The sequence below is a fragment of the Hydra vulgaris genome, chromosome 02 (genome assembly GCF_038396675.1).
Source record: "Hydra vulgaris chromosome 02, alternate assembly HydraT2T_AEP".
Classification (NCBI taxonomy): domain Eukaryota; kingdom Metazoa; phylum Cnidaria; class Hydrozoa; order Anthoathecata; family Hydridae; genus Hydra; species Hydra vulgaris.
The window spans coordinates 48,670,557-48,742,645 of record NC_088921.1 but is presented as its reverse complement, the minus strand read 5'-3'; the positions used below and the strand labels follow the sequence as shown (position 1 = coordinate 48,742,645).

General features: G+C 27.5%; 2 protein-coding genes, 1 long non-coding RNA gene and 1 other non-coding gene across 9 annotated transcripts in view; 2 read left to right on the top strand and 2 right to left on the bottom strand.

The window, feature by feature from the left end:
• The window catches only part of LOC105846818 (uncharacterized), an 8,159-nt gene extending 2,728 nt beyond the window's left edge, over positions 1 to 5,431 (bottom strand). Inside the window, exon 1 of one of the 4 annotated variants that reach the window (XM_065791207.1) lies at positions 5,248 to 5,431. In XM_065791207.1, coding sequence (XP_065647279.1) covers positions 5,248 to 5,329 — 82 coding nt within the window. In that variant the 5' untranslated portion in view covers positions 5,330 to 5,431. Of the gene's footprint in view, positions 1,469 to 1,972; positions 2,013 to 5,247 lie in introns of those variants that run through there. The other 3 variants (XM_065791208.1, XM_065791206.1, XM_065791205.1) reach the window with 3 other exon arrangements.
• Positions 5,432 to 11,685: 6,254 nt separating this feature from the next.
• Positions 11,686 to 11,757, top strand: trnat-cgu (transfer RNA threonine (anticodon CGU)). Its single transcript has one exon. It is a non-coding gene; the product is annotated as a tRNA-Thr (tRNA).
• Positions 11,758 to 35,591: 23,834 nt separating this feature from the next.
• Positions 35,592 to 36,756, top strand: LOC136076533 (uncharacterized). 2 transcript variants are annotated; one of them, XR_010636349.1, is made up of 3 exons: positions 35,592 to 35,728; positions 36,021 to 36,176; positions 36,544 to 36,756. It is a non-coding gene; the product is annotated as an uncharacterized LOC136076533 (long non-coding RNA). The 2 variants fall into 2 exon arrangements; XR_010636350.1 differs by having other exon boundaries at positions 35,592 to 35,737.
• Positions 36,757 to 56,384: 19,628 nt separating this feature from the next.
• On the bottom strand, positions 56,385 to 60,370 carry LOC136077009 (uncharacterized). Of its 2 annotated transcripts, XM_065791204.1 has the most exons (7): positions 60,191 to 60,370; positions 59,737 to 60,016; positions 59,458 to 59,554; positions 59,295 to 59,360; positions 58,921 to 59,168; positions 58,226 to 58,638; positions 56,385 to 58,012 (listed from the first exon to the last, which is right to left on the bottom strand). In XM_065791204.1, exons 1-6 carry the CDS (start codon positions 60,238 to 60,240, stop codon positions 58,612 to 58,614), a joined length of 768 nt encoding a protein of 255 aa, XP_065647276.1. In that variant the 5' UTR covers positions 60,241 to 60,370; the 3' UTR covers positions 56,385 to 58,012; positions 58,226 to 58,611. The 2 variants fall into 2 exon arrangements, with proteins under 2 accessions (XP_065647276.1, XP_065647275.1); XM_065791203.1 differs by having other exon boundaries at positions 58,921 to 59,360.
• Positions 60,371 to 72,089: the final 11,719 nt, after the last annotated feature.

Here is a 72,089-nt window from a genome sequence, read left to right as displayed (position 1 = left end):
AGAAATAACTCTCTTACGAGAATCTAAAAATCACATATTACCATAAATTTCTTTTACACTTGCAATTTTCCAAAATTTAGTAACTCTTTTTAAAAAAAAAAATGATTTCATTCATATTGCAAGGGTGAATAACTTTTGAATAAGTTTTAAGAGCAGCTATAGTTTCATTGCAAAATACTCTTAAACAATGTAATTGACTTTTTGTCTTTCAATGGGTTTTGGATGTATAACTAAAAATTTAGTCTTGATAACTTAATTAGCTGATCTTTCTCAAAATCAAAGATACATTTAAGGTCAAAAAGGAGAAAAATTCCACATTTTGTAAACCACGGTTTTCCTTCAACTTTCTCAAATTATTTTAAAAAAGCTCGATTTGTTCAATTGCCATCACAAATAACTGAAATTACTTTTTCATTGCTAGACTTAATCGAATTAATGACATAGCATACTTGCTCAAACAAAAAAGAAGCATCCAAATGACAGACAGGTATCATTTTGCATATAAAGATGGTCCACCTTTTAAACATTTAACCATAATACCCAAAACACTATTTGCTAACAACTCTGGATTATTTTCTGTTTTTCCAAAAAGATAACCACCATGATAAAGAAGAAGAGACTTTACATAAACTTCATTTACCAAAAGTAAGCAATTTCTATGATTTTCCTCTAAATTTGAAAAAATGGTACTAATAGAGTCAATATCTGAAACTTTCTTCGTCATAGATGTAATTTTTGTTAATGTTTTTACACTTGGCAGTGTAAAATCTTTTTGTACCTGATTGTAGAAGCTTCAAGACGTTGAAAAATAACAATACAATCTGATTATAGTTTGTACATTATAAATTTTTTTACCTACTTCTGATGTATTCATAGATGTAATAAGATCTTGTAATCCCAACTTTTGATGATCAATTTCAATGTTGTTCAGGAAGCGATATGTTTCTTCAACTCTTGACCAGCGATCAAGATATGTAATACAACTTTTTGATAGTGAAGAAATAAAACAATAAACACCAGCATGAAAACTTTCAAAATTGCTTGAGATTTGAACAACAAACATAGGTATATTGCGACAACTCATCACACTTTTCAGTTCTGATAGAAGACAACACTTTAGTAGTGTACCTAGATTTTAAAGGTTGAGTTGGTACCACACTAGGTGGAATGTTTGGAAAAATTAAAGGAGTTTCAACTGGTTTAACTTTCCCATTGACAATAGTTTTTAAAAAATTTTTCTGGAAAATGTCTTACACAGACAACAGTATCTGGTTTATTTGGAAAATTACTTCTTAGAATTGAATTTATCCAACGATTTCTTTCTTCTTCATTGGAGGAAAGCCTGAAAACTCGTACTATATTTTTAGCGTCGTAGTTTCCTCTGCATCTAGAAACACAGCACTTTTTAACCATTTATTGTAACAATCAACTACTCATAAATCGAACTTTTAAAAAACTAAAATAAATTATTCCGTAAAATTATCCGCCCCCAGTCAAAAATACGGATTCGCCATGCAAAATATTATAATAAACAACCGAAGCGTCTGTTATTACACTTTTGCAGAAGATATATCAATACAATTATAAAGATATCTTGAAGTGTTTGTTTGACATAATTCATGAACCTAATCACAACTTAATACATTTGTTTTGGTATATTCCAAAAAAATATGCTACTTTTAAAAACCTTTGGAATGAATTATGTACTATATATATTTCGTTTTGCGCTGTGCTAATAACAAAAAGTAGTTATCTTAAGACATTACTGAAGCTATAATAGCTATTTGTATCGACTTAGTGTTCAAAGATATAACTGTTTTTATAACAATAAGTTAAAAGTAACTTATGTTACTTTTAAATTATTTCAATAAAAATAAAAGAAACCAATGTTTATTAAAGTTTAACTACTAGAATAACTATAGAAACGAAACGAGTATGAAAATGAAAGTAATTTGTTTATAAAGTTTACCACCTCTGTTTTTTAATTGTTTACGCATTCTGAATGGAATAATTTATTTTTTCAAGATGGCCGAATAAGTTCTGCGTTTTTCAAAAAATGATACCAAATACCGAAAACAGTTTTTTGAATGGGGCTAAAAGTTACGATAATTTATGCAAAAACGACTTTTGTAGAAAAATTAACACTACCATAGTTCTGAATCTAACGTGGCATTATTGTTAAACATGCTCATTTAGGTATGGTATTCAAAATAATAACTTTAATTTTCATAAAAAAAAAAAAAGTTTTTCACGGATAGTTTTCACAAATAATGTCTAATTATAAATGTCATGTTACATTCATTGAAAACAAACACCAATACGTGCTTTTATGAAAAAATTAAATCCAAAGACTTATCTATAGCCAAGCCCCAAGGTACTTTATGTTGAAAATTATATCTTTTCTAAATAAAACTACGCTTTACGATATGTTATAGTCGCATTACTTTTACCAGATTATAATAGAGGTTAAAATAACCTTTCTATACATACCAAATATGACATACTTTTTGATGAAAAAACTTACATATTTTGTAATTGAAAAAAAAATATATTTTTGTTCGGAAAAATGTGTACTATGCCTTAGTTGCCTTGAGTACGACATTCATTTGATATTTTCTTAGAGGGGCTCTATGAAAAGATTTTGATGACATATGGACATCCTCATCTTTTTGAGCTCCTGTCTGTTTCACTAAATTTTTTTTTTTATATTATGAAATTATAAAAGTTTTTTTTAAGTCAAAACAGAGGAAAGAAAAAATAATAATAGTAACCCGGTGGGAAATGAGCTTGCGACTAGCTAGCTCATTTTCCACCGGGTTTACTATTATTGCTTTATAGCAATTTTCAAGCAATTTTTTTTTCCTATTTTAATTTTTCCTAATGTCTGTAACATCTTTAAAAATATTATTTTTAGTGTTGAGTCTATTATAATTATAAAGATAATTGAACTTTAAACATTGCGATTTTGTAGCAATGCGTCGATTGATACATATCGTAGCTTTGTAGCTAGCTACAAAATATCTACTAGATTTTTAGATAGCTGGTTGATAGCTACATATCAAAATTTTTTAGACAACGATTTTATTACGATATGACGATAGCTACATTAGCCAGTGGGTCTTTAGCTTATTAAGCTAGCTATCCTCATAGCCAAATGTCTGTCTTTATTTTTACAAATATCTATAACTTTTCGCTAACTAAAAAAAGTTAGTGACCCTCGTGACCAAATCGCTGTCTTTATGGTTATGATTATAGCTAGCTATTCGCTAGCCAATTACCACTGGGAATGTTGTATATATAAATATATATTTGTGTTTAAATGAACTATTACTTGCAGTGTTTGAACTATTACTTGCATATCTTTTGAAAAAAGTTCACACCGCCATTGAAAAATCTATTTTGACATAAGTACTACTATGTATTCAAATGTATTTTGAATGTCATTGTCATGTAATACAATAAATTTTCAATCCAACAATGAATCAGACCGTTGACCTTGCTTTTGCTCTTGCATGTTGCATAGAAGGAATAGAAGGTGCAATTCGACTATATTTTTTGCATGATAAATACATTTCCTTTATTACTTTGATTGTGCGCTCGCACATTGATTACTTCTGGTGATCTGTAGTATTGATAGCTCTAGCTTCCAGTACCAGCCATACGATATAAATCGACATACTCTCTGCAGAACTGTCCTTGTTGAAGAAATTAAAATGAAGGTCAGGATCGCTAGTATAGCTCTGGAATTCCACCTCGTACTGCTGATGTTGGGTAAATTCTGAAACCTGATCAATGGAAAATGTCCCTTTTCATCAAAAAAATCGTAACACTCGAGTGAGATGAAATAAAAATTTCATATCATCTCTCCAGCCTGACGTTTCGAGAACTACTTCTATTCCGTTATCAAACTGTGTTTTCAGTTGTTTGTACTCCTTCAACAGGTGAGATACAAATGGATATTCGATGTTCGGCTATTGTGTTTTACTTACAATAGCCGAACATCGACATTACAATTTGTATCTCAATACAAGTAATCTATACAAGTTTTAAGTGATTTTCAGCAAAGCAACACGTATTAGCAGTAGCAAGATTAAATTAATGACGATTCGTAATTTTAATTGTGGGGTGACCTTTTTTTCAAACCTAGAAGAATTGAACATGTTTTCTAACAAAAATTCATCGATTTATGACACAGGAAATTTTTTTTTTAAACTCAAAAAGCCATAACCCTAATGTATATACAGTGGCGTAGGAAGGTTTTTAAATGTTTGAAATAAACAACTTTTAAACAAATAGAATACTCCAAATTTTTTTACGTTCATATGTATGACGAAAAGATTCTTCAAAAAAAAATTACTGTGATAGGAGAATGGGAACAAGAAAACCCTAAAATCTCAACCCGCTCCCTGCCCCAAACATGAGAGCAACAAGTCGATGAAATACTTTTTGTACTATTTTCAACTATACTTATATTCACCGATAAATTTTAAATTTCATAGTAAAATATTTTAGTGTTCAAAAATTATGACCATATAAAATGTGCAAAACTTTTAAACTTTCTTTAAACTGTTTAAACTTTCTTGTTCCCCTGTTTCTTGTTCTCCTATCACAGTAATTTTTTTTTGTGAAGAATCTTTTCGTCATACATATGAACGTAAAAAGATTTGGAATATTCTTTTTGTTTAAAAGTTGGATATTTCAAACATTTACTATATTCAATATATTACTATTTTTTACTGCGCATATTACTATATGTCACTTATTTGTAAAACGATAATTTTTTTATTAAAAATAAAAAAGATTTTTTTTTTTACGCTTTGTCTTATTTGCCCACTTTTCTAGTGTTCGCTTTTAGCATAAATTATGCAACAATTATGCTTTTATCACAAATGAAATTTGCGATAAAAGCAAACAAAAATTGCTTTTTATAACGTTAAATTGTTTAAACCATGTACATTGTTATATAGAGGTTCACTTAGTTGTTATCTACTCTTTTGTTAAAAAAAAACAAAGTTCTTGCGTTTGTGTTTCTAAAATAATAATAATAAAAAAATAATGATAATAATTGTTAAAGTTGATTACAGGACTTTTAACTGGTTAAAAATATCCATCTTTATGTAATGCAAATTATTAAAAAATAAACTATAGGTTATAAGGTTCAAAGATGGTTGAACGCGTACACGCTTTTAAGTTAATACTCATACAAAAATATCTTCAAATTGATTTCTAAAATATATCTTTGCTTACCTTTAGTAGAAATTATAAGAACGCCAAATAATACTAAACTACATACAACAACTATAAAAATAAGTCTCTTCAGATTTGCCATGTTAAAAGAGAGAAAAGTAGCTTTTTAAAAAAAGTAATAAAAATGCGTGGCACCTGTGCATACTAAGAAATAAAAAGATGTTCACTTATAAAACCTGCGTTACAAGTGTTTAAACTAACGAGTATATATCATAAAACTATTCTTTAAAGTAAGTGAATCTAACATTTCTACGATTTCGTAATGTAACAATTTAATAATTTAATAGTTAGACTGCTCATAAAAATTTTATATACTTTGTAATGCGACAGTTTAAAAAAAATTATAAAATAATTAGACTGCTTAATCATCTTAACTGCTAAATTTAATTAATGATAATTAATGATAATGTCCGTAATTAATGATAATGAAAATTATGTACGTAAAAAAGTTTTAATAAGTTGAAATAAGTTTTTTGCACTCATATTTAGCATAACATAATTAAATAAAATTTCAATTAAATAGCATAGCTAACAGCATATACTAAACTATGTCTAGGGCGTTATTTTTAAACTTAAAAAGGTTTAAGATCTAACAACTACTTAACCAATTTTTTAAACTTAAAATGCGCAAGGAATTTAAATAAGAATTAACTACGTAATATAATGTCGTTGATGAAATTTTGAAGCTATTAGGTTTCTGCACATTGGGACAGAGTGTTTCAAAGTACCCAAAAATCATTGCCGATATTAAATGCTGAAAATTTACTATAATGATGAAGACATGTTCATTAAGAGAAATATATATTTAAATGAACATTTAAATATATATTTCCCTTAAATTAATCATCATTTAAGACGTTCTTTTAAGCGATTATTGACACATAAACTTGATAAAAACGCTATTTCGCATTTTTTTTTAATTATCAACTTTCTAACGCTCCTACCCAGTGGGCGCAGGACCTAAAAAAGACGTCATTTGAACGTTCAAAAGACGTCTAAAACGTTCAAAAGGCGTTTAAAAGACGTTTTTTTTTTCATGTACCATGCCCACTGGATAATGTTTTAAATTAATTTTACTGAGAATCATTTTTTTTTTTAAATTATTTTTTTGTTGATACTCTTCGATACAGTATAATTTAAGTATAATTCTAAGTTTTTATGCACCAGTAGCTGACAGTTTGAATGCTGACGTGAGAGCAACATATTATTAAAATAATTTTTTACAATTCTGAACTAAATTTATTTTCATCATCAACTTTTAAATTTCATGGAATAATCTCTTATCGTTCAAAACAACGACCATATAAAACTTGCAACCCCCTTAATGTGTAATTGAAATTGTTTTATCCAATTGTTGCTCTCACGTTTGGGGCGTGAGGGTAATTCTACGATTTTTTTGTTCAGAAGGAAAAACCATCGCAATTTTTTGCAAAGCATCATTATTGACAAAAGTATAAACATATAAATGTTTAGAGTTTGTTCCATGTCTAAAAGTTAGCTCAAAGAGGGATAACGAGAAAGGGCATAGTCAATTTGATCAAAAATTATATCTAAGAGAGCGTAGTCTTTAGAAAAAAGGAGAAAGATAAAGAACAAAGAGAAAGGTGGTTGAGTAAAGAGTTGTCACGTGAAAACACCTTCAAGAATGGTCAGAGTATTCAAACTTGATTTCTCGACAAATAGGTGAATTGATGCGTAAGTATACGCTCAAGTCAAGCATGTAACTAATTGATAATATTATTTTTAAAGAAATCTAATATTTTAAATATGAGCCGTTTATTTTGAAAGTGGCATAAGTCACTTTGTTCAAAACCTGAAGATACAGTGGCGTAACTAGAACTTTTGGGTCTGTTGGCAAGTGTAGCAGAGGGACTTCTGTAGCACGGTTTCCATAACTCCAGACAAAAAATATAGAACTAAATAAAAACTATAAAAACAAATGCAAAAAATTTTTTTTTCTTTCAATTTTTGAGTTATATTTACATGGTTATATGGTTGTATAAAAAAAATTTAAGTTGTTTTTTTCTCGAAATCATTAATAAGTTCTTTAATATCCATTTTTGCAGCTTCTATGCTCAATAGATAATAATGCAAGATCGTGTAATCTTGTTTTCCCAATAAGATTCGTTTCAAAACTTTTATTACTTTGAACTTGATAAATGATTTTTTGACCAAAAGCAACTGTTAAGCGTAAAAAACAATATTAACACTGCATATACTACTAAAATTAATTTTTTATACAACCATATCAGTTTAAAATTAAATCAGAAAGTTGTAAAATAGACATTGAAGGAGTCAATTCATTTTCTACTAAGGTAATTTAAGGTACTGATTTGGGAATTGAATAGAAACATTTTTAGAATATTTTTTTTGAAAGATTCATACAATTTTCCGAAAAATCTTTAACCAACAATTCAATGTTTTTTGTTTCCTAAAAATCAAAAAGGTTTTTTATAACTACCATTCTTCTAAATCATTGAGTAGTTTAAGCGTTAATTTTATTCAAAACGTAATAAAATAAATCAATTTTAAACTGATGATCTCTAATACCAAATCAAAAATCGCAACCTATTAGCCTAAATGACGATTACAAACATATATGGAAACACCAGTCAGTTATCTGATTGTTCTTTCCGTTTATGTTTACATTTTTCTAATATGGACAAAATAGTTGTTATTATCAGTATTACCTGGAGATATAATAAACTAGCTTGAGCGAAAATCAAGCCGAAAATTGTTTAAAATCGTGGTACAGATGATAGACGCGATTTTTTCACAAACTGTTGATGCCAAAATTTTTTGCATATGTGACTCACTTTGTGGCAAAAAACTAACAAAACAAAAAACTAAACTAGAAATAAGATTTTCATTAAAGTTATTAGGAAAGTTTACTCTATTTAAAATATATAAAATATATATTTTTATCGGATATATTCTAATAAAGACTAAATATATCATTTACTACGTTATTTCTTTAAAACTTTATATTTAATGCTATTGTAACGAATACAAATTCTAACCCGTGAAATATATTTGCATCAGTTTTATATCTTTCTTTGCGCCATAATTAAAATTAATCAAAAAACGAGAGCAAACTTGTCGTAAAAAAGTTTGTTTTGCCACAAACTTACGTCACTGCGCAAAATGTATTTGGCTTCACTTTTAGATTAGGGTTATATAGCTAAGGCCTCGTCTATTGTTTATAATGGTCTAAGATCTTAAGCCGGCACAAACACGTCTTTTAGACGTCATTTAAACATCTAAAATGTTAACACCTTTTAGATGTCTAAATTCAGATAAATATAAGACATCTAATAGTATTTATCTTTGAGATATCAAGTATGAGCTCATAATTGTTATCTCAAAGATGACAACAATCAGATGATAGATGGTCAAACTTTATAAGGTTATAGTTTTTGAACGCTGAAATATTATACCATTGTTGATAAACAGCGTAAATATTCTCGCCTCCACTTTTCTGCCGCAGCAGACGGCGGCTGCCTCCCAATTAATTTTTATCGGAAAAATTTTCTTTATTCCGCCTCCAATTGCTTCCGCTTTTCTGTTGGCGGCCGCAGTCAGAGATTTTTTTGAAGGCAAAATATTTTGGAGGCTTACGCCAATAGAGAGGCAGAAGCCAATGGTGGCCGCCTAGAGAAGAAATTTTGGAGGCAAAACCATTTGGAGGCCGCCTCCAAAAGCTTCTGCCTCCCAGCTGGCTGCGGCCACCAAATTAGAGGCGGAAATATTTGCCTCCTGCCGGCGGACGTAATGAAAAACAATTGCACGTTAGACTTTAACTTAAAGAGCAATTAAAATATTAACTGAGCAAATGTCAAATACTTGAAATTAAAGTTTTGTTTTATATAATTTATTGACTATTTGAAAAATTTTATTGAAAAAAAAAATTACAATTTTGTCAGAGCGGTTATTTTTCTAGGACTATCGAATAAAATTTTTATTCGATAGTCTTTAACTTTTAAACGTTTTAAACTTTTAATCGTCTAAAACTTTAAAACGTGTAAAAATAGATCAGTCTATATTTATTAAAAAATTTTAATAAATATTAGCAGATATTTTTTCAATAACTTTTACCATATCCAAATATTAAAAATAAGTATTTAACGTTATGGCAAGTGATAAAATAGATAAAAATTTAGCATATCGACTTGTTCTAAAAAACTTTGACCAAAATCAGTCAATTTAATTACTCATTTTATTATTTTTTTTTTTTGTCAAAAAGATTTATTCGCCAATGGCATAAAAGTAAAATTTCCGACTTATAACTTTTATTTTGAATAATACAACTACTAATTTATTCTACTTAATTTATTAGTTTAAAAAAAAAATTTAGTCAATCTCAAAGACCAAAAACTGTTGGATCCGCCCATGACTCTTTGGTAATATTTCCCTCTGATTTGTCTTGATTATTTTGTGATTTTTTTCATAACAAATACAATTTGGTTATTATTAGAATCAACTGTTAAAAAATGTAATATTTTAACAACATTTATAGAACATCACTTTCTGCTTGTTGCTTTTCTATTGTTCTTTTTTTTTTAAACTGAGCTCTTCTTATTTTTTTGACATCGCTAATCTAACCTACAATAAAAACATATATTCTGTTAACTCTTGATAATGAATTGCTTGTCTATTACTTTTAAAATAGAGTAGTGTTTTGCAAACTATATTTTATGTCTAATTTGGAATTGATTGCTTGTTGTAAAATTATTTTAACCCAATGGATGCAATGAAGACGTTTTTTTTACGTCTTTTGAATGTTTAAAGGACTTTTTATTTCCCAAGAACCTATTGGAACAAAATAATTAAAAGGTGTCCGTGGTTTGTATTAAATCAAAGAGGTATAATGGAAAAGCTCATGGTATGCTTAATTAGGCCGTGACAAGCTTAAAGAATAGAACCGAAAGTAAAAGTTGCTTCAAAAAGCAAAACATAAAAAAATAACTATCAACTAACTATAAATATTGTTAACTTAACTTTTTCTGAACTTTTTTTCTTTTATTTGCAAAGCTTTGATTGCTAATGACGTTTTTAAAGTGGAATGTGATTGGTTAGCGCTTAGAAAGTTTCAACTGAAGGAAAGTTAGTAGCTCCTTAGATGCATTTAACCACATATACACAAGGTACGGGAATGAACAGGCGTGTTGAGTGGTGTTCATATCAAGGTGGAGAAACGGAGACAAATTTTGGTTAAATAAAGCAATAAAGGATTTTCTTGACGAATACATTCGACAAAATAAAATCATTTGACGAAACGGTTCAATCGATAAATGTTGGGTACTCACAAAATATAAGTATAAAATAATATATTAAAAACAGGGCCGTCCCGAGGAGGAGGGGCGTAGGGGTGTCTAGCCCCCCTATGAATTTTAATAGTCGCCAAATCGGACACTGGAGTCGGCAAAATTGGATTTATAGTTGGCAGTCGGAAAATGTTGGAAAACGAGGACCTTTTTTTTTTTAGACAAGTTAGAGGGCAAAAAAACAGGGGGGTTCTACAAATAAAATGAGGGGGTGAATCCTTAAAAAGTACCAACTGTTTCTAAAAAATAAAAAAAAAGATCCTCAAAACTAAAATTCACCCGACCATAAATTAGCAAACATTCTATAGCGGAATATCAGTGGACCTATTTAGACATTTCCATCGGTCCACTGTAGTTTTGCTCATCGGTTACCTAGTGGACCTTTGCCATCGGTTACCTAGTGACAGCCGCCAAAAGTGGCTAACCGATGACTAGGTACTATTAATATGTTAACCGATGACTATACTATTAATATGAAAGTTATCGGCTGGCCTTTTATAGCGGGTGCGACTACTGGTCCACCAAGTAACCGATGAGCAAAACTCCAATGAAACGCTCAAAATGCCTATATAGGTTCACTACAAATCAACTATAACAATGTTTGCTGCGTTTCCTTATCTTAGAAAAATTACAGTTTTATTCGGCGGTATTTACCGCCGCAAAATATTTATTCTTTATTTACATAATTTTTTTTTATTTAAATACAGATTATAAATTTTTTTTATTAGGGTAGGAACTACCTAACTTCATAGTGCCAAGTCGCCGACTAAATAAATCCATGCAAGCTGGCTTGAACAAGGATTCCCTAGCACTGAGGGCCCATATACCTTGCCAACTTTTGAATATAGTATTATAGTAGCTATGCCTCCGCGAAGATGACAAATGCGTCATCGCAATCTTTTGATTAAGCCCCCACATAAAGTTTCAGTAAATAAAGTAATTATATTACAAACTCTTATATGCACAAAAGTACTTAAAGAATTTTAAAAGCTTAGGTTTTGATTTTATTGAGAAGCATTGAAGTTTATGAATAATATTCAAATTTTACAATTGCAAATAACTTTTTTAATCTTTTTAATTTATAAAAATTTAAATTATACAACGAGGACTTCAAGGCGCAGTGGCCAAGTGGTAAGGCGTCTGTCTCGTAAACAGAAGATCGCGAGTTCGATCCTCGTCTGTGCCTGCGTTTTTTATTTTATATAATTCAAAAAATTTTTTTTGTTTTTAAAATAATTAAAAAAACTTATTTTTGTAAGTAATTAAAAAAAAAAGTAAGTAATCTAATTAGTAATCTTTAAAAATTTAAAAGTCTTTATAGCAACTGTTTTTGAGCTAAGTTACACGTAATAAGGTAAAAAGCTAACACTTGAAATGTTTATATAATTTAATTAAATTATATAAATATTTCAAGCGTTAGCTTTTTACCTTATTACGTGTAACTTAGGATCCAACGCACTATTACGTGTAACGTAGGATCCTACGCTAATATAAACATTTATGAAACGAAAAGTTATTTAATTCGGTATTAAAATGTTAAAAAAAAAACACCAAAAAAACTCGCGACTTTTTTAAAAACATGTTTAAAGTTTGAACATTAAGCCAGTGGCGTCACTGGGGTTGGTGTCATCCAGAGCGGTAAACTTTATGTGTCACCCCTTTAGACTTTCACTATCACAATACGGGTTTCGAATTTCTTTAAAAAAAAAAAAAGTCCTTAAGAAAAAAAGTTGGGGCATACAAAATACTATCTTTTGACTTTGAATATAAGACGAATGATTTTGTGTGAAATGATGAAATAACAGTTATTAATGAAGAATATCGAAAAATCAAAACCTGAAAACTATGGGTTAGGCCAAACGCAAAAATAAATTAATTCAAGCATGAACAATTCTGTCATAGGGTAGAGCTGGGCTAGTTGAGCATAGGGGCAAGTTGGGCAACTAAAATATCTTAAAAAGTACTCATCACATAGCAAAACATCTAATGGATAAAATATAGGTATTTAGAATGGTAATAAGATGCCCATCAAATGGTTGTTGGACCCCGGTTCAGTAACATGCACGGACACTTTTTCGATTTTGCTATAAAATATTTTTGCTATTTTTCTCTTAGATGCTTAAAAAAGTATTTATCTGGAATCACTCAAGTGTTTATATTTTACCCATTTATTTGACTATTGATTAAGCTAATTCTTTTTTCCCCACGTCTTATAGTTCTTTTAGTTCAACCTAACTGATGTGTCGCCTTGTCTAGTAGGGATAACATACAGTTAATGTATATATTCCAGATCATTCTTGTGATTGGTCTATTTTAATGTTTTTAAAATCCAAATACGTTAACGCAAAGCAGATTTTTAATATGTAAACTAAAACGATTTTACGTGAGAAAATGTGATGATTGTTAAATAAATAATAATTACTAAATAAAATTGGAAGTTTAGCGAAAATGATCTACAAAGTGTTTTTTTATGATACATTTTTTTGCTAATAATCCCGCAATATTTTATATTATTATCGATAGATTATTTCGGTATCAAGGTGCATAGGAACATACTCTAAGACCTTGCAACACATCCCCAGAGATTTTATTTTTGATTATCATTAGAAAACATTTCCTCATTCAAAAAATGTAAACGACAACTTTTTTTAGTGGGGGCCTGGGGAGAAAACACATATTTTGGGGCAGTGCCCAGGAAGTTTGTTGTTCAAGATAGGTAGCTAATAAGCATGGGGCATACTCAAATTTTTAGTATGTTGATACTGGTAGCAAATGAGGATGACTTGCAAAAAATTAAGGTAATTGAAGCTAAACCAACCCCGCCCCGATCCCTAACTGCCCCCCTCTTAGAACTACGTCTCCTTTAATCGTAAATTTTTTCTTTGTTCTATCATAAAGTAGACCAAAATTCATCGATAGATTTCAAATTTCATCAAAAAATCTCTTTTCGTTTAAGATTTATAACAATGCAAAGCCTAAAATTACCCCCTGAAATAACCTTAAATGGTCTCAACTTTTAAACGAAAAATTTTTTTTTGATGTAATTTGAAATCTGTCGATGAACTTTGATCTAGTTTAATATAAAACAAGCAAAAAGTTGAAAAGTGTTTTTTGGAACCATACCCTAGGGGGGATTTGGGGAATCTTCTCGAACACCACAAAATCATGCCCATGCCCCATATTTAGATTTTCAGAAATATTTGTGATAGATTTATCAATTTTATTTTTTATAGTTTTTAAAATTTTTTGTTTAACATTAAAATTTACAGACGGATAAGTAATTTTTATTACTTTCTATTTACATTTTTATTGAAATTAAAACAAAGCAAAGCAACCTTTAATTATTAACAATTAGTAAAAGTTAGCAGTTGCTAATTGTTAACAATTGCATAATAACTCTCTGCACGCGTTGATATACGAACTGAAAGCATGTTTTTAGCCATTATATTGACTGTTGTCAACAGTGATGTTGTCGTTCAACAACAACATTGTGTTCATGATTTATAAAAAAATGTTTAATATTAAACATTTTTTTATAAATGTTTAGCTATTATAATAGTTAGTGAAAGTGGTATGTAGTAAGAAATCTAAAAGAGAAAGATAAGAAATAAGATAAAACTTGAGTTGAAGAAAGAAAAAATTAGATAAGTGTTTTTACTAATTTATTTATATATATATTAGGGTGTCCCAAAAACAAAATTTTTGAAAAATATATGCAATGACCCCCTTAATGTGTTCTATCTAATACAAAAACACTAGATTTAAAATTTTTTTGAATAAAAAATATTTTAAAAAGTCCCTCAAGACCCTCGAATATTTAATGGGTCCCTAATATTTTCAATAAAAAAATTTTTCAAAAGTATGTCAACCTGGTACTCAAATGAAGCAAAATTATATAAAAATTTCAAAAATAATATAGATTTCAAATATAGAATTGTTATTTTCGGTTTTACTACATGAAAAATTACGTTTTTTAACAAAAAACAAAAAAATGCATTTTTTATGTATTTTTATGACAATTTTGATAAATAAGTTAAAGTTTTTCCAAATTAAATATTATTTTTGAAATTTTTATATAATTTTGCTTCATTTGAGTACCAGGTTGACATACTTTAAAAAAACTTTTTTTTTTTAAAATATTAGGGACTCATTAAATATTCGAGGGTGTTGAGGGACCCCTTAAAATATTTTTTATTCAAAAAAATTTTAAATATAGTGTTTTTGTATTAGATAGAACACATTAAGGGGGTCTCTGCATATATTTTTCAAAAATGTTTTCTTTTGGAACACCCTAATATATATATATATATATATATATATATATATATATATATATATATATATATATATATATATATATATATATATATATAATAAAGCCAAATAAAAATATATATTTATATACATATATATATAAATATATTTATACCCTATTATATATATACACCCTAATATATATATACCCTATATATAATATACCCTATATATATATATATATACCCTATATATATATATATATATATATATATATATATATATATATATATATATATATATATATATATATATATATATATATATATATACCCTATATATATATATATATATATACCCTATATATACCCTATATATATATATATATATATATATATATATATAATAAAGCTAAAAAGTTATTTCGTATTAGATATTATTTTATTATAAAATATATAATATTATTATTTTATTATTTTATATATATATATATATATATATATATATATATATATATATATATATATATGTATATATATATATATATATATACTCGATATATTTATTATGGCAGTTACAATCGATCAAATAGAGAAAATGATGAAACAAATGTTTAAGGAGTTTAAAAAAGAAAGTGAAAGCATGATAAAACAACAAGAAAAGTGTTAAACATTATAAGTAGTAGCACAAAAATATCATACGAGCGATTAGATATTGTTGAATCAAATATTAAAGAAAATTGTAAACAGATCAAAACAATAAAAAAAGAGGTTGAAGATATTAAAGTGAGTCTAAATTTTCACGAACATTTAATAGATGAAAAAATTAGGTCTGTCGTTAATTCACAAGAGAAGTGTATAACAACAAGCGCAATTCAAAGTAACAAATCAGCATTTATTAAAATTAGAGGCAAACTAAGAGAAATGGAAGATCGATCACCGCGGAACAATCTGAGAATTGACGGAGTTAAAGAAAACGATGGGGAAAGCTGGGAAGACAGCAAAATGAAGGTAAATAAAATTTTTGAAAATTATTTTTGTCTAAAAGGCATTAAAATAGAAAGGGCACACAGAACTGGTCAAAAAAACTCAGTTAAACCAAGAACAATAATAATAAAACTTCTGGACTTTAAAGATAAAATCGATAGTCTTAAAAAGACCACTAATCTTAAAGGTAAAAATATCTATATAAATGAAGATTTTTGCGCTGAGACAGTGCAAATTAGGAAGAATCTACGAGAACAGATGAAAATCGAACGAGCGGCAGGAAAGTTTGCAACCATCTCGTATGATAAGCTGATCATACGCGATTGGGTGGTGACTATTTCAATAAAAAAACATTGTAAGTGAATACTATTTAGTCCGTGAATCTACTCAATTTTTTAGTAAAAAAATAAATAATAATTTTTCAATTTTAAATCTAAACATTCGAAGTATTAATAAAAACTTTGATAATCTAAAACTATTATTGCCTGATCTAAACCACGATTTTAAAATAATTAGTCTCACGGAAACGTGGTTAAAAAGCAATGAAAAAAATTGTAATTATGAATTAAATAACTACGTATCAATTCACCAACCTCGTAAAACCCACGTTGGTGGCAGTGTAAGTGTTCACAAATCTATTAACTTTATATTGCGTAATGACGTCAATGTTAATGATACAGATTGTGAGTCGTTGTGCATCGAAATAACAAATTATGCAACCAAAAATATTATCATTAATTCTATTTATAGAAAGCCAGGTGGGAATTTTAAAATATTTAAATCTTATATTAAAAATTTTTTAAGCAACACCAACATAACAAAGAAACGCGTTTACTTAACTGGTGATCTCAAATATTTCCTGTTTCTTATGGAATAGCTGAATTATATTTGCACAATCTAACATCATGTGCAATCCTGTCCGCTTTCTCTATGCTATCTTTCTAACACGATTGCTTCCAACTTTTGCTCTAAAATAACTTCGTTCTTCCAAAACTCACTTTACTCTCGGCCGGTTATGACGCTCCTTCTTGGGGGGCTGAACATATCTTTGCGTGCCTTGGTATGGTGGTCTCTGTATGGCAACTAGCCGGAGGAGAATAAACCACAATACCTAACTGGTGACTACAATATAAACTTGTTAAATCATTCTTCAAATGTAAATGTTCAATATTTTTTAAATACCTTAATTCAACATGTTATAATTCCAACAATAAACAAATCAACCAGAATAACTAAGATCAACATTACTTGATAATATATTTACTAATAATATTCATAATTGCCTCCTAGAATCTGGTATAATCAAAACTGACATAACAGATCATTTCCCAATATTCTTAATTACAAATAATATAACTGATACTTATTCTGCTTTAAAATCTACAATCCAAATGCGACAGATCAATGAAAACTCCTTGTTGCACTTTCGAAATCTCTTATCAGAAAAAATTGATTGGGACCTTATATTACAATCACAAGAGGCAAATAAGGCGTATGATCTTTTTTTGGCGCAGTTTTGTAAATATTACGATTTGGCATTTCCAATAAAAAAAATAGTTATAAATTTAAAATCACTTTTAAGCCCTTGGATGACCAAAGGTTTACTTAAATCATCTAAGAGAAAACAAAAACTTTATGAAAAATATCTAAAACATAAATCATTTACAAATGAAATAAATTACAAAAATTATAAAAGTTTATTTGAAAAAACAAAGAAACACTCTAAAAGAATTTATTATGCTAAGATGCTTAAAAAAACACAAGGAAACACTCAAAAAACCTGGAATGTGATTAACCAGATAATTGATAAAAAAAGATGTTCTAACAATAATTTGCCACAAAAACTCATAATTGATGGGGAAATGATCAGTAATAAAGAAACTATCGTTGAAAAGCTCAACGACTATTTCCTTGAAGTTGGCCCAAATTTAGCAGATAAAATCCTAAAAAACACCACAAATTTCAAATCCTATATAAAACCAACCAATATATCTATGAAAGAAGTTAGTTTAAATATAACTGAGGTGCGTAATGCGTTCAATAGTCTGAAAAATAATAAATCCGCTGGCATTGATCAAATTAGCGTGAACGTAGTGAAAGCAATCTTCGATATCATAGAACCATCTTTGTTTCATATTTTTAACCTTTCAATACAATCCGGTAATGTACCGGAGAAATTAAAAATTGCTAAAATATCACCTATTTTTAAAACTGGCGATAACACAATTATGTTAAATTATAGACCTATTTCTGTTTTACCATGCTTTTCAAAATTGTTAGAACGTATTATGTATGATAGGCTCAATAAATATTTAACCAAAAACAAAATACTGTATAATAAACAATTTGGATTCAAAAAAAACATTCAACGGATCATGCAGTAATCGATTTAATAAATTATATATCCGATGGGTTCAATAATGATTGTTATACACTAGGAGTTTTTATTGATCTGTCAAAAGCATTTGACACAGTTGACCATGACATACTTATAGAAAAACTAGAACTCTATGGAGTATTAAACAATAACCTACTCTGGTTTAAAAATTACCTGTCAAACAGGAAACAATACATAGTGTATAAAGAAAATGAAACAGGAAACAAAGTTATAACTTGTGGTGTTCCCCAGGGATCCATCCTAGGACCACTGTTATTCTTGTTGTACATTAACGATTTATATTTAGCTTCAAAGACTTTAAATCTTATTTTGTTTGCTGACAAATCTAATCTTTTTTACTCAAATAAAAATATAAAAGATCTTTAAAATATTTAATGAAGAACTAATAAAAGTTAATGATTGGATTATTTGTAATAAACTTTCATTAAATGTACTGAAAACTAAATTTTTGTTGTTTCATAAACCTAGTAAGAGTGATCACCTCCCTCTAAAATTACCCAATCTCTTTATGAATAATTCAGTTATTAAAAGAGAATCAAATGTAAACTTCCTGGGAATAATATTAGATGAAAATATATCATGGAAATCTCATATTAAATCTATTGAAAATAAAATTTCCAAAAATATTTCTGTTCTATATAGAGTTAAACCATTTCTCAATATCAAGTCTTTAAAAATTATATATTTTTCATTTATCCATAGTTATCTATCCTATTGCAATATTGCATGGGGAAGTAGCAACTATGGAAAGCTTAAAAAAATTTATAGTAAACAAAAAATTGCATGCAAAATTATTTTTGGCGTTAAGAGAACTGCTCATGGAGAGCTTTTCTTAATGGAACTTAATGCACTCAATGTTTATAAACTTAATATATATCAAGTTATGCTGTTCATGTTTAAATCTAAACATGGTTTGTCGCCTAATATATTTCACTCTTACTTTACTAAAATTTCTCATAAGTACCCCACAAATTTTTCAAATGATAATTTTGTAGTTCCAAGATTCTATTTCAAACTCAGTTCATTCCAAATTCAATATCGTGGAGCATTTCTATGGAATGAATTTTTTCAAAAAATTAATAAAAATAACATTCTTCAAAACATATCTTTTGAACAATTCAAAATACTATGTAAACGTTTCTTATTAGGAAAAAATTTCGATCTAAAATATTTATTTTAAAATTTGATTATAAAATAATAAAAAAATATATAAACTGAATAGGGGTTCATCTACTTTTTTTTGTGTGTGAAAAAGTCATAACTTATTTTTTTTTGATCTTCTGACTTTTATTTTTCATTTAAATATTTTGTTATTGAAAACTTATGCTATTTTAATATCTTATTATAAGTTTTATATTATCTTTGTAGAAATGTGTATTTATATATATATATGTATGTGTGTATGTATGTGTATATATATATATATAATATATATATATATATATATATATATATATATATATATATATATATATATATATATATGTATATATATATATATATGTGTATGTATATATATATATATGTATATATATATATATATATATATATATATATATATATATGTATATATATATATATATATATGTATATATATATATATATATATATATATATATATATATATATATATATATATGTATGAGTGTGTATATATGTATATATATATATATATATATATATATATATATATATATATATATATACTTTTATGTTTAAAGTTTTTAAATTGTAATATTAACTGACGGCTTCTATGTTAACGGGGCACGGTGATAAGACAGTATGTCTTCTTCTTGCTCCGGCCATTTATTATATATGTAAACGATTTTTCTCATTGTAAGTATTATACGTAGTATTATACGGCAAAATAAAATTAAAAAATAAAAAATAAAAAATATATATATATATATATATATATATACATTTATATATATATATATATATATATATATATATATATATATATATATATATATATATATATATATATATATATATATATATATATATACATTTATATATATATATATATATATATACATTTATATATATATATATATATATATATATATATATATATATATATATATATATATATATATATATATTATATATATATATATATATATATATATATATATATATATATATATATATATATATATATTTATGCAAATATTATTGCAGACTTTGTCATATATAAATATAAAGTGGTATATAATTTTTATATCACTTCTTAACTTTCTTTTTTTAGATCACTTTTTATTAACAACAGATTTCACTCACTGTTAAACCATTTTTCCTATTGGTAGCATGTTACCTATAGGAAAAATGCTTGATATCAAAAACTGATTTCAGCACTGTTTGTAAAATAACAAATTTTTCAATTCTATAATATCTTATCTAAGGTGTTTTTTATTATTTTCAATATCAGTTACCGTAATGGTAACTGGTAATTAAACAAGGAGATTTTAACTCATTTCCTATCTTAAAGTGTTTAAAAAATTTTTCAATCTCCAATTCGAAACTAAGCTAAGTTACATTTTCAGTTGCAAACTTAATTGTTTTCTTGCAAATACAAGAACAGCAAAAGACATGATGAGTTGCAATAGAGAAATAAAAGAGTTGCAAGACATTCAAAATAATTTTGTCTTTTTTTACACATTGTAACCTTTTTTACGCTTGATCCATTTTTGTTATCAGGCTAGGTTAAAATACTTTAACTTTAACTCACATAACTCCAAGTTCGAGTAGTTGCTCATAATAAATATAAAATTGTATAAACTAAAGTTAAGCTATGTTAAAACTAAAGTTAAGCTATGTTAATGATAAGTTAAGCTATACTAATGATAAGTTAAGCTATCCTAATGGTAATTTGAGCTATGTTAATGATAAATAAAGTGCTGTCTGATAACCATTGTTAATAAAAAATTATAAAGTTTATTTATGAGAGATAATTAAAAGAATGATAAATAATTACGAAACTAAGTACGTTTATTATAAATTAATATATTTTATAAAAAATTTAAGAATACTTTATCAACAGGGTTGTTTTGATTTAAATAAATTGATTTAAATTAATTTAATACCAAAGCCCGTTACTCTCAGGTAACAAAATCTTTTATTTTATCTCAAAAATTAGGCTCCAGAGACTTCTGGAGAATCTTTAACAGTGTCTATAATAAGAGCAAATCTGTAATTTCTCAGATTTTGTTACCTCACCTAAGGACAAAGCGGAATTGTTTGAATAACTTTTCATCATTTTCATCTTTTGGTTCCACTAATCAAGTTCTACCTGATTTAACTGACAAACAGGTTGATCCATTGCTTGGCATTCGTATAACTCCAGCTTCTCTAATGTGATTTCCTGCTTAGACTCCAGCTTGTGGACCGGACAACGTACTTGTTACAAACTTGCAGAAGAATTCTCTTGAGCTGTTTTTTATAATTTTTAATATATATAACAAGTGCTTATCAGTGTTTTGTTTTCTGGAGAGCGATCTGACTTATCTAACTGCCGTCCCATTAGTCTTCTTACTATCATAAGCTTTTTGAGTCTTTAATAAACAAAAGTTAAGTTCTCACACTCTCACTTCTTTAACTTCTCTAAGTTCTCACTTTTATGGTGGCAGTTGAGCTTGAAAAGGATCTCACTTCTGCTACAGAATGGGGCTCTCAATGGCTGGTGAACTTTAACTACAGCAAAAATCTTCCCTTATTTATGAGCGGTAATGTACTTGATGAGTCATCTGCCCTACGTCTTCTTTGATTAACTCTTACTTCTGATCTTTCTTAGAAACCATATAATAAATCCATTGCTAAATTAGTATCTGCTAAGTTTGCATCTCTTTATTGCCACTTTCTTCCTCCTGATTCTATATCTATAAATCTCTAATCCTTTATTGTATGAAATTCTGTTGCCATATCTTGGTAAATTGAAAACATAGTTGGACCTGCTCTCGCAGCCAACCTCCAAATATTGTCACATCGTCGTAATGCTGCTTCTCTTTCTCTCATTTTCAAATACTATAATGGTCTGAAGAGCTAACATCTCTTGTGCCATCTTCTAAAATTCATTCTTGTGTTACTCCTCATTCAACTAAGTCTCATCCTTTTACTGTGACTGTTTTTAAGTTTATTCCTTATCTTGCAATAACCTTCTTCTTGGCTCTTTTAGTAACTTCTATCTCTAATAGTAGTTGCTAGCAGCTTTTTTGGAAGCGAAGATCTTAAAAAAGAAATTAATTGATTTAAATCGATTCAAATTATGATTTAAATCAGTCAAATAAAAATCTTGATTAAATTGAATTTTTTGATTTAAGTTGAATTTATTATTGATTTTTTTATCATTTGGTCTTTTGCATTTAAACAATAGAAATTGACTCGGAATTGAAAGAACAAACAAATTAGTTTTTCTATTCAAACTATTTAATTAGAAACCGCTGGAAGCAATGAACTTAGCAGTGTACCGTTTGGGTGACATCACAAATTTTACCATTTAAGATTTTGGGATTAAAATGCGGACAAACAAATTACTCCTATAGTATAAGATAAAATCATTTAAAATCAGTTTAAGAATTACTATTTTAATTATTTGTATTTTTGCTTTTTTAAAATTTGTCAAGCATTATAAACAGTTTTTAAGTATGTTTTTTTAAAACATGTTTAAAATATTTAAGCCCTAGCTAGTTTTTATAGATTACTCAATTTTTTGCCATATTTAATCATCAAGAAATTTCTTGTAACAAAAAATAAATTTGTATGCTTGTTTTACCTTTACAGATATAAAAAAAGCACATATGCTCTCGTTTAATCCAAAGCTCCTAAGCAACTTAATTTGGTCTTTAACTCAAATCTTCACATCAATGTTATACAAAATATTGCTTAAAAATTATTTAATTGCAAAAATTGCAATAAATTGCTTTAGAACTATGTTTTTTTATAGACTACACAATAGGGTGTCCCAAAAACACACTTTTTTTAAAATTTCAATGTGCTCTCAACTGATCCCCATTCTATAGGTCCTAAATAGCTACCAAAATCTTTTTTTTAATTTTTTAATGACTAGAAGTGATAGATGTAAATTCTGAGTTTTACGGTTTTATACACTTATGTGTATTTACTAAAAAACAGCGCTATCTAGTATTTCAATATGTTTTAATATGACGTAATAATTAGTACACAAATAATTCCCATATGATATCATTAAAGAATAGGATCATTCCCTATGAACATTGTTAGAGATTGATATTTTTCCCTCTGGACAATATTATTAGTTCGTATAATTCCCCATGGATTGGTTCACAAATAACTCCATTTAGAAATTTTTTTTGAAGGAGAAAATTTCTAAATGGAATTATTTGTGCACGAAGGAATTCTAATTTGTGCACGAAGAAATTCTCGTGTAAACGGTTATAAAAGCCGTAACGGTAAACTTAGATAAAATATTATACGAGAGGGAATAACGACTTCATAGATTTTTGATGCAAGTGTAACATTTAGTATAAATTTAGTTAAAAAACTGATTATTTCGAAATTCATATGAAAATGGGTAGAACAGCTAAAAAGAAGAAGATGATAGGACAGAATAAGATAAAACGGAAAAATACAGAAAGGTTGAGGTATATTTACCTATTGAAGTACCCACTGAGGGAGTTACCTCAGAGACAGCTTCCATCTAATGGTGATATTCTTAGATACTATCAATTTATCCTTCCCGAATCACAAGTTAAATACAAACCCACTTCTACTAATGTTGGTTGCAAATTGAAATCGAAATCCAAGGATCTTGTTTGTGAAAATGGTGTTTGTACAGATCCTGATAGTTCTTGCTTGGTATCTAGAATTAAAAAAGTTTGGGATAATGCTGGGTTTGGCAAGAAATTTGTGATTTGTGGGTACAATATAAAGACTAAAATCATTAAACTTAATTTAAAATACAAGAAATTGATTAAATTGTCTTCTCTAAACTGGAACAGCAGTCTTGATAAGCAATCAAAGTTAGAGAAAGATTTTCTCACAGAATCCTATCAGCTTTTTGACATCTCGACTAAGAATTTTAAAAAAGAATTTTAAATAAGATATGAAGTTCAAATATGTAGAACTTGAAGGAGACTCGGAGTGGATTTCAATATCTAATCATCTTAAAGGCCGACGGCTTATTCTTCATTTTGATATCAAACTGTTGGAACAAATTACCACTGGGCTTGACATTATCCAAAAAATTGAGCGACTTGCAGTCTCAGTGAGTTCCCCGGATGACAATACCATGGAAGACCATCTTTTAGGTGTTGTTCAATGTCCCTTTTCAAAGGGATTTGGCCAAGCAGAACAAGTGCACAATCTTTTAGAATATTACGGATGTACAGAGCAGATCATTGGTATATGCTGTGATACAACTGCAAGCAATACAGGCGGAGTAAATGGAGCAGTCCAAATTCTTACAGATATTTTGAAATTACCAATTTTGTGGATAATGTGTAGGAGACACATATATGAAGTACATGTATCTCACTATATGGCTGCCCTTACTGGTGAGAAAACTAAAGGTCCAAGAAGAGCTCTTTATGTCAAGCTAAAGAACAAGTGGCCTGAAATCTGTGAGAAAGTGAATGAAGTGAAAAATTTATGTAAATTGGACTGGCAAAGAGATGATCTGAAGATTGGCTCTGTTCTTCGCACTGTTGCAGAGGAAGCTAAGACATTTTTGACTAATGCAACTACTGATATAGTGTTTTCAAGGAACAATTATGGTATAGTTTGTAAGCTTGCCTCCTTCTTCCTTGGAGTGGAAGAAGGAGGTAAGCTTACAAACTATACCATATTTGCTATGTTCCATGGTTTTTAAAAAGTTTTTTAGGATTTCTGGCTCCCTACAATGATTTGAAAGCTATCCAGACAGCCTATGCATTGAGAAAAGTTAGTAAGAATATTGGAAATGCTTTGCTTCTCAGCATGGGACGCCATACGTGGTACTTAACTCCGCAACTCTGTGTTTTGTCCTTTGGGTATAAAGAAGTTCCTTCTGAAACAAAGCTAAGAATGCTGTTAGCTCTGATTGAGTTTGAAGAGCCAAATGAATTTCAGCGTTGTAAACCATCAAATGTACAAATTGGAGAGACCACAGAGCTACCTGAGTTGATTTCCGAGCAAAGCTACCTTCTCTTCAAACATTTTAAAATATCAAGAGCAAGTATAAAAGAATGGCTTAATAATAGTCTTAATACTATAGATGTTTTTAACCATCCTCAGTTGCTAGATTTTATTGCATGGATCAAAAACATATCTGTTGTAAATGAAGGTGCAGAAAGAAACATTAAGCTCATTAAAGATTTTCTTTCAGCTACTAGAGATGAAGATCACCTTCAAAATGTACTTTTTGTAGTTAAAAAGTCTAGAAAAAACTTGACTAAGACTATGACTAAAAAGGAGCTTGGGAACTGTTCAAAAAGTTGTATTTTTTGAGAAATGTTTCACCGCAATAAAATCTTAAATTTGCTAATAAATATTAGTTTTCATGTATTTTTTTTTTGTATTATCATATTTATAAATATAATCTATCAAGTTAAATAGTAGAAAACAATTGGAAATGATTTATACGCATCTAATTGTTTTGTTTTAATTTTCTAAAATGTGTTTTCTATTAATGTTAAGCTAGCTTAACATTAAAACAGTAAAACTCAGATTTTACATCTAGCACTTCCTGTCAAAATAAAACCGTCAAATTTTTTTTAGTACTTATTTAGGTCACATAGAATGGGAATCAGTAGAGAGCTTTTTTTTTTTTTTTTTGGGACACCCTACTACACAATATTCACAGTAAACACTGAAAATGCCACAGAATTTTCAATGTTTACTGTGATCTTTGCTTATTGTTTCAAATAAGGTTGAGTGATTGTGAATAGCAATTAAGACATGTAATAAAACTGCTTAAAATAAAAATTAGCCAAGTTATTGTAACAGTTTTATTTTCAGTTTTGAGTCAACTCCCTAAATTTTAATAAGTTCAAAGATTTATGGCAAACTCCTTTTAGTGAGTTTAGCACGAGTCTTAGTCCAATAACACATCACCCCTTAATATTCCAGTCTATTCTATTCTATAGCATTAATGGCATTGTGCAAAATAATATAATGGCATTGTGTTCAAGACCTTGGAGTTAAAATACAAAATATAAGATTAAAAACAAAGAGTTATAAGCCAACATTGTTATTATTAAGATATAAAAATATGAAAATAGATATTATGAGTGGATTATAGCCACTGACTAAGAGTACAGGACAACTTTTTTATGAAAACCATGATTTAATTGAATAAACAAAGTTTAAATTTAACGAGGTAATCCAAAATGTAAACTAATTGTTAAGAAATAGCACATTTTTTTCGGATCTTTTTGAAGGAAGTATGGGCAATACATCCCTAGACAAATAATAGAATAAACTAGACAAATAATAATTTTTTGATTACTTGGAATAGCCACAGTAAAAGGATGAGATTTAATTGACGGGTAACCCAAGAATGAATTTCTGGCATGAGAGATGGCAAAAGAGTTGACACTAGAGAAGCTAGTGTCATCTCTTTTGCCATCTCTCATGACAATGTGACAGTGTTTAGAGGTTGGCTGCAAGAGCAGGTCTAATTATGTTTACAAGTATGCAGGAAAAGAGTTAAAGCAAACTCAATTGGTACACTAAACATTGTTGGTTTTAAATCTAGAAAATGTTCCATTGGTGAATTATAAGAAGAAGTCAAAGAAAGTGATAAGCCTAACAGATTGGGAATAGTGAGTGTATCATATAAGATAATCCAGGGATGATTGTGGTAGGTAGGACATTAAAATTAAAATTAAAGCATTAAATTACTAATAATACTTTTGTGAACAATATCTCATTAATTATGAAAAAATACATAATATCAGTGAAGACTTGTCATAGTTTTATATTAAAATCATCATCATTTAAAGAATTTCTTATTTTAGTTGCAAACATTCCAAGAATAGAAAAAGATCACTCAGCTTCTACTTACAAAGAAATAGTTTAAATCATATCTGATTATTTCCATAATTTTTTTTGTTTTTTAAATCCTATTCAGTTAAAGCATTTTGTATATTATCAGTTATACCGAGTTTTGTATATTATCAGTTATATACTAATTTTGTAATTATCAGTTATATGAGTTGATTTCTTTGTCATCATCAGAGCTATCATCAGATAGTTAAATAAAACACTGAATGAGATTAGTAGCAAGGTTAGTTATTTTATTATATTAAATTAAGTTGAAAAACTAATGATTTTGATTTAAGACAAATACTTTACAAATAATGCTCTAATATTTTACAGGTTCTTGATAAACAAGATTCAATAAAGGGACATAATCTTTTCTAGCTGCAAAAGCGTTTTGAACATCATTATCTAACTTCAACTCCATCCTTTAAATACTTTGATATTATTATTATTAATTGTTGTTATTAAGGATTTTTAAGAAAAGTTTAAAACGTTTGCACTTTGTATAATTACTCTTATGGAAATTAAAAGTAGCCCTTTGCCTTGTATATTATAGTTATGGTAACATCTTTAACTATTTATTGTTATTTATCCATATTTATTTATTGTTATTTATCCATATTTATTGCTATTTACAAATGAAATCTTTAAGCTTAAAGAAATATCAATTTGCCTTTTTTTTCTTTCATAGGTGACATCACTTCATAGGTGACATCACTTCATAGGTGACATCACTTCATAGGTGACATCACTTAATGTTACTTTAATAGTTACAAACAAAATTTACAAAACAAAAACTGTCTAAAAAAGATGACTGTCTAAAAAAAATTAAAAACCGTTACTTCTATTTAATACTATCTAAAAATCGCAGAAAGAATTTTTTGGTGTTCGAGATAGGTAACTTCCAGACATGGAGCAAACTCCAAACATTTATATGTTTATACTTATGTCAAGTAATGAGGGTTTGCAAAAAATTGCAATGATTGGAGGCTGGGAACAAAAAAGCCCCAAAAATTTGACCCCCCTCCTGCCCCAAACGTGAGAGCAACAAGTTGATGAAGTATTTTTTGTACTATTCTTAACTAGACTTATATTCATCGATAAATTTTAAGAATAGTACTAGGTTATAAAATAATAGTTAAGGTTATAAAATAAATAAATGTTATAATAGGATATAAAAGTAAAATTTATACTTTTTTAGATTTACAAATATTATAGATATTTCCTCATGAAAAGACTAATATAAGTTTATACTTTTTTAGATTAAAAAATAAATAGTTATCAGTGAGAAGATTTATATAAGACTCAAAGTAATGGAAATCCTGAAAATATGTTAGTTTTTTTAAGTCATGTTACGTCAGTTTCGAAGAAAATGCAGTTCAAAAATCGTATTTGTGTATCGCTCTGACCACCTCATCTTGCAAGTCATATAGTCGTTATACTAATATAGAGAAAAAAAATATCATCTCAGCAACTTCAATAGTAAAAATTTTTAAATATATATAGACTGTAATTTAATTAATTTATGACATATAGCTCCATAAAACTGGAAGAATTGATAGAAATGTTTTCTACAAAGAGAACTTGAAAATGTTTTTTTTTTTAACTATTATTTGCTTTTGTTTTATGAAACTGTATAAAACAGTCATTAAATAAACTTATACACGTTGTTTTTTGATTTTTAAAACATTTCTTTTTAAACCTCGAAAAGTCCTGGGAAAGCAATGCTTTATATAAAATACCATGTTTCCTCGACTACAAATTGAAATGAAGTTTAAACCTCGTGCTTCCTCTTATTTCTAATCCTGGTTTTTTCTTTTATGTTTATGATATTTGCCAAAATTTTATAAATTTCCGAAACGGAGCCTAAATTTCAGTTTGGGGAGCATTGGCTAAAAATCATGCAGAAAAATATTTATGCTCATCTTATTGTTAAAAAAGCGGCGAACCGATGAGGAAGTAAAGGCTTCGATATAATAGGGACCAACATATTTAACAAAGTTAGCTCCGAATATATCCATCTTGTTATGACACTGACATATCTAGTCAAGCAGTGGAAGAGGAACCGGTAATAAAAGAGCACTGGGGAAAAAAAAGAGATTTTCTTTTATAAATTGTAAAGTGATTGTAATTATAAAGGCAAAGTTGTTCAACTGTAATTGAGTTTATATAGAAATAAATAATAATGCTAAACGTTTTTGATGGGAAGGGTGTGTGTGCGCTAAATTGCATTTCACATCTTATTTTTCGTTATAACGCAACTGTGAAAACTTTAAACTAAAGTTAATCTTTTTTTAAAGGCGAGAATAGGATTAAGGAGCCGTAAAACCACACGATATATCATTGTCTCTAGCATCAAACATTCTAACATCCTTTTTTTATTGGTCATTATGATAAGAAATATGCTTATGAATCATATAAAAACGTTGGTCTGAAAATTTACGGAGAGCGCTCTCATTTGACCCCGAAGTTTATTAAAATACTTCTAAAAACTACTCTTTTTAAAAACCGTTTTTTTAACTAAAAAAACAATCATACTAAGTGGCGAGTGGAAAGTTTTTTTATGTTAGGAGGGTAGAAAACAAATCTTTTTTTTTAAGCAAACTAAAATTATATTATTTCATTTGATTGATCATTCATCAAATTTACCTCTTAACATTTTTAATTGTATTAACAATAGTAAATAATAATAAAACATTACTAGATAATGCATTAAATATAGATTTAAATGAAGATCGATGTCGAATACTAAAAAAGAGTGTTGTCAAAGACCGGAAAGAAATTTAGTTAGAATAATAGAAGTGTTAGTTTCAATAGACGTTTAATACAGACATTATTTTAAACAAATATTCCTTAGGCTTGTGGCTCAGAACTCTTTTAATACAATTTAGTCATAATGAATAATTTTGTGAAAATAAAGTATTATGTCGAATACTAGAAAACGCACCAAATTTATTCCAGTCTTCGACACCCCTCCTACAATCACTTTCCTTTCAGTGTTTTAATTTTAAAGGTTTTTCATTTTATCTATTTCCGTGTTAACCCTCAGAAAGTCTGAAACTAGTATATTTTAGCCTAATACAATGTTTCATTTACTATTCTAATATTGAGCTAGTACTCAACCAACAAAACTTAACAAAATATTTTCTCTAGAAAAACATGCGTGCAGACTTGTATATGAAGAAAAAAAATATGAACATGCGAAACCACTAATGAAAGTCTGTTATTATATTTATGTATTAATATAATAGTATTTATGTAAAAACAATATAGAAGTGTTTTCTAAGAACAAACCAATGGAATACCTATAAATTGCCAATAATTAGAAGCAATTACTCTGAATATGGAACTCCATACAGTGACCCAAAATTATGGAACACTTTTTAAAAAGAAAAATATGTAAATACAGTAAAATCGTTAAACTCCTTTAAGTTTCTAATAAAAAATCATTTTTTTAAAGTAGATAAACAATTTTTTTATTTTTCTAAATGAATATCGAACTCTATTTATAAAATAATTATAACAATATTACATTATTCTTAGTTTTTTTATTTTTGTTTGTTTATCTCTTTATGTTTAAAATAATTTTTTATATTTAAAAGAACTTGTCAGTATACTTAAATGTCTAAAATTATATAGATAAATTTTACCTTCTTAATTTAATGTAAATATTTATGAAATCGTTTATCTGTTTATTATATTGGAATTGTATATATCATTTTTTAACAATCTTATTATATTAAGCCAACATAGAGCTTTATGAAAAGATTCTGGTGACTTAAGTCACCCGTATCTTATTTGATCCCCTGCCTGTTTTGTATAAACCAACTTTTTTATTATGTAAACGTTTCTTTATAATTATATTTTCTTATCATATATGTTATATAAAAAAAAAAGTAAAAATTGAATTACATTACATTAGTCGTGCGTTTCATTTGGTACCGTAAGATTGGGTGGCTTTAACCCATTTTGCACCTTAATGTCTATTGCATGAAAGCCACAAAAGTTATTTCCTCAAACACTAAGTACTATTAGAAGTACATAGAAAGGACAGTTGGAACTATCTGTCTCCCATTTGAAAATTATTTACCTGAAGTATCTTTTGGGTGGTTTAAATGGTGGGCCAAAGTCGCCCTGTGTGTTAGGGTGACTTTGGCCCAATCCTGTAAAAAGGGACTAAAGGAAGCAAAACAACAATAAAAACAACAATATTTAGGCAAAGAAAATAAATTTACAAAAATACAGTGACAAAAAAAGATTTAGTAACAAAGTTCTTGTATATAGTAAATAAAATATAGGTACAAACTAAACAAGTATAGGTACCAAGGTAAACAAAACAGTTTAGGTATAAAGTAAACAAAAATGACTAAATAAATGTTTTAAAAAATTTAGTGAAAAAGTTCTGGAACTGAATAAATTCCTCTTTTCGAAATTTTCTTTGGTTCCTCAATAAAATCGACTATTTCAGTGACCATTTCCAGTTAAGTCAATTTTTTTTCATAATAGTAATTTCTGCTCCATTTTTTCTTAATTTTTTCAACTGCAAAAAAAAAAATTTCGAAAGTTACTTTAAAATTATTCAATAGTTATTACATTAAATAATATTAGTTATTAAAATAATTAGTTATAAAGTTTACTAATTGATTAGCTAAATATAAATAATTCAAAATAAATAAACAAACCTGTCCAGGATTTAAGTCTCCATTGCATTTAACAATTACATAACAATTCTCTACAAGATTTAACGATTTCTCCTTTTTACAAACATTTTTTGTTTTATCAATATTTTGAAATTTCTTTTTGCCTAATGCTGAATGATCTAAAGATTCTGTATGACTTTCTACGACTAAACTTACATCCGCAAAAATTAGATTAGAAGTCTCAGTAGTTCCAGTATTTGTACTTGGGCCAGCAAAGTCAATGTTGTTGGTCTCAATTGTATTTATAATACTGATAGGTGTATCTACATTATTTGAATTTAATCTATTATTTTCATTTATAACACAAGATGATATATCTGTTGAACATAAGCTTTTACCTGGGAAAGCACATACTTTACGTCGCTTTGGTTTTTTAGAACCATCTGAGGGATCATCCAGTGACTTACATAAATGATCTAAAAATTATTGGCTTACTAAATCAGTAGTTGAGTTTAAACTTACATTACATTTTTTATTTTAAATTTAAAAAAATGGTTGATTAAAAATAGAATTACTCACTCAGAAAGTACTGAGCTGCTTTTTCTTTTAAGATGCAATGGACATGCAGCTTTGCCTAAATCTTCTTGTACTTTGTTAAAAACTCAACGCTGTGTTTTGACAGAAAAAAAATGTGGTGGGGAGTATATCTATTTAGGGTTAAGTAATGGTATTAGTCAAACTTTCACAGAGAATCCTTTATTACCAGTTGAGAACAACATCATATCTTTACTTGTAAACATTGATGGTGTGCCATTGCATAAATCTTCAAACTCTCAATATTGGCCTATACTTTGCCAGTTTAGTAAGTTTACACCATTTATTGTTGCAATTTTTTATTGTAGCCAAAAACCAACCAATTTAAATGATTTTTTAATTGAGTTTGCGAATTTAACAGCATGTGGTTATGATAAAGATGGAGTTAATTTGTTGGTTGAAATCCGTGCATTTATTTGTGATGTTCCTGCCAGGCAATATCTAAAATGTGTTAAAGGTCATACAGGTTATTTTAGTTGTAAAAGATGTGAAATTAAAGGTAAGTACGAGTCGTTTAGAATGATTTTAAATACTACAAATTGTGTGCCTCGTATTAACAAGTTATTCAAACAGTATTTCTATGCCAATACACATCAAATAAGCTGTAGCATATTAATAGACTTTAATGTTAATTGTGTTGATGGTTTTGTCTTGGATTATATGCATTTAGTATGTCTTGGTGTTGTTAAGCGAATTCTTATTTTTCTAACCGAAGGGCCTTTCCCATATAGATTGGGTTCTGCTCAATTGTTGAATATTTCAGAAAATTTGTCAAAGTTTAGTGGTAAATTTCCATCTGAGTTTGCTCGTCAATCAAGAAGTTTACATGAAGTGAAGAGGTGGAAAGCCACTGAGTTTAGGCAATTTTTGTTATATACTGGCTTTTTAGTTTTAAAAGATGCTTTTACTCCTGAACGTTATCAGCATTTTCTTTCTTTAACTCTAGCAATGAGAATTTTTCTAGATTCTAATGCGATTGTCCGAAATAATCATCTTCAATATGCAAAAGATTTGTTGAATTACTTTGTAGTTAAATCAGAAGAATTTTATGGTCCTACTTTTTCTGTGTATAATGTACACAGCTCATTTACATGAAGAGGTTGGCTTTTTTAACTGTTCCTTAGATGAAATCTCTTCTTTCCAATTTAAAAACTATTTGTAATTAAAAAGTTCATTCGCAAACCTCAAAGTCCATTATCTCAAGTTTTAAAAATATTTTCAGAGCTTGAAATTCTTGAAATAAGTTGTAATCAGTATTCTAAATCACATAGAGTTATTTTTTCTCCTAAATTTAAGGACTCTTGGTTTCTCCTATACACAGGCGAATTTGCCCAGATTATTGGAAAAATTGACAACGATCAATTTAACTGTGTTGTTTTAAAAAATTGTGTTTACAAAAGCGCTTTTACAGATCCATGTGACTCTAAAATCTTTAACATTGTTTTTGTTAGAGATATAAAAACTCACTTGAAACATGTTTGTCTAAGTAAAAAACATTTTCAAAGGAAAGCAGCATGTCTAGCTTATAAAGAAGAGTTTGTCTTGTCATGTTTGTATCATGACATATAAAATTTGTTTACAACCCAGTCTTCCCAGCTAACACATGCTTAATTGGCCCAACGTTGGGTTAACGTTGGATTGGATGACTAACGTTGGCCCAACGTAGTGCCAACGCAATGTAACTCGACATAGATTTTCATCACATTGGCTATACGTTGGGCCAACTTACTTTGAAAAACCTACGCTTGCGGCTTATCGAGCTATTCACGCAAAGCATTTATATATAGCATTACAATCTCCATTTTAAAATAGTTTGCTTTTTATAATGGCATCGTTGTAAATTAATAGAAAAAGCAAAGTAATTTTTGAGTGTTCTGCAAAGATATTAGAGCGTTGCGTGCAAGGAATTGTGCAGCTACACTTACAAAGGATTCAATACAATATCTATAATATTATTAGTTTCGTCATAAATCTTAAATCTTAAACCAAGATTTCTGTTGTTTTTATCAAAAAATTTATTGTTAATTTTAGATAATCTTATGATCTATTTAGATTAAGTTTTAGTATATTATATATATATATATATATATATATATATATATATATATATATATATATATATATATATATATATATATATATATATATATATATATATATATATATATATATATATATATGTATATATATATACATCTATATAGGTATATATGTAATATATATATATTTTATAGAATACATTTATAATTGTTGTAATAAATATATATATATATATATATATATATATATATATATTATATATATATATATATATATATATATATACACATAGGTATATATGTATTATTATATAGTATATATTATTATGTAGGTATAATATATACTATAATATATATGTATATATATATATATATATATATATATATATATATATATATATATATATATATATATGTATATATATATATATATATATATATATATATATATATATATAGTATATATATATATATATATATATATATATATATATATATATATATATATATATATATATTTATATAGTATATATTACCGTTACCCGCAGTATCAGGAATTTGCTAAATGCTAAAATTTATATATATTATTTGCTATTTATGTTTTTTATATAATATTATTTGACAAATAATATTGTATATATATAGCAAATAATATTATAAATATTAGCATTTAGCTAATTCCTGATACTGCGGGTAAAAGTAATATATACTATATAGCTCTAGTTTATGTATTGAGCACTCTTTAAAATATACATAATTATACATGATAATATAAAGATACTATTTTTAATATTTACATATATATGTATATATATATATATATGTATATATATATATATATATATATATATATATATATATATATATATATATATATATATATGTATATATATATATATATATATGCGTATATATATATGTATATATATATATATATATATATATATATATATGTATATATATATATATGTATATATATATATATATATATATATATATATATATATATATATTTCTGTATTTTTGTATATATATATATATATATAGATATATATTAGATATAATGAGATATATATAATATATATATATATATATATATATATATCGTCACTGCAAAATAAGACTCATTCAAAGTTTTTAACGTTTGTTATATTTACTTTTAGTTAGTAATGTGAGTGAACAACAGAATAGCAATTTGCCTATGCGAAGAATGTCACCTGGTTTATCAACATTAATATGTCTCGACGTAAATAATGTATTTTTTGCTTTTGAATTTTAAATATTACATATTTTTTAGTAGTCATTATTACACTGTAGAGTATAAAAAAAGCCTCCAAAAAATACTAGATCCAGGGCTATAAAAGTATTAATCCACCGCTGCGCTCCTCAGATGTTGCTGTGGTATTAACTGACAATATATTTTTGCCATTGCATACCATTTTTATAACATCTTTAGCAGGTTCTACTTGAAAGAGCTTCAGTGTACTTTTAATAAAATATTTTATCTGATCTTATGGGTTTATTTTTAAACTTTTCAGATTATTTATCTTGTTTTGATTGATGGACGAGTTGTTGAAGAAACAGTGAGCAACATTTTCTGTTAATTGATGGCTACAGAAGTGGATCAACAAAGTAAACAGTGAAGGTCGAGGAGGACAAAGCAAGGGATGAAAAACATGAATCTATTGTTTATGGTTAGTGATCAATAAATATTAAACATGATAATAGTTATAAAACAATAACTTATACACATGTAAGTAATACATAAAACAATTTACTTATACACATGTAAGTTTTAACTTATACTTAAGTTATAACTGAATGTAACCCTATTTAAGGTTTTAACTTTTAGGAAACCCAAGTTGGCTTTACGAAAAATAGATAAAATTTGGTTTAAATGTAAATAGAATGTAATTGGTTTCATTTGTTGTCTTTTTAATGATTGCCCAACAAATTTCTTTTAAACTGTAGTTAATCTATTTTTTAGGGCTACTAAAGTTTTTGAAATGTTTTAACACAAAGTTATTTAATAATATTTAAATGTATTTTTTTTACGACAAGGTGCAAAAGATGTTTCAAAAGCGGAAGTAAACGATCAAATGAAGTCCTGGGTTCGTAAATTGTACGACCGAAAAAAGTCAGATGGTGCGAGGATTGATTATGCATGCCACTCGGAACTTTGGGACAAAGGCAGTGATGCAAATGGCGAAGATAATGTCTAGATTATTGTATAACAGTTTTAGTATTATCTGATATACATTTCATTTTATTGAATATGTTTTGTTTTTCACCTTGAAAATAAATTTTGAATGAAATAACAAACACATTTCAGTTTGCATTTGATTAAAACAATTTAAATAGCTTTAATCATACGTCGATTGCAATTGCAATCTTTTTAATACATTAAAAATAAACAAATTTAAGCAAATTTTATGTTAACAATGACCTAACTAACTGCGTGCTAGTTACAAGTAGCGTTTATAATTCACTGAACCTAATAAAATATATCGTCGGATAAATGCTGGCTAAACTGCATTGGGCCAATGTAATCGGGCCAATGTATGCCCGGCGGCCATCAAGGAATCGGCCCAACGCTGGATGCCAACGTTGGGCCAACGTTACAAGAAGCATTGGGCCAACGTTGGCCCAACGCTGGTGTGTTAGCTGGGTTTAACTAAATAATAAACTTTGAAAAGTTTTTTGTACCTTTGTGAAGTATTAGATCAAATAACAATATACTTAATATATATTTTACAATGTTAAACATCAAAAAAAATCGTTATATAAAATAAAAAATCGTTAAATAATATAATAATAAAAAATCGTTAATAGTATTAATAGATATTTATATTATAATAATTTATACTTATTAAACATGTCTATCACACTTGTTGAAGTTAAAAAATTGATAACGGAAATGTTTATGAAGTTTAAGATCGAGACGGAAGAAATGCTGAAGCAACAAGAAAATACTTTTATCAACATAGTTAGTTCTAACACAAAAATATTAAATGATCGATTAGACAGAGTTGAACTTAACATCCTTCAAAACTCAACCAAAATAGCATCAATTGCAAAGGAAGTAGAAGAAATCAAAGAAAGTTTAAATTTTCATGAAGATCTTTTCGATAAAAAAATAAAAACCGCCATTGATTGTCTCGCAAAAGAAAATCTGGCAAACATCAAAGTACAAAATAACAACCATGAACTTATAAAAATAAATAACAAACTCAGAGAGATTGAGGATAGGTCAAGGCGTAATAATCTAAGAATTGATGGTGTCCCTGAAAATGACAATGAAAGCTGGGCTGAATGTGAAAAAAAGGTAAAAGAAATATTCAACAACATATTAGGAGTCAAAAGTGTAAACATTGAAAGAGCACATAGAATAGGCAAAGTTGTTCACAACAAACATAGAACAATAATCCTAAAACTTCTGGATTTTAAGGAAAAAACTGAAATTCTCAACAACTCTTACAAATTAAAAGGTAAAAATATTTTCATATATGAAGATTACTGTAATGAAACGAATGTTATACGAAAGACACTACGTGAAAAAATGAAAGTAGAAAGACAAGCTGGCAAATACGCGTACATTTCATACGACAAACTTATTGTACGAGATTGGAATTCCAAAAAAAGTAATATCTTATCTTTTTAAATTTATTTTTTATTTTTTATGGTCTACAATAAGTTGATCACTAAGTCTTCCTAAAAGATTTTCAAATTGTCGCATACTATTATTTATTGCTAAATCTAAATTATAGCGAAAATGGAAACAGCTAATAATGATTTTGAAAAAAAAGTTAATTTATTTGAAACGTATAGATTACACCTAGACGACGAATCCGATCCGGATATTAATTATTTTAATGAAATTAATTCTCCTGAATTTGAAACCTCTTATTTTTATCCTAGTAACGTGAGCAAATATTTAAAAGGCGATAATAAAAGTGATTATCTTAATGCAGTCCACATTAATATACGTAGCTTAAAAAAGAATTTTGAAAACTTATTAAATTTTATTAGCGAAGCGGAAAGTTCTTTTAATTTAATTTGTTTAACTGAAACGTGGTGTTTACAAGCAGATTTTAAAAATAATTCAAATCTCCATCTCCCAGGTTTTGATCCAGTAATTTTAGAACGAAGTACTAATAAGCGAGGAGGAGGAGTTTTATTTTTTGTTAAAAATAACCTTCTGTATAAAGTTCGAAGCGAAATGTGCGTTTCTGACGAAAACAAAGAGATTTTAACAATAGAACTTATCAATAAGCGTTCAAAAAGTATACTAATAAGCTGTTGTTACAGGCCACCAGCTGGAAGAATTGAAAACTTTGGCAAATTTTTACTAAAAAACATAATAAAGCAAACTGATCTTGAAAAGAAAAAAAATTACTTGATTGGGGATTTCAACATAAACTCCTTTGATTATTATGAAAATCAAAGTTCGAGAAAATTTTTTAATGGTTTATTTGAAACTGGAACAATACCTTTAATTAATCGCCCGACTAGAATCACAAGTCATTCATCATCATTAATTGATAACATTTTAACAACCGATTTTTTTAATAAGTCGCTAAAAAAAGGAATTATAAAAACCGACGTTTCCGATCACTTCCCGATTTTTTTTTCTATATGTGTTAATTTAAAAAAAGAAAAGCAGGGAAAAGTTTTTATAAAAAAACGGCTTATCAATAATAATAATTTAAATTCTTTCAGAGAACAACTATCACTTGTAGATTGGGGTTATATTAACTTTAATGATAATATCAACATAATCTACGACAATTTTTTCAAAACTTTTCACCAAGTGTATGATTCCAATTTTCCTTTAATTGAAATAGTTTTAAGCGATAAAGAAATATCATCTCCTTGGATTACTAAAGGTCTCAGAAAATCGTCAAAAATTAAGCAGAAGCTTTACATAAAATACCTAAAATCAAAATCTGAAAAACATAAACAAAATTATAAAACTTATACAAACTTATTTGAAAAGCTTCGCAAAAGTGCAAAAAAAAACTACTATTCAAACTTGCTTAATAAATATAAGCACACCTCAAAACGCGTCTGGCAAATCATGAAGGAGGTGTCTGGAAAACTTAAACCAAATAAAAATTTACTTCCAAATTTTATACAAATTCATAACAAATTAATAAATGACTCAAATGATATTGCATTTGAATTTAATAAGCTTTTCACCACTATCGGTACAAAATTAAGCGATAGTATTTCGTTCGTTAAAGATAAATCTGTTGATGAGTTCGAAACATCAATAAGCTCTAATCTAAATTATACTGAGTTAACTTTTAATGAATTTGAGGTTGCTTTTAAGTCATTAAAACGTAATAAAGCTACTGGGTATGATGATATTAACACAAATATTGTGATTGATTCCTACGATGTTATAAAAGATATTCTTTATAAAATCTTCAGAGCATCGATTGCACAAGGGTCTTTTCCAGATAAACTAAAAATAGCAAAAGTAACTCCAATCTTTAAGACGGGGGATCGTACAAATATAACAAACTATCGCCCTATTTCAGTTCTTCCAGTTTTTTCAAAAATTTTAGAAAGAATAATGTACAACCGAATCTACTCATATCTTGTTGAAAATAAAATTCTATACGAAAACCAATTTGGTTTCAAAAAAAATAATTCAACCGAGCATGCCATTCTTCAACTAACGCGCAATATAACTGACTCTTTTAAAGACTCTTGTTTTACACTAGGAGTGTTTATTGATTTGTCTAAGGCATTTGATACTGTCAATCATCAAATTCTGTTAAAAAAACTAATATCATATGGTATTAAAGATAAAACCCTATTATGGTTTGAAAGTTATCTTACTAACCGTAAACAGTTTGTTTACAATAAAGATTCTATATCTCATCTATTAATGAATATAACATGTGGTGTTCCACAAGGATCCATACTTGGTCCACTTATTTTTTTAATATACATAAATGATCTTCATAAATCATCAAACTTAACAACAATAAATTTTGCAGATGACACTAACTTGTTTTTGTCTCATAAAGATATTAATATGCTTTTTACTAATATGACAAATGAATTAAAAAAAGTATCTGTTTGGTTTAAACAAAATAGATTGTCTCTAAATATAGAAAAAACTAAATGGACACTTTTTTATCCACCTTCAAAAAAACAGAAACTGCCTCATATCATGCCAGACCTTTTAATTGATAATATAATAATAAAAAGAGAAAAAGTTACTAAGTTTCTTGGAGTATATATTGATGAGAATCTATCTTGGAGAAATCATATTGATAATACCTCCAATAAAATCGCTAAATGCATTGGAATTCTCTATAAAGCAAGAAATGTATTATGTAAACACCAGTTAACACAATTATATTATTCATTTATACATTGTCATATAAACTACGCGAATATTATATGGGGAAGCACTCATAGAACAAAACTAAAATCTCTTTACCTTCATCAGAAACACGCAGCTCGCGCAATAAATTTTAAAAATCGGTTTTTTCATACGAAACAACTTTTTAAAGAAATGAGTATTTTAAATGTATATCAACAAAATGTCTTTAACATTTTATGTTTCATGTTTAAATGTAGAGAAAATTTGTTGCCAAACGTATTACAAAATCTTTATTGTATGAAACCTAAAAACAAATATAATCTTCGAATTAATAACAATCTTATTGCCCCTTTTTGCCATAAAAGCAAAGACCAGTTTTTTGTTTCTTATCGAGGTCCTTATCTCTGGAACAAAATAGTCTTACCAAATTTTGATTTTTCTACCCAACTGACTTTTGCCTCATTCAAACAAAAACTTAAAAGAATTATATTTTTAATTGAAAATATTTTGATTTACTTTTAATTGTTTTTTTATTTTGTTTGTTTGTTTATTCGTTGTTGTTCTATTTTGTATATTTTATTTATTTTTTAATCTTGGCTTTTTAAAATTTTATCTTGGTTTTTACATGTTTTTGCATAAAGTTGTATTATTATTATTATTTCACTTAAGACATTGTATTTTTATCAAAAATTAACCATATATTGTAAAGGGCTTCATGACAAGATCCACATGATCTTCTAGAAGTCCTGTCGTTACTAATGTAAAAATTGTAAAATATATTTGGTTATTGTAATATTTTTAAACGGCAAAATATTTAAAAAAAAAAAAAAAAAAAAAAAAAAAAAAAAATTGAATTTTTAAAAATTTACCTATTTGGTGATTGTCTGTATATACAGACAATATATTGTTGTAAGATTTTGATATTGTTATTTAAATATTCATAAATATAAATAAAAAAATTGTTTCATTTATTTAAATATTCATAATAAAGTATATTAATAAAATTTATTATTTGTTAAATTATTTATAGTAAAATATGTTACTGTTAACATGTTCTATAGCTAAAATTGTTCTATAGCCAAAATTTTTCTAAAAACAATTAATTGTTACCCAGCAAGCAAACGACGTCATGTTGACGTCTTAGGTTGGTTGAAATGTTAACCTCAGAACTTTCAACGTCTATTCCACGTTGATTTGTAGTTGATAAACTAACGTTGAAGAAAAAGTCGTTATTTCAACGTCTTATCGAGGTGGAAATCTCAACGTCAGAATTTTCAACGTTTATTCCACGTTGATTTTTTGTTAATAAACTAATGTTGATTTAATCAACGTTAAATCAATATGTCTTTTTATTTTCGTTTTGATATCGAGACAAATAAGACTTCTTATTTAAAATAAAGATGGCCAATCGCTCACAGAAATGTGCTATTTTTAATTATATTTTATTTGAAAGTGGTAATATTTACAATATTACATATGTATTTTTCAATTATGGGTAATAATTAAAGATTTTTTAGTTTATAATTTTCGTTTTTTATTCTCCTGGTAGGAATTAAAAATGCTTCAATTTTAATATTATTAGTAATGATTATTGAAAAGAATCTTTTTCTTACGAAACATTGTTTTACACAGCTTTAATTACAAAAATACATTTTTTTGTTTTTGTGTAGCTAATTAGTTACAAAAGTAAACTGGGAGTTATTTTAAGGTTTTCTTTTATGTTCCATTTGTATTTGGAAAGGGTGGTTGAATTTTGTAGTTTTCTGTTTACGAATGAGTTTTGTGGTTTGCCCATCTCTTTTTCCATTCTCCTTCTGATAGTCCAATATATACTTTTGTTTGGGGCTGACACTATACATTTGTGAATTACAAATTTATACATTTAAGACTCTGCTTACAACTTTAAGGTTTAAAAAAAATATGTAGTTATTTTTATTTAATCTCGCATACAAACTTATATAGCTCTGAAATCATTCATCGAGCACTGTTGAATATATGCACGTAAAATTTTTTCTTTTATATATATATATATATATATATATATATATATATATATATATATATATATATATATATATATATATACATATATATAAATATATATAAATATATATAAATGTATATAAATATATATTCATACATACATACATACATACATACATACATACATACATACATACATACATACATACATACATACATACATACATACATACATACATACATACATACATACATACATACATACATACATGTATATATATATATATATATATATATATATATATATATATATATATATATATATATATATATATATATATATATATATATTACAATTTTATAAAAAAATCCTAATATTTAGTAGAACAATAACAATTTTATTCCCAATAATGCAAAAACACTATATAAAATATATTCCTGGCTAACCTGATAATAATATATTTATTTATAGAAATAAAAGTATTCAGTTGCTATATCATCACAGATTACACAATGGAGATAAATGAATAAAATAGTAATTGATTTATTTACTGAGACAGATAATACAACACAAATAAATAAAGAACAAATATTTGTTTCAGTTATAGAGTTGTTTCAGAAGAATTAATTGAGGAAGAAGTTAAAGGTGTCAAAGAAACAGATTTTGACTCAGATTCCATTTTTGACTTGGGTAGTTCTGATTCTGATTCTTGTGTCTTGAATCATGGAAACGTATAGATATATATGTTTCTATGATTCAAGACTCAGAATCAGACATTATAGATGACATAGACAAAACAATAAATGGAAATCTACGTGAAAAATTAGCAGAATGGGTTGTTGTGAACCAAACTTTGCATTCTGCATTGAATCAACTTCTTTTTATTTTGAGAAACAATGGCCATGCGAAGCTTCCAAAAGACGTAAAGACATTATTAAAAACTCCATGTAACATTCCTCTGCAGAATAAGTGTGTTGGCGATTACATTTATTATGATTTGGAAACTAATATTTTAAAACATTTAAGTAAATTTCCAGATCTGGAGAAAATTGAAGTAGTTGTGAATGTTGATGGGATACCATTATTTAAAAGTACTTCAGTCGCTTTATGGTTCATACTTTGCTCATTTTCAACCATTTGCTGTAGCTAATTTCTGTGGCAAGAGCAAACCTTCCTCTGAAGAGAGCTTTATGTTTGATTTTGTAAACGAATTATCAATTTTATTACAAAATGGAATCAAAACTCCTGGCAAACATTATTATGTTGTATATGCAATGCATTTTAGTGAAGCTGCACTGAGCAGTGAACATCTTAGGAATGAATAATAAGTTAAAAAGAGTTTAGCAGAGTGAGATAAAAGTACAAAAGAACAGATGTCCAGTGGGAAACAAAGAGTCTCAGGGGCGGATCTAGGGGGTATCCTGTGTTGCCCAGGATTCACCCATAATATTATAAGAAGTTATAAAAAATTCCGATTCATAATATAAAAAATACTAAACTTAAATTTATAGTATACTAATATGTATATATGAGTTCTTTAAAAAAATAAGTATTGCCTTTATAGAAAAACATACACGGCTTTAACAATGTTTCAAAGACTCTCTCTTTCCTCCGTGATGTTTCAAAACGCCGCTATTAATCAGGATTCTTTTTTTAAAGTAAACGGAACCGAAAGAACCCTTTTAATCAATCGTTATTGCAATGTATTTATTTTGGTTGCCGTAATTAAGGCCAAAAAAATCCCTATTGTTTCAGGATTCATTTGACCCGAATTTCCGGTAGACAACAAAAAAAAGTTGCAGGAACGTTTGATCAAAAGGGTTCTCTCGGTTCCGTTTATATGTAGAAATGAATCCTTAATTATTCCAATAACGCCTTAATTATTCGTATAAACTTTATTCGAATAATTAAAGCTTTAAAATAAAGCTATAAGTATTCGAATAAATTGAAGTTTTATCAAAAATTAGTTTAAAGTAATTTTTAATACAAATTTTATTTTTGTTTGCAATTATGGATTTGTTGCTATCCAATGCCATTAAAGCCAAGCATTTGCCTAATATTACGACTTACAAAGTAAAGCTTCGTAATAATCTCAAAGATTTAAATTCAAAGTTTCCTGTTAGAAACAAAGATCTTCTTTCTTTAAGAAATTCTGAACTGGAAGCTTTTATTCCCATGCAAAAAGAAAATGAAGACTATATTGTTTTAAAGTATGAGTTTAAACGCGTTTTTTTATGTTTTATTTTGTTTATAAAACAATAATTCTTAACAAATAACCTTTAGTTAAATATGTTTTTTTTAATTATATTTAGTTTATATATGATATGACTTTACAGGTCAATGGAAAATGGTAACTGTCTTTACAACTCTGCTGCTTTATTAATAAATTCATCAGATAAAACACATGAAATTCTTCGACTATTAACTTCTGTTGAGTTGTTTGAGAAAGCAACCTTTTATTCAAGATACCCAATAATCTTAAACCAAGTGGAATCTAAAAGTTTTTCTTCACTCTCTAGTGTTTTCATGGCATGTGTTTCATTTGAGTCTTCTGATTCTTTTACAGAATTAAATGATATAAATATTTCTGAACTTATAAAAAAAGAAGCCTATAACAATTGCAGAAACAATAAATTTGCTTCTTTTCTTTGTTTAATTGCATTATCTACAGTGTTAAATAAGCAAATTCGTTCTGTTTATCCTGAATTTGGACTTGAAAAATATAAAAAGTTATTTAATGTGAGTATATACCCACGTGGTGATCATAAAACAAATAAAGAAATTCTGAGTATTTTATGGTGTAACACTGATTGTCGCTCTATTTCCAAGGATAAAGATATGTGGTCACCAAATCATTTTGTCCCTATTGTGAAAAGAGAAGTTTTATGCTTAAAGAAATTTGTCAAAAGTGATTTAAAAAGAGGATCGTGTTCAGTTTTGCCAAGTGTTCTATCGCATTCTTCTGTTACCACTAAGGTTCTTAATTTATCTTGTCAACCTCCTAAAAATCCATTTTCTAATAAAAAATCATTAGTTCAATCTCACATAAAGTTTTGCATAGATAATGAAACTAAAATTGTAGATGTAAATATTGATATTACTCCTAATCCAATCTTAGTTAATTGTATTCCTTATACATCAGATCAGCCTTCAAGCCTTCCTTTTTATGATGTTTCTACTTACTATGAGCGCGGTAGACATCTATCTGCTGGCAAAGATGATTCAATGTTATTAGATCTAGTTAATAAAATATTTATTCCTAACTTGTCTTTTGTTTTTCCTGTTTCTGGTGAAAAAAAAAAACGATCATTTTTACATAAATGGCTACTTGAATATTCCTGGTTAGCTTACTCACAGATTGAAGATGGAGCATACTGCCTTCCATGTACACTGTTGGGTAGCAGAATTCCAAACAATACCACAATAATCAACTTTATTCAAAAACCTTTTAAAATATGGGGTAATGCAACTCGTGCTTATATGGATCACAATAATAATTGTCGACTTCATCAAATGTCAATGCATTGTCTGAACATGCTGCAATCTAGATCTAATTCAAAAAAAAATCTGATTGAAGTTGATATTGATAATCTAAGAAAAAAACTTATTATAAGTAATCGAAATAAATTAATTCCAATTATAAAGACAATTATTTTTCTTGGCCGCAACGATATTGCTTTTCGAGGTCATCGTGATGACAGTAAGTATCATCCACAGATTGGAGAAACATGTAAAGACAACATTGGTATAGGTAACTTTGTAGAGCTTTTAAATTTTCGTATTGAAGCAGGTGATAAAGTTCTTGAGCACCATATTCGTTCTGCTCCTAAAAATGCAACTTATATATCTAAAACCGCACAAAACGAACTTATTGAATGCTGTGGAAAAACAATCGAAGAAGTTCTAATTAAGAAAATTAAAAGGTCAGATTATTTTTCTATCTTGTGTGATGGAGCCTCTGATTGTTCTAATGTTGAACAGCTATCTCTAGTTATAAGATACATTGACTGTGATAATGTTATTTGTGAAGACTTTCTACGGTTTATTGAATGTAAATCTGGTACAACTGGTCTTAGTCTTTCGCAAAACATAATTTCTGCAATTGATGATCTTGGTCTTGATATCCAAAAATGTAGAGGTCAAGGATATGATGGTGCTGAGGCAATGTCTGGTAAATTAAAAGGTATTTCATCTAGAATTAAACTTATCAATTCAAAGGCTATTTTTGTTCACTGTGCATGCCATAAACTTAATTTAGTTATTAGTAAATCATGCAATGTTCAGAGTGTTAGAAATGCTCTTGATCAAATCAAAGATATATCATATTTTTTTAACTTATCACCTAAACGTGCTAGCTGTCTCAATAAATTCATTTTTCCTGGTCAAGCAAAATTAATTGATACATGTCGATCTAAATGGGTTCAGAAACTTAAAGGTCTGGATGTTTTTTTTGATAACTACATATCCGTTTTTCATTCAATGGAAGAAATGGCATACAATGAAGGTAAAAGTTATAATATTGATACTTCTTCAAAAGCTTCATGTTTTTTAAATCTTATGACAAATTTTTCTTTTATTGTGAGCTTAGTTTTAACAAAACAAATAATGGACTATTTCTACGCCATCACTGTTGTTCTCCAAACTAAAGCATTTGATATATCACAACAGTGTAATGAAATAAATTGTTTAAAAACTCAAATTTTAGATTTAAAAAAAAATATTGATGTCTATCATAACGAATGGTACTTAATTGCTCTTGACCTAGCTAAGACTCTTGATGTTTCAGAAGTTAAACCAAGGCTCTGTGGCAGACAAGTTTATAGAGATAATTATCCCTCTGACACAGTTTCAGATTATTTCAAATATTCCATCACATCTCCTCTTCTAGATCATTTAATTAATGAATTAGAAGATAGATTTGATGAAGATGAGATGATTGTTTACAAAGGTTTATCTGGTATTCCTGCAACTGTTGTAAAAAAAAATAAAGAAAAATGTTTTTGGAAATCAGATTTTATGGAATTTTTGCATTTTTATATATCGGATATGCCTCATCCTACATCAATTCATGCTGAATTAGATTTGTGGGAAACATTTTGGAACAATCAATCTGTGATCCCATCCACTATTTCAGAGACTTTAAAGTCTATTGATATGAGGGGTTTCCCAAACATTAGGGAAGGTTTTTTAATAATGGGAACAATTCCAATTACTACATGTGAATGCGAGAGGAGCATTTCTGTTATACGCAGACTGAAAACTTATATGCGAAGCCGCATGACAGAGTCAAGATTTAATTCTTTAGCTCTGATGTCTATTCATCAAGAAATAATTCCTGATGTAGAAAGAGTTTTAAATATTTTTTCTGTTTTAGGGGAACGACGCTTAGAGTTGGTTTTTACCTAATATTAATTTATTAATTTCTTTTTTGTTTATTGACTATATTCGTGTATTTTATTTTATATTTAAGTTTACCTTATATTTAGTGAAAATTAGAAAAGTAACATAAAAAATTAAAAATAAAACCCTATTAAAAAAATTTGGCCTAACTGCCTATCAAGAAAAGGAAAGAATCCAGAAATGGAGGGCTAACCTTAGGCCACATGACAGTTTACAGATGGAGTGCAAAGTCCTATGGCTTACCTTCTCGTTGGTGCACTTCGTTAAATAGGTTAGACAAGTAAAAAATGTCTAATTTATGAACAGAATAGCCAAGGCAATATTTTTATTAGTTTTGTTTTATATGGGTAATTGAGAACAATGCCAAGTAAGTAATAATAAAGTACTGATGCCGCTTTGATGACGAATTATAGTCGGCGATATTTTTTTGCAACCTTACCCCCCCCCCCCCCTTACAAGCGCGGGGGAGGGGTTTACAAAAAATATCGCCGACTATATTTTGGCAATTCGAAAAAAAACAGGCAACACCCACAAAAAATCCTGCATCCGCCCCTGAGTCTCAAAGTAGAAAAATACTAAAAAAGTAATAAGTAAAATGTTGTGAAAACAAACAATAACAATAAACAATAGTCGAGATACGTAAGAGTCATTTACTGTTGTTCTATTAAATTGTCGTTAGGGTCCAACGTAAGTGCGATGTGTAGACAGTACCAGTGATAGAGCAGAATTATTTGTTTGGTCTGTATTATTAGGGTGGTAAACATACATTATCGATATAGCTTTCGCCTGAGACCGGCATCCCAAAAGAAGTTCCACTCTGGGTCTACACCAGGGTATCTTGTTAAGGTATCCCATTAGGTATCCCATTATCCCAAAAGGACTATTCTCAGAGTATTCTGTCAGGGCAATGGCCACAGACTTCTGAATTGACACTGGGACCAGAGGACACTTAGTGTGGCTCAGTACAACTTGCATACAAAGAGTTGTGAACTGTTTTGAGTCTTATAGATGTGTATGTAATGTAGACAGTCAATGAAGTGTTCTTGTGTGTGTCTACTGTAATAGAATGTCTTGATGGTATGAGTTGTTAGTATAAAATTGGTTGAAAATCATTAAAACTGGTGTAATGTAAGCTAGACGTGAATACTAAAAGTCCAATAACATGTGTTTATTTTTTTACCATTATCTTTTATTATTATATTTAATAATAAAAGATAATGGTAGGTTTCTTTGCCAAATCATTTGTGAGTTTCAGCTGTCCTTCAACTTGCTGTTGTTTTGTATGCAACATATTCATTCAAGTATATCATTTAATATTGTATATATATTATATAAATATATATATATATATATAAATATATATATATATATATATATAAATATATATATATATATATATATATATATATATATATATATATATATACATATAATATAGTATATATTATGTATACATATATATATGTAATATATACTATAATATATGTATTATATATATGTAATATATACTATGACACAATGGAACCAGAATGCAAGATGATGAAGGAGATATATTAATACAATTTGATGATATAAACGATGATGATGATTAATACAATTTGATGATATAGACGCTTTATATGAGTTTGATAGAAAACTTGGAGCTCACAAAAGAGTTTTCAAAAAGTTTGTAAGTTATTTTTCATGAAATTACCTATGGAAGGGTTAAATGTTTAGGAAGCAATAATTGATAGCTATAATTTTAATTTTAAGTGTTGAAAATTGGAAAAGATGTTGATCTATATATTTTTATATATTTATATTTCTTTTTAATGGCTGCCTGTTGAAAATAAATAAATTTAGTTGAATTCACAAAAAATAGATATATAAACTCAAAAATTATAATATATTAGTTTACATTAAAATTGTAAACGTCATGCATTCTTATGAAATAATGTAAATTGCAGATATTCTTTCCTCCTTTCTATACAATTTTATTCACTTGACCAAATTTAAATGTTTTTGCATTTATTTTCTAGAATCGATGAAGCGCTGTGAGGCTAAGGCAACAGACAAAGAAACTAGATCATTTATAGCCTCTTGCCTAAAGTATGCGCCTTATCGTTTGAATGGAGGTAAACGGAAATCTGACAACCCCGAAATAGACGATGAAGTTCACGAAAGTGATAAAGAAAAAAATCAAGATGAATTCGTAGTAGACGCTGACGTTGAGTCAAATGAAATCGGAAGTAGTTTCGAAAAAGAAAAATAAATTATCTCCTTTTTAAAAAATTTTAACAAATATATTTTAGTAAATTTTTTAAAGTGTTATGTTTCAACGTTGCTTTTTTGACGTTGAAGCGATGTAGATATTAGAACGTCAATTTCTTGTTTCCAAATCAACGCTTAAATCAACGTTTATAAATCAACATCAGTTCAATGGTAATTTATTGACGTTGAATCAATATAGATATTTCAACGTCGATTTCTTGTTTCCAAATCAACGTTTGTAAATCAACGTCAGTACAACGTTAATTTATTGACGTTGAATCAATGTTGATATTTCAACGTCGATATTTTGTTTCCATTTCAACGCTAAAATCAACGTCAATAAATCAACGCGTTATCAACGTTGAATCAACGTTGAAATGCTTGCTGGGTATTATAAATTAATATATATTTTTAATAATTAATCGTTTAAACAGTTTTTAAACAATAACTATTATAATATAATATTATAATATTATTATAAATAAGTATAAAAAATACAAAGATGTCAATGAAAGATTTATGGGCATTAGCTGTAACTTCAAGCAAAGACAAAATTAGAAAAATTAGGGAGACAGAAACAGTTGTTCCATTTCATTGGATTTCCTCAGATGAGAAATGGTTGTTTTGGCCTCCTTCTCGAAAAGATGAAAAATATACAAAGCAATTCCCAATGAAGTTATTTGGAAGAAATTTGAAATTTTAAAAATAAAATTACGAGGTAATGATTTTGTTTTTCCGGATTTGTTCTCTTTTATTAATAATTTTTCTTCTACTTGTTAAAACTTTTAGGTGAAAAAGATTTGTGTGAATATGTGTCTGGAAACAATGTCCTCATCAAGCGAAAGAGAGAGTGCAGTGAATGAAAAAAGATTTGTGTGAATATAAGTCTGGAAACAATGTCCTCATCAAGCGAAAGAGAGAGTGCAGTGAATGAAAAAAGATTTGTGTGAATATGTGTCTGGAAACAACGTCCTCATCAAGCGAAAGAGTGAGTGCAGTGAATGAAAAAAGGGATATTGATTTTAACAGTAAGACAAACATTTTGATTTAGGATTTTTATTTAAATGTTTTTTGCAACCTAATGTTAATTGCAGTATTAAAAATATTGTTTTTTCTTTGTTAATAAATTTATTGATATTATTATGGTAGTGGAATTGCCTAAAAAACCTACTGAAAATATTATGTCACCGATAATTTCTTTGACACCGAAGTTTTGGATTCAGTGAAAAACGTGTTAAAATACGCTCCAGAAAAAAAAAAGATGTATAGTTTTGAATTTTGAAAAAGAAATCTAAGCAGCTGCATTATATTTTTATTTGAGACTTTATCGTGACCATTCTTTTATGTAAATAAAAGTGTAATTGGTAAAAGAAACTGTAATTGGTAATATTTTGGTGCTTTAAAATGGTTAAGTTTTTGAACATGTTACACATGTTACAACATATGTTCAATTCTTTAAAGAAGTTCTTTAAATAAATAATACATTTTTTAATAGAAAATATAAAAATTGTATGTAAAAATAAGAGGCATATTTAGTCGGTTTTCCGACCAATAACCGATATCCTGTAGATCCTTTTTGCGACGTCGCATCGACGTCTATTTTTCACCCTGGATACGACGTCGTAAAATTGTTACACTTTGCGACTTTACAGCGACGTCAAAACGACCAACCTCGCGACGTCAAAACGACGTTGTACCGACGTCATTGTGCTTGCTGGGTTGAGCCTTCTTAAGTCTTGGAAGAAATAAAGAGAAAAACCAGTCCTCAAAACATGTTGAATCAAACCAACCACTTTATGATTTGTTATAACGTGCTTTTGGTGGCCCATGTTCCATCCATGTATTCCATAACGACTCAGCTTTGTAAACAACATAAGGTGGTAACAATTCACCATTAGCATTGCCATAAAATATTACAGAGAACGAGGTCTTTGTAGAATTAATTATGCGTTCAGGATACTTACATCCACGCTTTGTTAATTATTTTTTTTATCTGGATCATCACTGAGATTGGTTTCATCATAATTCCATATATTATCAGGTGATAAATTACTTATTTCATTTGATAGATTTATAAAGTAGTTATCAATCACAGTCGTTCCTATTTCTGGTCTCTTTCGCTTTATGTTGCTTGCAAATCTTACTGTGAGTTCTGGATTTCTTTTTAAAAAAGATCGAATCCAATCGCCACCTGGAAAATTATTTTTGAACTGAGGTATAACGACGCCTTTTTTCTCTAAATACCCTTTTACTATGCATCTTAAATCATATTTATCAACAGGAAAACCAAACTCAGATGATTTTATTGCATATGTCTTAAACATGTCTTTTTCTTTTGATGTAAATATTTGCTGACCATCATACTTTTTAGGATATGTCTGTTTTATTTTATTTTTTAAAGTTGATCTTGGTATATCGTATTCCAAAGCTGCTTTTCGTTGAGTAATTAAACCATTCTTCAAGCCTTTTAATGCATTTTCTAACTGTTCTAAAGTATAAGTAACATATTTTCTTTTTCCACGATTTGGCTTGTAATTTTGTGGCATATTTAAACTAAGAACTAAACAAATTTCGCTATTTACTAATACAAACTGTTATACTGATTTTCTATTGCATTACTACTACAAAATTTTTCATTCCAACATAGTAACTACCATAATATCTATAAATGATAACTAAAAAAGGTTTACTCTAATACATGGGGTGACTTTAGCCGGGGCCAATGTCACCCTATGTAGTAAGCCAAAGACAACCTACTTTTTTAAAATCTCAATTGCAAAAAAGTAATAAACTGTTAAGCTTTCAAAACAAGATGGAATCAAACACTAATGGTTTAAAATTAATTCAGTGTATATTCCAATAAAAAACCTTCTCCAGGTACTGCTATCAATGTAAAACTTCACACACCTAAAAAAATTCGGATTTTAGGTGCTTTTTCTAAAGTGCAACTTACAATAATATCACAAAGACTCGAGTTAAGTAAACTAAGTTAGACTAAATAAATAATAAATTTCCCACAATTTGCTACTAAACATTAACCGGCATACCTTGAGGTATCAATTTTAAACCATTTTTAAACAAAAATTTCGTTTGGGCTAAAGTCATCCCGTAGGGCCAAAGCCACCCAATCTTACGGTAATATAAGATAGTTATTAGCATTTATCATTAGAGTTAAGTGTATTTTCAGACCTGTTTTTGTTCAAAATTATCGTGCATTATTTTTAGGTTAAAATAGGTTAGGTAAAAAATCGTTTTACGTGTAAAACTTGTTTGCATATAATAATGATTATAAAATCATAATCAACTATAAAAACTATTAAAAAAACTACAGTGGCAAAACTTCAAATTTTGCCCCCCCCCCCTCCCGCCAAATATTATTTAGGCCCCACCACAAGAAAAAATAAACAATTTTTGTTTAAATATATTTAATAAAAAAAAAACTTTTTGAAAATTTTGGGCCCCTACAGCTTATAGCCACTGAAAAAGAATTTAAAAAAAATATGAAAACCAAAGTTAAATATTTTAAGTTGTTAAAATGTTAATTTCTTATTGTGATCAAAATAATGATGGTTCTTGAGATTAAGTTCTGATGAGGAGTCTGATTCAAAAATTTTTTTAAATAAAAGATTCACGTAAAGTATTTGGACACTTTATGCATATAGTGAACCATAATGTTATTACAACATTCTTCCTTTTGAGGTCGAATTCAAAATTATTTTTTTATATATAACTTTCTAATATAGATTTATGTTCATGCATACAGATTTTGCTTTGCAACACAAAAAAGAATTATAGAGGTATTTTGTGCTTTTCTCAAAAAAATATTTTTCATGCACTTTTAAAAAAAAAAAGTTACTGATCTAATAAATCTGCTTCTAATGACTAAACGAGTTTTCAAATTTTAAATTCAATTCTTTTTTCAAATTATGTTTTGAAAAACCAAAATATTCGGCCGGGTGAATAAAAATGAGTAATTGCTTTTACTCAGTAATTGGTCAGCTTTACGTAAATAAAAACTTTAGGAATTTTAATTAACTTTTTATTCACGTAAAGCTGAACAATTACTGAGTAAATTGCTTAACTTTACGTAACTAAAAATTTAAGCAAAACTGCATAGTTTTTATTCACGCGAAGCTGATCAATTACTGAGTAAAAGTAATTGCTCATTTTTATTCACCCAGCCTATTAAGTTAACTATTGCTATATACCGGTATTGCGCCGCAACAACAGATGAGATATATAGATTAATTCTATTATATATTTGCGGTAATACCGCACTATGCCGGTATTTTAAATTGAAAAAACTGGTGTTCGAATTTTACGGTTTATGGAAACTCTAACTGGCCCTTTCGCGCAGATATTTTTGGCGATTCATGTTTAATGAAAAAGACCAAATGATCTCCTACCTCTATTTAAAAGCTAAACTTAGCGTGACGAACTTTATAATTGACCTCTAAACCAGAAGATTATAACACATTCTAATTAAAGTGATTGCCTTTTGGTTTAAATAAAAGAATAAACTTCAGTTTTGCATAATAATTTCATTCTAGCAACCCGTTATACGGGTTATTAGTAAATAAATAACAACAATTTTACTTGATTTATCGGAAATATATAATACAATTAATCTATATATCTAATCTGTTGTTGCACACTTTTAGTATTACCAAATATCTAAGCACTACAAAAATGTATGCAAGTCAACAATCTGCAAAATCTAAAAAAACAAAACATTAATAAAATCAATTTATATGTTAATAGATTATCATATTGTCGGAAAAAGTCTACTATCAAAACCTTTATAAATGCCGCACTGCTTGGCAAACAAATTGTATAATACCCTCAATATAGAAAAGTATATAAGTATAAACAGTTAACTCGATTTGTTATTTTACTAGTAAATAAAACTGTTCCTACTTCAATATGCTGCATTAATTTTCTCTGGCTGTTAGCTAATGATTATTTAAGTAAGTTTCAAATCATGAAATTTACTAAATTAAAACCATATTTTAACAGTAAGCCAGCTGAAACAAAATAATGGCAATAATAGAACTAAAAAAAAAAAAAAAAAAAAAATCATAAATAGTATGCATCACACAAACTGAAAGTCTTTAAATAAAAGCTTCTCTTTTAAAAAAGCTAAAAAAGATAACATTACCAAAAAAGATATTATTCATTAGCTTGTTTAAAACGTGAAGGATCATTATGAACATTTTTCAAAATTAAGTAAGACCTGTGTGTTATTGAATATATATTATATTGAACTGATTTTTTTTCAAAATACACAGTATATATATGCCACGTTATTCCGGTACAAATAGTAACAAAATAACGTTTATAATTTAAACAGTACCATAGTAGTGTATAAACAGTTCTTTATATCAAAGAATATTTTAATTTATCATCATCAATAACTCAACTGTATTTTAACATAAAAAGAAACAAAAAAAGTATTACAAGTAACTTAAGAATTGTTTTCTATATTATAATTAAACACACTTTTATCTAAAATAAAATCATAGAAAAAATCAATTTCTTAACAACACAAAAAAAAACATACCAAAGTTTAGAAAGGAAACAAAAGCATAATTGAAATTAATATTAATAAAAAAAGCTTGTGTTAGTGGCACCATGTACAGCTTGCCTCATGTATATTTTACAGAATTACAGAATAGTAACTAAAGGCGTAAAATTAATATGAAGATGCGAAATTACATATATATATAATAAACTTTTTTAAAGATATTATAAAATTTAGAAAAAAAGTCTCAAAAGATATAAAATGTTGGAAAATATATTTTTTTAAATATATTTTCCAACATTTTATATCTTTTGAGACAGAAACGTGAATAAAATAATAATAAATAGTATTAAATCAAGTAACAAATGCAACCTTATGCTTTGCATCCTTGATGAACAATGTTTAACTTTCTTTGAAATGAAATTTATTTCGATTTATTCCACAGATGCACAAAAAATTACAAGTAAAACATAAAATGTGCTTGCGACATCAGCTTTGCAGAACGTTTGATTTTCTGAATGTAACTGTTAAATTGTTCGCATATTGACGTATTTACTAAAGATGAAGAGGTTAAATGACTATATTTAAATGCATTGGAACATTTATGCGTATATCCATGAAAAATTTCGTGGAAAAAACGTGTTTTTAAAAATACTGTAATTTCTCTGTTTTTGCAATATTCAGACAAATTACAAGCAAAGTCATAGAATAAATAATTTGGAGCTTCTGGACAATGGGTATAAAGTGATGCCGCAGGGTCTTTTCGACCTTCGCTACCTGGTATTACATGAAAACCATAACAATGACCATGAACAGGGCAGAACCAAAAAAACGCATAAGTTGTTCCTTTTTTTGAAACAGATGGAAATTGTTTGTCACAATTGACATCAGGATGGTCATCAAAAACTTTTTTTTTCAATCTTCTTTATTGATAGTAAAATGACGTATTCTTCTTTGCTGGATTATATGAGTTCTTAATTATGTTTGCATCTGCACTAGGTTCATTAAAAGTGTGAATGTTAATTATTGCTTTTGAAATATAGTCAACAAGCATGGCTACATCATAACATGGCTTTACATTAGACATATTGCTAAAAGAAGTAAGCACAAGATATGACAATTCTGTAAAATAATATTTTGATTCATGCACAAAAAAGTTCAGATCCTCAACTAAAACTGTATTTTCCAGCACCGACATCATAAAAGATGATACATCTGAACAGAATCTAAATGGAATTAAGGAGTCCATCAATGCATCAGTTCCAAGTAATAAAAAGAAATCTGCAAGTGCTCTTCTTTATTGCACAGAGCACTCTTCCCCACTAATCATCCTGTTAAAAGCAGCTTTGGCATAGAGAGGTATAAAAAAATCTAAAGTAATTGCTAAAGATGATACATTTTGATCATCATCATGATTCTTTATTATTTCACAAATAGTGCGGATAGTTTTCCTTGCATGTGCAAAATCTTTATGGTCTTTCTCTTTAGTGTTAGGGATGAAACAGTGGTCAAACCTTTGGAATGTTGTTTCTAGAACTTCTTCAATTTCAGGAGTCTCTATAGCTTTAACAAATGTTTGTTTAAACCCAATGCCGAGTTTTGTTCCATCACATGCCAACACAAGATTACTGTTTCCGCACATTGTGCATTGTTCTCGGAAGTCAATCGCCGAGCGAGAAGCCCACTCAAAAAACAAATCAATAAAAACAGAATTAGACATAAATGATATTGTACTATTCATACGCTTGTATCGATTGGACAGAAATTTTAAGAAATTTTAGATAAAAACCACACACAAAAAAATAAATACAGAGATGTCATTAGTAATACAGCAGTAATATAAGCAGAAACCTACCGCACATTCACAAATGCCATCCAAAAATGGATAAACTGATTGATTATGTATCCATCTGCTTCATATACTCAATTCTTCCATTAATCGCGGTGAAAATGGATTTTTATCAACTTGTAGTTTACTCGGATTATTTAACCCAAATTTCCAAAAACCAGTAACTTCATCAAATACATCAATCCACTAAAAACAACTTTTAGAATTTAAAATTGAAAAATAGAGTATTAGTACATTGTAGTACAACAGTACAATTTTGATTAAATGGTTTAAGTTTACATCTTTCTTTATGCAGTCACCTTGTTTTCCTGCCTTGTCAAGGTTTATGTTTCAGAGTTAAAGAGTTGACAGAGGGTTGAATCCACAATATTAAAAAATTAAAGTAAGTAAAAACCTTACCTTTTGGTCTGGAAGTTCGATGCCATCCATTGGCAACAGGTAATCATCAAAATTATCATTTAAGTCACCACTAATTGAACTTATATCCCAAGATTCTCTAAATTTGATTAGATGACAACAAACTTCAGCTTCACTTGTTAAGTATTTAAGAGCTCTTTTAGATCCTTCATTAATCATGCATAAAGAGTTGTGACATTGAACAACTCTTCTGTTACTCCCTGAAACCTTATACACAGTTATAATAGCCACAGATTGGTATGCGAAAACAGAAAACTTATTGACATTAAGTCGTGATGGTAACTCAATAACCGAAATAGAAGAAAACTTGAGCCCTTCATTTAAATCACTTAAAACTGGCTTTGAAGCCAAAACAGAGAGAAGACTTTTTAACAAACGAACATGGAGACAAAAACCTACAAAAGCATCATCAAAATTGCAGCTTGAAATAGAAAATATCTTGCAAGAACAATTATATATTGGAGATAAAGTTGAATTTGACGCACTTATATGAATGAAATTATTACACTAGAAAACAAATAATACAAAATTATCATTTTATTCAGTGCATTCAATAAATTGAATATCTCTCTAAAAATTTTTTTTCCTTATGTAAAAGCCGATATAGAAAATGCAAACTTTGTATTTACAGGTATATGTAAAAAAAAGTTATGAATGAGGATGTAAAAGTTACTTACTAAGAAATCACCAGTGACCGAATCATAATCATTCATTAGAACTGTATGTATATTTTCATCAATAATTCTCCATTTCAAAACACCATGATTAAATAATTGTCCACAATAATATTGAAAAAGATTTAATCGAACAGATGAAGTATTTTGTGAAAGAGGCAATGTATCTGCTGACAATGTTGGTTCTTCAGCACAACCACTATCAATTGATATTTTACTAAATGATCTTTTATGATGCCTATATGTATTACCTGAAAATAAAAATTTCAGTCGATTGTAAATAAATAATTCTTGCAGTGGGTTTGGGCTATAAGATGTCAAAATATATATACACACACACAAACACACAATAAACATTAAATTATTTCTCCAACTACCTTTTTTCTTACTACATGGGACAAAAAGATCATTTTTATTCACTGTGTGGTTTACCTCTGAGACAGCTAAAATTTGTGGAAATAGATAATACAATCGGTTAGAGATAAAAGGTATAAAAAAAAATTCATCAAAATTAAAAGTTAACTTATTTATCAAAAATACTTTTCTTTGGATATGGAACAACAGTATCATTTTTCCCCATGAGAGCCTCAAAAACTGCTGAAACTATTTTTTCAGGATTTTCACGATAACAACAAGCCTAAAAAATTGAAGTCATGAATTATAAATAAAATAATTAAAGATTAGTTTAAACATCAATCTATATTATAGTAAGATCAATGGTGAGAACCTATTTTTTCATGTTTAGGAAGATAATATACATTTAATTGGTAACCAGAGCAAAATATTTATGATAAAATAAGCAATATAAGTTTAGCACACTAGTATTAGTATGATTCTATTCCTTGGAGAACCAGGAAAATATCTAACACAAGTTGGCAATCTTTGCTCAAATTTTATATCAGTAGTTATCTGATTGTACCAACTCCAGAAGTGGTCGTTTGGTATGGAAGTTAACAAGTACAATTGTTCCTCTAATGTCAAATTATCAGATTGTTCTGATTTGTAAAAAAAGTCTTTTTCACTTTCATCTCTATTACAGCGATAATCCAATAAAAGGTTTTCCCAATATTCGTTTTCGTAATTAGTACAAATAAAAAATCTAAAAAAAGAAGTTTAAAAAGAGTGAAATTTGGAATGATCATCTTTGATTTACAACGTAATATATACCCATTAATAAATGTAATATTTTTTAAAAACCTTAACAAAAAATATGAATGTTTCGAGTCAATATCAGCAACATCAAAATGAAAATATTAAACCAAATCCAAGTTACCTTTTATTATCATATTCATTTGATGAAGAATATTTTTGAATTTTATACATCAAATAACACAGTACAAATAAACACTTGCTGTTTTTTGACTCAATGTTTGTTTTAACTTGACTAAAAAGTTTTTGTATACTTTTTTTATTATTCGAAACTTTTCTGTCATAGAACCTATTCTTAGAAGAACTTGGTGTATTTCTCCCTAAAAATAATAATAAGAATCACTATTTTGTCCATATATCAAAACCCGTTGATATATGGACAGTATAATAAATAAACATGCTTCATTTTCAATAAAAAAAAGATTTAATTCTAAAATCTGTACAACAAAAAGATCTCTGTGTCATAATATCTTGTGATTTAAAATGGAAATAGCAAGTAGATGCTGCTTATTCTAAAGCCTACAAAGTGTTGAATATTTGCGAAACTAATTTATCAAAATTGACATTAAAATGTTCGATAAAGACCACATCTCTAGTATTCTACAAAGGACCACTTCTTGAGTATTCAATTCAAATTATCAATTGAATTGAGACTCATGAAAAAGTCCAAAAGAAAGCTACAAAATTTATTTCAAGCATTCCCAATTATGATTACAATACCAGGCTAAAAAATTTAAATATCACAACATAAGAAGACAGAAGAACCGGAGGAGATGCTTTCAAGTATTTTAAAATAATTAGTAGAACAGATTTAGTAAAATTGATTAACCTTAATTAATCAATGATCGCTACCAGCTTTAAGTATTTGTGGAAACAAATTAAAAACTGAAAGTTTTTGTTAAGAGAAAACTGTGAACTGCAAAGTAATTTCTTTACAAATAGGAATAATGGAATAAACATCAATTTATTTAATGATAGTAATTATATTATAAAGTTTTGTAAAAGTAACTATTTGTAATAATTGTGAAAAAATATTTTTATAAACAAATTTAAAAAAAGTACAAATAATTAAAATATAAATAAATAAAAGTTTTTAAAAATACATTTGATGTTTCATGTTATTAAAATTTAATTAACTTTAAATTTATTTAAAGAGTTTTAATGTCAGTTCAAAGTTTCTAGATTCTCAGCGCATTTTTAAAATGTGCTCATCTCCGTTTAAAATTTATCGCCAGCGCAAAAAAAGCACTAGCCCAACAGTAATAATTTGTCTGGCATGCGCAATTTACAATTTTTTTTTGTACTTCTTAATTTAGAATTTGATGAAGAAAAAATGCAATTTAAAAACACAATTGAAAATTATTGGTCAATTGGTCAATGGTCAAATATATACGCATCTCCTGAGAAGGCCTGTATACATATATATACATATATATATATATATATATATATATATATATATATATATATATATATATATATATATATATATATATATATATATATATATATATATATATATATATATATATATATATATATATATATATATATATATATATATATATATATATATATATATATATATATATATATATATATATATATATATATATATATATATACACACACTGAGGCATATTTGTTTAGACGCATCAAATTTTTTCTCTTTATCTTAATTTTTTTCTATGTATTGTCAACTGATATGCATGCAAGTTATTATCAAAATAATTGTTGTGTTGTGGGCTAATAAAAACCACAATAAAATTTTTTCTATGTGTCTTTATTAACATGAGAGTATGTTTGATATACAAAAGCACATTTTTTAATAGGAATATATCTATAGACGCAATCAGGTTAATAACGGTAATTATTGATTTTTAATCACTTTTACACAAATAAATTGATAAATTTTAGTGTAATTTGATCTTTTGCTCTGCCAGTATCATTTTTATTGCATTTTACGAAATGCCTAAAGGAAAGTATTTGACAGATGCCAAAAAAATACAAATTAATTTATATCGTGGCTCAGAAATCTCACAAGCACTTTCTATACGAGAAATAGCATGAAAAATTGGAAGATCTGACCATGTTGTACGAAACTACATTGCAAAAGGTGACAATTATGGTGTAAAAAAAGCAACAAACGGCAACAAAGTATTAACAAATCGGCAAATTAATCGAATTCGCTTCGAAGCAACCAAAAATAAATTGAATGCAACACAAATAAAGGATAAATTATTATTGCCTGTCACCAATAAACATGTTGCACATATTCTACATACAACACCAAATGTAAATTGGAAGAAACTACACCAAAAACTAATGTTAAAAAAACACCATAAAATTGCTAGATTACAGTTTGCTAAAAACCATATGCATTGGACTCATGAGTGACAAAACGTAATATTTTCAGATGAAAAAAGTTCAATTTAGATGGTCCGGACTCTTACAGTTGTTATTGGCATGATCTAAGAGGAATAAATGACCCACAAACAAAACGAAATTATGGAGGAGGAAGTTTAATGATTTGGGGTGGATTTTCTTATTCAGGAAAATTGACTCTGTGTTGTGGTTTACCTAAAAAGAACTCAATAAAGTATACAGAAATGTTAAATGATGTTCTCATAACTTATATGGATGAAAACATGGACGATAATGCCATATTTCAGCAAGATAATGCTGCAATTCACACATCTAGGCATTTTATGAAATGGTTTAAAAACCACAACATCCCGGTTCTCGAATGGCCAGCTTGTAGCCCGGACTTAAATCCAATCGAGAAAGTGTAGGGGATGCTATCAAGAAAAGTTTATGACGCTAAAGCAGCCGGACACCAATTTAAAACTGTTACTGAGTTAAAGTGTAAAATCCTTGAAGCATGGTCCGAGTTGGATCAAACTACACTTCAACGACTAGTGGAGTTAATGAAAGGCAGAATTTTTGAGGTGATCCAATGTAATGGAGGACATACGCATTACTAATTTCCATCTTTTAATGTCAAAAATATGACTGCGTCTATAGATATATTCCAATTAAAAAATGTACTTTTGTATATCAAACATACTCTCATGTTAATAAAGACACATAGAAAAATTTTTTTTGTGATTTTTATTTGCCCACAACACAACAATTATTTTGATAATAACTTGCATGCATATCAGTTGACAATACATAGAAAAAAATCAAGAAAAAAATTGATGCGTCTAAACGAATACGCCTCAGTGTATATATATATATATATATATATATATATATATATATATATATATATATATATATATATATATATATATATATATATGTATATATATATACATATCTGTATAATATAATATATATACACACATACATATATATAGAAGGCCTGTATACATATATATATATATATATATATATATATATATATATATATATATATATATATATATATATATAAATATATATATATACATATATATATATATATATATATATATATATATATATATATATATATATATATATATAAATATATATATATATAATATATATATATTATTTATTATATATATATATATATATATATATATATATATATATATATATATATAAATATATATATATATATATCTGTATAAAATGATATATATACACACACATACATATATATACACATATACATATATATATATATATACTAGTAAGCGACCGGGGCTATGGCCGGGGCTATGTTTGATAACACATAGCCGCAACCAGGGCCAGGTTTATGACCAGGGCTGCATAAATATTGATAGAGTCTACAAAAATGTTATTTTTAATTAAAACTTATGCCATGAATTTTATTTAAAAACAATATTTTATAGGATTTTTCAATTTAAATAGAGCCCCGGCCGGGTTTATGACTGGGCTGCATTAATATTAATAGATCCTATAAAAGTATTGTTTTTAATTATAACTCATATCATAAATTTTAACTAAAAATAACATTTTTATAGGATCTATTAATATTTATGCAGCCCTGGTCATAAACCTGGCCCCTGTCGCGGCTATGTGTTATCAAACCTAGCCCCGGCCATAGCCCTGGTCGTTTACTAATACACACACACACACACACACACACACACACACACACACACACACACACACACACACACACACACACACACACACATATATATATATATATATATACACACACACACAAGTGTGTATGTGTGTGTATATATAATATAATATATAATTAGTAAAAAACACTTATCTAACTTTTATCTTCGACTTGAAGTTTCATCATTGCTGGATCATCAGGAAGAGTTCACATAGAGTTTACATAATATATATATATATATATATATATATATATATATATATATATATATATATATATATATATATATATATATATATATATGTATATATATATATATATATATATATATATATATATATATATATATATATACATATATATATATATATATATATATTATATATATATATATATATATATATATATATATATACACACACACACACACACACACACACACATATATATATATATATAATATAAATAATAAGAAATATAAATACCATTAAGTTTTTCCTTTTTATAGAGATTTGCCTGTCTTTTTGAATGTGAATCTATGTCTTGACTTGTGTAAACAAGATAAGGAAGAACTAAATTTATTCCAAATTTTTCTTTTAATTTTGAATGAATAACATTGCAATAACAACCATTTAAAGTACCGCTCTCAAAATATCTGGCAACATATTTGCAACCTTCAGAAGTAGGTAAAGAAAATAACACACAATAAAATAAACACTTGAACCAGAAGATGCCAGTGAAAGAAAGTTATTCTCTGTTTTAAATAATAGAGATTTTACAGGCCAAAAACTCAGATTCCATTAATTCTGTTGTTTCAATGAAATTATTTATTACATCAGCACACTTATTTATATAAGAAATCATCAGGTTTATTTCAGAATTATCTGCCACTAATTTAATCAAAATGTGATAGAATAAACAAAAAACAATATAATAATTTGAATACATTTCTACTATTCAAAAAATCATATATAATTTATAATATTTAACACATCATTTTTAACAAGTTATAAAAATACTAAAGAGTAGTCTTGATTCAAGAAATAATAGACTGAAGAATAGTTAAGTTGAAGTTTAAAATTCTAAATTTCTGATACAAAATTTCTAAGGAAAAAAATACACAAACAATAAAATTGTAAATAAAAATATAAACTTACTTGTTGCCTTTTTTAAACTATATTTGAATTTAATGAAGAGTAGAAGTGCAAATAAGTATTCCTAAAATCGTAAGATAAATTTAAAATTATAATGCAAAATATAATCATTTTATTATTATTGTTATTATAATTAATACTACTATTACTATTAAAAATATGATAAACAATTTAATATATATCTAATAATTATAATAATTTTTATTTAGAAACTTAATGTTAGTTTAGTAACTTTTACAAAATAGATGTTCACTATTTAATAAGTTAATTAAGTTGTCCAAAAAGAGTCCAGTTGAACAAATCCACCGGCTATTTCATTGTATAATTTTAAACCACACATAAACAATGATTTCTGCCCTGCTCTATTACATTGGCTACTTAATTTGCTTGTCTAGTGTTATGTTGATATAATATATATTATACAATTTTTTAAATAGTGCGACTTGAATATATTATTTTCAGTAGATGTAACATTGTAAATGAAACATAGTGATTTAAAAAGTATCCTATAAAAATAATAATATATGTATATATTATATACATTATATATATATATATATATATGTATATATATATATATATATATATATATATATATATATATATATATATATATATGTATATATATATATATATATATATATATATATATATATATAATATAAATATATATGTATAATTAACACACACACACGCAATTATACTAGTATATTTTATATATATCTTCCTAAAGAGCCTTTAATTATATGTATTTATTATATATAAATATAACTAAATATATATATATTTATATATATATATATATATATATATATATATATATATATATATATATATATATATATATATATATACATGTATATATATATATATAAATGTGTATATATATGAATAAAGAAAATATCTTTATATTATCATGTATAATATTGTATACTTGAAAGAGTGCTCAATAGATAAACTAGAGCTATATAATATATATGTTACTGTTACCCGCAGTACCAGGAATTAGCTAAATGCTAATGTTTATAATATAATTTAATATTGCAACTCTGAGTTTCATGTGTTATCACAATCATCAGGCAAGTAGTAAAAGTTTAATTTTGCTACGATTTGTTTAGTGGACGTTACGGTTTATATTTGTATTTTAGATCGTTACGGGACGGAAATTGATTAGTAGTTAGGTTAATAATATTATTAATTTGTTTATAGTTGGCTAATAATTGTGAAATAGTTATATGTTTAATGTTGTTTAAAATATTTTTTATGTGTTAATGTGTATTATTTGTGTATTAAAAAATAATAAAATAAAAGTAAGATAATAAGAATTAAAATTGATATAAAAATATACATAATATTATGAAATATATTACAAAAGCTGTGTATGTGAGTAATTTATTAGTTAGCCTAGAGATATATGGAGCAGATTAGTATAGTTATTTTTATTTATAGTTGTTAGTCAGGTATGTAGCGAGCTTTGTAATTTTTTAATAAGAATTTATTTTCGTGGCGGCACTTTGATATAATTTCGGTTCTCTTATTTAACAGTTCTTCAGGTTTTGGATATGATATAATAGTAAATTTCTCATACAGACATAGTGGGCATCTTTTGGAAATATTTGAGTAGGGGGGTACTGAATAGACCATGTTAGCATAGGGGTTTCATTAAAATTGTTTTTTAAATCCCAGACATAGTTAGATAGGGCAGTCGAATTTTTGTATTTAATATTGTTGAATGATGATTTGTGGTTGTTGTATCTGGTTTTTCACTCACCTTCCGTTAATCCTATATAAACTTTGCTGGGTTGGATTTTTGCTGCGATGATGCATTTATATATAATATTTGTTGATTTGCACTTACCATTCAGGGGGCATTCTGCTTTGTTTTGACAGTTGCATTTTGGATCATTATTTTCAATTCTAGGGAAGATAATTTTTTTGTTGTGGTTTTTTATAATTTTTTCTATAATTTCAGTGCAACTGTAGCTTACCTTTACAGTGTTTCTGTTTAAGATTTTGTGAAGTTTGTTTGTCTTAGGGAAGTTTTTTTCTAGTAAATACAAGAACATTTTTGCAACATTTGTGGAGACGTTTTTATTAAATAGGGGGTTGAACCATATGATATTGCGTTTACGATTTTTCTGGGATATTTTTTGTTCGATCTGATATTTGAGGGAGTAGTTTTTGTGTCCGCTATTTTTTAGTGCTTGTTCATATTCGTTTTTAGATTGATTAAATATAACTTCGCTGGAGGAATTTTGTGATAGCCTGTTTGATATTGAAGTAGGTAAGTGTTTAATAATTTGTGGTGGGTGATTAGAAGATATGTGGATATATTGAAGATTATCGTTGGGTTTTTTGAAAGGCTTATGGGTGTTTTGGGCTAAATTGAAAGTTACATCAAGGAAGTTAACTGATTTAAGATTTGTTCTTATGTCTATTTGAAATCCAACGTCTTTAAACTTTTGGATTATATTTTTTCGGATTCGCTCCATTTCTTGGCCGTTAGAATTGCGTATTATCAACAAGCCATCATCACGGTAAAGCCCTATGTCGGTTTTTATAATTATATTAGATAATTCGTTGAGAATGTAGATCCTACAAGTTCGCAAATTTCAGCGCCATCGTAGCTGTCCATTGTTACATCAAAACATTCATGGTTCAATTTTTTTATCCATGTGTTATTGTTGTAGTAGAGGAGGGATTTTCGGCTATGTGTTATAGTTCTAAGTTGTTCGTCTGTTATTGTGGTGTGTTGTTTTGCAAAGGAAACGGCTTTATTAAATATTTCTGTAGTTATAGATGGATAAAATTCATTTATGTCAAATTGGATGAAGAAACAACTATTTTTGTCTTCTATGCCGTTGAACCAATTAATAACGTCGGTGGTATTTTTCCATTGGTTTACTTTTAGGCTGTTTCTTAAGTATGTGTTAGTAATGTCTAAGATTTTTTTGCTTATTATTCCGATTTCGCTTTTTGCCGGGTTAATGAGACGGCAAGCAGGTTTTGATTGAAAGTTTTCTTTATGGTCTTTTAAGGTGATAAATGCTGGAGATTTTGCTAGCTATTCAATTCGGTCTATATTTGTATATTCAACAATGGATAACATCCAGTTTGATTATTCTCTTAAAAACATACCCACAACGGGAAAAACAAATTATAATATCAAATTAGTAGAAAAAATAGAAAGTTTCGAAAATGTTACAAAAACCTATAAAAAAGCACCGGATAACTTAGAAAAATCAGTCAACCTAGAAGCCAACCAAATAGCTCTAAAACTAAATTTAAATAACCGAATAAAATTGAATAGCTAGCAAAATCTCCAGCATTTATCACCTTAAAAGACCATAAAGAAAACTTTCAATCAAAACCTGCTTGCCGTCTCATTAACCCGGCAAAAAGCGAAATCGGAATAATAAGCAAAAAAATCTTAGACATTACTAACACATACTTAAGAAACAGCCTAAAAGTAAACCAATGGAAAAATACCACCGACGTTATTAATTGGTTCAACGGCATAGAAGACAAAAATAGTTGTTTCTTCATCCAATTTGACATAAATGAATTTTATCCATCTATAACTACAGAAATATTTAATAAAGCCGTTTCCTTTGCAAAACAACACACCACAATAACAGACGAACAACTTAGAACTATAACACATAGCCGAAAATCCCTCCTCTACTACAACAATAACACATGGATAAAAAAATTGAACCATGAATGTTTTGATGTAACAATGGACAGCTACGATGGCGCTGAAATTTGCGAACTTGTAGGGATCTACATTCTCAACGAATTATCTAATATAATTATAAAAACCGACATAGGGCTTTACCGTGATGATGGCTTGTTGATAATACGCAATTCTAACGGCCAAGAAATGGAGCGAATCCGAAAAAATATAATCCAAAAGTTTAAAGACGTTGGATTTCAAATAGATATAAGAACAAATCTTAAATCAGTTAACTTCCTTGATGTAACTTTCAATTTAGCCCAAAACACCCATAAGCCTTTCAAAAAACCCAACGATAATCTTCAATATATCCACATATCTTCTAATCACCCACCACAAATTATTAAACACTTACCTACTTCAATATCAAACAGGCTATCACAAAATTCCTCCAGCGAAGTTATATTTAATCAATCTAAAAACGAATATGAACAAGCACTAAAAAATAGCGGACACAAAAACTACTCCCTCAAATATCAGATCGAACAAAAAATATCCCAGAAAAATCGTAAACGCAATATCATATGGTTCAACCCCCTATTTAATAAAAACGTCTCCACAAATGTTGCAAAAATGTTCTTGTATTTACTAGAAAAAAACTTCCCTAAGACAAACAAACTTCACAAAATCTTAAACAGAAACACTGTAAAGGTAAGCTACAGTTGCACTGAAATTATAGAAAAAATTATAAAAAACCACAACAAAAAAATTATCTTCCCTAGAATTGAAAATAATGATCCAAAATGCAACTGTCAAAACAAAGCAGAATGCCCCCTGAATGGTAAGTGCAAATCAACAAATATTATATATAAATGCATCATCGCAGCAAAAATCCAACCCAGCAAAGTTTATATAGGATTAACGGAAGGTGAGTGAAAAACCAGATACAACAACCACAAATCATCATTCAACAATATTAAATACAAAAATTCGACTGCCCTATCTAACTATGTCTGGGATTTAAAAAACAATTTTAATGAAACCCCTATGCTAACATGGTCTATTCAGTACCCCCCTACTCAAATATTTCCAAAAGATGCCCACTATGTCTGTATGAGAAATTTACTATTATATCATATCCAAAACCTGAAGAACTGTTAAATAAGAGAACCGAAATTATATCAAAGTGCCGCCACGAAAATAAATTCTTATTAAAAAATTACAAAGCTCGCTACATACCTGACTAACAACTATAAATAAAAATAACTATACTAATCTGCTCCATATATCTCTAGGCTAACTAATAAATTACTCACATACACAGCTTTTGTAATATATTTCATAATATTATGTATATTTTTATATCAATTTTAATTCTTATTATCTTACTTTTATTTTATTATTTTTTAATACACAAATAATACACATTAACACATAAAAAATATTTTAAACAACATTAAACATATAACTATTTCACAATTATTAGCCAACTATAAACAAATTAATAATATTATTAACCTAACTACTAATCAATTTCCGTCCCGTAACGATCTAAAATACAAATATAAACCGTAACGTCCACTAAACAAATCGTAGCAAAATTAAACTTTTACTACTTGCCTGATGATTGTGATAACACATGAAACTCAGAGTTGCAATATTAAATTATATTATAAACATTAGCATTTAGCTAATTCCTGGTACTGCGGGTAACAGTAACATATATATTATATATATATATATATATATATATATATATATATATATATATATATATATATATATATATATATATATATATTATATATATATATATATATATATATATATATATATATAGGTACGTGGAAATCGCGATTTACGGAACCGATTTTTATGCTAAAATTTTGGTTTTCGTTTTTTTAACTCTTTTTTAGACAGCGTGAGACAGACTTAGTTTTGTGGAGTTTCTTTTTAGAAACATATATACACATAGATACTTTTTGGAAAGAAGAAAATCTAATCTTGATTTTTTAAATACTTTTATGCATGGTTACTAACTTTTTTATGGGATATTTTGCTCCTGAATATTAGGTTCATGTTCTCTCATGAATTTGTGGTCGAAGAAATGTAGAGTCCGCCTTTTTTATTATTAAAATAGTTTGCTTTATGCATTTTCTATGCACATGCCAAATTTCAACAAAAAATAATTATAAGCAATTAGTTTAATTAGTGTTATACCAAGTATACCACTTTTCTCAGGTAGCCTTAGGCAAACGATTTTTTGATGTGGTTCTTTTTAGAAACATATATAAACCTTGACAACTTTTGAAAAGAAAAAAGGTTTGGCTTGATTTTTTTTTATAAATGTTGTGTATCGCTACCATACTTTTTTATGGAGTATTTTGCTGAGAATTTTGCATGAAAATTTGGTTGATGTTGTTACTTGGATTTGTAGTCGAAGAAATGTAGAGTCCGCTTTTTTTATTATTAAAATAGTTTGCTTCATGCATTTTCTATGAACATGCCAAATTTCAACGAAAAATAATTATAAGCAATTAGTCTAATTAGTGTTGGACTTTAGGTACCTAATTTCGGTTTTTCTGTTTGTTTATTTTTTGGTAAGCGAAATCCGGGTGGGGCCGAAATCCAGATAAGGGGGCGATAAAAATAAAAATCTTTTTTTAATATATTTTAATTTATATTATTAGATTTAATTTAATATGGACAAGCCTAATAAAACTATTTTAGATGCACTAACAGATAGTAAGTTTAATTTTTTTATTCATGATAATAGTATTAATAACTATTTTCAAATCCAAAATATAATGATTAATGTAAAAAGTTTTTTATGTAGCATATAAAAAAAGATTAATGTTTCAGATTAAAACTGTTGGTATTCAGTTGCAACAGTTTTAATATTTTAAAACACTAACATTTAATATTTTAAAAACACTAAGAAGTTTTTTGTTAAGATTAAATTAATGAAGTATGTAATATACTTATTTATATGTGGTTTATAATAGCCTATTAAACTATTGAATTGATTGTGCACTGTTAGTGCCAGTTGACAATTTTATTAAGATATCACATATAAATAAAAATATTTCATACTTCATTAGTTTAA

What these genes read in the sequence shown, in the direction of transcription:
- LOC136077009 (XM_065791203.1), bottom strand. Translation starts at nt 60,240, where the DNA reads ATGTATAAAATTCAAAAATATTCTTCATCAAATGAATATGATAATAAA. An exon ending in AATGAATATGATAATAAAAG is followed by an intron (nt 60,017 to 60,190) that starts GTAACTTGGATT and finishes TTCTTTTTTTAG; the next exon opens with ATTTTTTATTTGTACTAATT. An exon ending in CGGTCACTGGTGATTTCTTA is followed by an intron (nt 58,639 to 58,920) that starts GTAAGTAACTTT and finishes ATGCTTTTGTAG; the next exon opens with GTTTTTGTCTCCATGTTCGT.